The sequence below is a fragment of the Magnolia sinica genome, chromosome 16, assembly GCF_029962835.1.
Source record: "Magnolia sinica isolate HGM2019 chromosome 16, MsV1, whole genome shotgun sequence".
NCBI lineage: Eukaryota > Viridiplantae > Streptophyta > Magnoliopsida > Magnoliales > Magnoliaceae > Magnolia > Magnolia sinica.
The window spans coordinates 24414197-24486285 of NC_080588.1; the positions used below are offsets into that span (position 1 = coordinate 24414197).

The window sequence follows — 72089 nt, forward strand, 5'->3', positions numbered from 1 at the left end:
TCACTTTGGACCCTGAGTGTGGCTGATGGCCCACCTTGCTTCTCATGATCATTCCATGATGGGGTCATTCTCCATGGACCTCATCATGATGTTTATTTTCCTTGCATGGATAGGGTCATCTAAACCATTGCATTTTGGTGGAGAAAGGATCTCCACCGTTGATTTTGATTGGTGGGTCCACATGTAATGGGACCCACTTGATGTATGTTGTAAATCATGGAAGGGAGGGCCCATAGTACCGGGGTCCCTCCATCACACGTGTCCCTCTCTCTCTCTCTCTCTCTCTCTCTCTCTCTCTCTCTCTCCCTCTCCTTCATTTTTCTTTATGTGTGATGATGTGGCCATGTGGCCCACTCGGATGGACCCCACCTTGATGTATGTCTTATCCACACCATCCAGCCATTTAGGTGGCCCACCTGGGCAACACGTCCATAGGTGGGGGCCATCTTTATATGTGATGTATGTAAACCATCTAGGGTCTAGGGACATTGGACGTGGCCATGAAGTGAAGTGTGAACGGATGGCGTGGTGCACTCACGCCCAAATAGAAATATCAGTTTGATTTAAAAATTTGGGTGGGCCGCTCATGCAGGCCCTACCTTAATGTATGGATTTAATCCACACCGTCAATTCTATTTCCCAACTCATTTTAGGTGTTGAGCCAAAAAATGAAGTCAGTCCAATTTTTTGGTGGGCCATAGCTTAGAAAAAAGTGATTTCTACCATTCAAGGCTGTTAGGACCCACGTCGATGTTTCGATACACCAAAACATGCTGCATATTGAGCTCGTTTGGTCCGTCATGAGCCATAGAACCCAACCAATGGGTTGGATTCTCCTGATGCGGGCCCCACCTAGGAAAAACCACAAGAAAACTCCTTTTTCAAAAAAATATATATGAAACAGCAGCAGACACTGCTGCTGCTGACAGAGGATGCACGCAGTGTCCTGCACTACTGCGTGGGTGGACAGGCAGGTCCTAGCCATGGGCCCCACCATGATGTGTGGGAACATCAACACCGTGCATTTTGATGGGGCCCCTTAGGGCAGTGGGCCCTCCAAAAATCAGCCGTATACGAACTCAGGTGGCCCCCACAGTAGGAAACAATGAGGATTGAGCGTCTGTCATTGAAACCCTTTTGTCATAGAAGTTTTGGATCATTATGAAATTTATTTTTCCTTTTCATTCAAGTCCCTGTGACCTTATTAACAGATTGGACGGTGGATAAACGTTATGGTGGGCCCCACTTGGGTCCCACTGATGTATGTATTGTATTCCACACCTTCCATCAGTGTGGATCCCACCATGAGGTATGTGCTTTATCTATGCCATCCATCTATGTGTGGTCCACCTAAATTGTATGTATTCTATAGCCTCACCGTCCATCTATTTCCCGGACGTGGGCCCACCATGTTGTATGTGTTTTAGCAAGGCCGTCAAGTCCGCTAGAGGTGCGGCCCACCATAATATATATATATATATATATCCTTGCCATCCATCAGTTTTTAGGTCCAGGTGGTGCGGCCCACTTATTGTATTTGAGAAGCCCAATAAGTTGTATTTAGAGCCCATGGGTTGAGGCCCATTGAAATGTATTTGAAGTCCATGGGTAGAGCCTATTGTGACATGTGAGAGGCCGACTTGATGTATATGAGGCCCATTGGTGTGGCCCGTGGACGCGGTCCACTTGATGTATATGAGGCCCACTGGTGCGGCTCATATGATATGGCTCACTTGATACATATGAGGCACAAATGATGTGGCCCACTCGTTATATATGAGGCCCAGCATCGAGGCCCATGGGTGAGGCCCATTGTGATGTATTTAAGGCCCATGGGCGAGGCCCATTGTGATGTATTCAAAGCCCATGGGTGTGGCCCGTTGTGATGTATTTATGGCCTAGATGGCGAAGCCCGATATGTTGTATATGTGGCCCATTGATGCGGCCTACTTATTGTATTTGAGGCCCATTGGTGCGACCCATGTGATGCAGCCCACCGTGACGTGTATTAGGCTCATGTGATACAGTCCACAGTGACATGTATTAGGCCCATGTGATGCGGTCCACCGTGACGTGTATTTGGACCATGTGATGCAGCCCATAGTAATGTGTATGTAACCCTTGTATGAGGCCCATTGCGATGTATATTAGGCCTTTGTGTGAGGCCATGGGCCCACCATATGTTTGGCCCTATGAGGGCCACCCCTTGGGAGCAATGTTAGTTAAATGACCACATTGATGGGCAATGTTGGTTAAATGTTCACATTGTGACCTTCCCTTATACTGATTGTTGAGGCTGATTCCGATTGTCGAGGCCAATTTCGATTGTCAAGGCCAATTCTGATTGCCAAGGCCGAATATCGAGGCCGATAGTCGAGGATGATTGTCGAGGCTGATTATTGAGGCTAGTTATCGATACTGATTATGAGTATGTGACAACATAGCATCATGATACATGCCCATACACATCATCTGCATGTTTGTTATGAGATGTGGTTGACCATTGCATATGTCATTGGGCAGGTTGTTATGAGACTCCCTGACAGGTGGAGATTGTCTCACATGAGCGCACGGTATGTGCAGGATTGATGCATGACTGGATTGTATGACTCATGCATCTTGCATTGTGTACCCTAGCGACATCAGGACTGTAGCCTCCACAGGCATATCGTGGATGGCTAGATGGGACACCAAAAATCTATTCTAGCATACGGGCACCACAAATATCCCTGGGTGAAATTTTCTAAACCTCCGTGGCCAGGAGATGCCATAATGTCGAGACCGAGTGGATATATATGAGCGTATAAGGGCTGAATACCAGGAGGTCGTGTTTCCTATTGTGTTGTGGTCGGTTGGGAGGGGGTGTGGCCTTACCCGCCCAAGGGTAAGGGGCATAGCTAAGCTGAGTTTGACCAGCTCGTGAATGGGTCCACTATCAACGTGCCGCGTAAATATTGGCTGACTACTGTCCAGGCGGATGGTGAGGTCTCTTCCACTTGCATGGTCGCGCGTCAATGGGCGGCGATTTGCATGTAGAGTGTACTAGACCCCGGTGATGATCCCAGAGAGAAACCGTACTGATATGTGGACTTATCGAGTAGGAGTTGCATATTCATTCATTCATTCACTCACTATCCACTCGGGTTGGTGGTGCGCAACTAATTGTTGTGTACCTTTGTAATGGTAAGAATTTCAGTTGGGCGCACGACTAACCTGAGATCAGGAGTCTACTTCATTGAGTATGGCTTTCCAAATTTAGGTATGAGACTAATTTGGATAGAAGTCCCTTGTGATGGACCCCATAGCCTGCGATACTACGTACTATCATCCTGACTTCACTCTATCTTAATCATTTCATTTGCACCGCATATTGCATTGTATCATCAGCATCCGATATTTGGCTTACTGTACCCACATTGTATAACTGATCTACATTGCTTCATCAGTATATGATATTGTATTTATTATATTTCTTTGCATCACATAGCCTGGATAAGGATGATGGAATTTATGGGCCTATCAGCATGTTTTCGCATTGCTCTGATATATATGATTCATGATCTTGCAATATTTTTGATATTATATGATTACGGCATTGTATCTGTGTGCTTAACACTTATCTTGCACACACATTTTCACCACACTCTAAGCTTTCTATAAGCATATGCATGATATATGCGTGCAGGTGGCGTCAGGTTGCAGTAGCGTTGAGCTTGGAGCATGCAGTGGACCTCTGGAGCTTTGATTTTATCATATGTATTTTCCTTTTAGCACTATACTCAAATGATTATATTAGTGGATATGTGATGATGATGTTGCCTTTGTGATTTGGGTATACTTGTGGTTATGCTTATTACGAGTTGAATGTACATTGGAAAATCCTCCTTGTAGGATCCCAGGATCAGAATCTGGCGTATGGATGCTAGGAGCCGAGAATGGGGTACTACGGAGGCTGTCGGCACCAGATTCGGAGATCGGGATTCTTGTGAATCCGATTTCTGGATTTGGGGCATGACACCTAGTAGAAACATCTTCCTTTCTTTTGATGCTTCGTATTCCCCTTGTATCGTGGATGTTGCTGAGGTGGCTGCTCGTGGAACATCAACTTCAGGGGATGCAGAGGCTCAACCCTCCAATATTCAGGCAATGATGGGGAACATACTTCTTCTTCCTGGTTTCTGAAGAAACTTTACCATCAGTCCCTCAAACATATGATGCCCCCGCTCAGACTAGCAAGTCCCCTACCGCACGTCCTTCTCCTATTCAGCTGATGGCCCGAAGTTTGGAGTTTCTATCTGATCCAATTAATGTCCTTACTCCAAGCACTCTTGACTCAAGCATTGTAGGAGCTCAGGAGCTTTCTTTCAATGCTATTATGACTATGGAAGTCCCCAGCTCTACAGCTCCTACAACTCATTCTTTCCAGTTACCCCTGCTGCTGCTCCTACTCTAGGGGTGTGTGTGTGTGTGTGTGTGTGTGTATATCATACCAACATTGGATATACATACGTTTCCTTTTGAACTTATATTCCCTTCTTATCATTTAGTTTCAGTTGTGCCAATCCCCAGTGGATCTAAAGGATCTCACTCAGTGACTGCGGCTTTCGACAAGTACTCTCTGGAAAAGGTGCCGCCTCTTATGTTGGGGCTCTTCAAAAATGCGATTTCTGTCATCATCGGTGCTTTTAAAGATCCGACTCAATGGCCTTTTTTGGATAGTGCTCTAGCAATTCTTGCTCATTCAGCTCGCCTGACACATGTGGATGTTCAGCCTCTCTACACTTCCTTATCACAATTTTATGACTCCATGAAGAACTTAGAAGCAGCGCGGAGTATGGTCATTGCTCCCGAAATTCTAAATCGTCAGAAGGAAATGGTGCTTCTTAAGGAGAAAATCTCTTAGGCGGATGATGTTCTTGCTAACTATAATGCTGTTAGTCAATCTCTTCATGAGAAATTGAAGGTTTTCAATAGAAATAAGGCAAACATTAGTGATCAGATTGCTTTTCTTGAGAAGGAGATTCTATTACTCAAGAGTCAGTGGGAAATGAAAGATGCAACTATTTGTCCGATCAAAGCGAAGCTTGAAATAAATAATCAATTAATTGGTACCGTACAAACTGAACGAATGAGGAATGGAGAAGCTACCGCTTCTTTAGAATCTGAACTAATCGGTGTTCCTGACTAGGCCAGGATTATCCTTGCAGCCGAGCGCACAACTGCTGCAGTACAGTCCCAATTGAAAGAAGAGTTACAACATTACTTAGAGATATTGAACATTACTGAAGATCTGTAGACGTTTCATGTAAATGTTCCTTTTGTATCATGATATATAAACAGCTTGTAAAATTTCTTAGAGATACTTGAAGCTATTTTGATCTTTCATCAATTTCTACATCATGAGTCATTTTGGGCATGTTCACCTAGCATATTCACCTAGCATGTTCACCTATGCAATAGTCTCAACATGACATCTCATTTAAGCACTATTAACAAAATCACCACATATTATGATTGTCGGTATGGGATTCCCCTATGTGATTTATGTTTTGATAGGCAGTGCTAGATTTCAGTTTAGTTAGATAGCCACACACAGTTTAAGCTCTTGAGTAGTTGGAGCAATCACGGCTGTGAGTGGGATTTACGTACAGGGAGGGCCACAGTAACTCTCTAGAGTTCGCGGGGCTTTACCAGGCCACCTTAGGTACCAAATCCAAGGTCGTCGGTCCATCAATGAGTAGGTTTATGCCCTTCCTCATGAGTTAATACCGAAATCAAACCGGGGATTTGGGTTTTCTTCGTCTGTGAGTTCGGATAAGAAGTAAGCTACCATCGCTATCATCAACTTTATATGTGGCTGGCTACGTAATCTGTTCCACTATTGGTAACTCAATAATTGATATTTCACCGTCGCTGACAATGTCCTAAGAACATTCGTATTATGTTTAACATTGTGTATCAGCTTGGCGATGATAGCAATTTTGACAAAATAAGCATCTATGAGCAATTGATGACGACAGTGACAGTTGCTAATCTTGGTGATAATCATCGACATTCGGCGAATATGGCAATAATCATGGACGCTTGGCGATAATCATTGGCGAATTTGGCGATAATCATCGACGCTTGGCAATAATCATCGACGTTCGGTGAATTTGGCAATAATCAATGCTTGGTAGCAATCATCAATGCTTCGACGGCAAAGTTTGTACTTTTTTTTATTCATTCTCATGAGAGGGAGTACATGACTTTGTCCTTCGCAGCTCTTTTGCTCATGAAGATAGAATATAAGGCTGTGCCTGTAAAGGCTATTTCATCATTTCATCTTTTCATCTGTGATTGCCCCCTTTTGATATAGAAGAATTATCTTGATAATCTTCTAAATCAAAATTTCTCCTACTATCAGGAATACTATTTCTTGATAAAGCGAGCATTGATCGGTATATAATGCCTTGTCCATCTTGATCCGATACTCTGTATGCTCCATTGGAGTAAACTTCAGTTATTATATACAGTCCGTCCCATTTAGGGTCAAACTTGCCCCTTGTTCTCCGAGTGACTACTATTGGCCTTTTTAACATCAAAACCAAATCCCCTTTCCTGAAAGATCGGTGTTTAACCTTTTTATCGAAGGCAGCAGGAACTCTCGCTTGATGTAATTGTAAGCGTTGCTAAGCTGCCAACCTTTTTTCATCAAGCAAATCCAACTCTTTCAGTCGTATCTTTGCGTTTTCATCATCTATAATTGAATGATGCACTGCTACCCTTAATGAAGCGACTTGTATCTTGATCAGCACAATAGGTTCCACACCATAAACTAACGAATACGGGGTAGCTTGTGTCACTGTACGATGCGTTGTTCTATAAGCCTAGAGAGCTTCCTGCAGTTTTTCATCCCAGTCACGTTTAATCCCACTCACTGTTTTCTTTAGTATTTTTCCAATCGTCTTATTGAATGCTTCAGCCAGCCCATTGGCTAGTGGATGATAAAGTGTTGAGAATGATTGATGAATCTTGAATTTCTAATATAACTTCTCCATTCCCCTATTTTTGAAAAGAGTGTCGTTATCTGTAATGATTCTCTTTGGAATACCATGGCGATATATTATCGCATGCCGAATGAAACTAACAACATCTTTCTCTTTAACGCTTCGCAATGCAACCGCTTCCATCCATTTGGAAAAGTAGTCCATTGCTACTAATATATACTGTTTTTCTCTAAAGGATAGTGGATTTATGGGGCCAATGACATCAAGTCCCCATGCGGCAAAAGGCCAAGAAGTAGCTGACTGATGAAGGTCTTCAAGAGGGACATGTATGATGTCTCCATGGATTTGACATTCATGGCACCGCTTCGCATAATCTATTGCATCTTTAAATATTGTCGGCCAGTAATATCCCATTCGATGTACTCGATGGAACAAATTTCTCCCGGCTTGATGCGCCCCGCATTCCCCAGAATGTGCCTCTTGCAGCACTTGGACGTGCCTCTTCTTTATTTAGACATCGCAATAACATTTCATTATAAGATCTTTTGTATAATTCCTAATTACACAAAATGAATCTTTTTACTTTCTGCTTAATTTGTGATTTCATTTCAGGATCATTTGGCAAGATATCGTACTTGAGATAATCGATGAAAGGCCGACGCCAATCATCTATTGTCACTTCTAAGCATGATACGTGTAGGGCTTCCATTGTTTCACCAACTATTTCTGCTGAAGGTAGGAATCTCCTTTCTTCAATTGTTACTTGTAGGGGGCTTCGATCTGGGCAAGATAATGCTGCTTCTAGACTGGCCAGAGCATTGGCCTTCGCATTCTATATCGTGGTATATGCTTAACTTCAACGTTCAAAAATTTATCCAATAAATGTTGTGCTTTTCGACAGTATGACAGAAGTTCTGATTTCCTTGTCTCAAATTCCGTTGCCACCTGATTTATGACCACTTAGAATCCCCATAAATCTGTAAGTGCTTTATTCCTAGTTCGCTGGCTATCTCCATCCTGATGATGATGGCATTATATTCAGCTTCGTTATTCGTACACGCCATACCTAACGTGAAAGAATAAGGCAACAAATTGCCCTATGGGGTAATGAATATTACTTCAACACCTGCCCCCATTGTCCGAGCTGCCCCATCAAAGAACATTTGCCACACTTTAGGCAATTCTATCATCATGACTTGTTCATCAAAAAATTCATCAAAAATAGCTTTACAACCTGTCACAGGATGAGCCACTAGAAAATCTGCCACTGCTTGTCCTTTTACTGCTTTCGCCAGTTCATACGTGATCGCATACTCTAACAACAGTAACATCCACTTTGCCAACCTCCCTGACAACATCGGCCTTGTCATCAAAAACTTAATGGGATCTGCTTGAGATATCAGAGTTATGTTATGGGACAAACAATAATGTCTTAATTTTTCAACTACAAACACCAATGCCATGCATATCTTTTCGATAGGCGTATATTAACATATTGCACCAATCAATGTTTGACTTAAATAATAAAGTGCCACTTCTTTTCCATTTTCATTCACTTGTGCCAGCAGGGCTCCTAGTGAATTCTCAACTGCTGAGATATACAAAATGAGGGGCCTTCCTTTCACGGGAGCTGTTAATACTGGAGGCTGTTTCAACAATTCTTTTATCGAATTGAAGGCATTTTGGCAGAATTTATCCCATGTGAATTCTGTTCCTTTCTTCATCAGATGAGAAAATGGCTGGCATCTTCCTGCTAGTTTTGAGACAAAGCGTCGGATATATGCTAACTTGCCCTGCAAGCTTTTTAGCTCTTTCAACGTTCTCGGAGGAGGCATATCCTGTATAACTCTAACTTTCTCTGGATCTATTTCGATACCCCTGTGTCTCACCACAAAACCAAGGATTTTTCCCGACGACACTCCAAATGCACATTTAGCTAGGTTCATCTTCAACTATTTCTTTCTGATTCGGCAAAAGACCGATGCCAAATGTTTACGATGCTCTTCATGATGATTTGACCTGACCACCAAGTCGTCCACGTAATAGTCAACATGCTTATGCATCATGTCTTGAAATATGTTCTGCATCGCCCTCTGATACATTACTCCTCCATTCTTGAGCCCGAACGGCATGACCTTATAACAATATATCCCCAGCGGAGTTCTGAAAGTCGTCGCTTCCTCGTCTTCAGGCACCATTCGTATTTGATTGTAGCTGGCGTAGCCATCCATAAAGGACATGACAACATACTACATAGTACCAGTCATCTTTTGGACATGCTTCATTTAAATCTCTGAAGTTAACACAAACCCTGATCTACCTATTCTTCTTCTTTACTGGAACTATATTTGATATCCACCTAGGATATTTAACTTCTCTAATGAATCCAACCTTTATCAGCATGCCTATTTCTTCTTCTATCTTGGGAACCAAGTCTAGATGAAACTGCCTCTGTGTTTGCTTAATAGGTCTTTTGTCTTTAGACATATTCAGCCAATGTATCGCTACTGTCGGCTCTAGACCTAGTATTTTTGCATACGTCCAAGCAAAGACATCTTTATTTTCCTTTAAGAGACTAACATATTGATCAGTCTTTTTTTTCTGATAGACTGACACTTATGAAAGTATTCTGCGATTCTTCCTCTGTTCCTAAATTTATCTCTTTCAAGCTGTCAATTGTCGGTTGCTCCCCATCCTCCATTTGCTTTGGAGCTGTCTCGGGCTTGCTGATTATATCAAGGTCCGTTTCTACTATTTGATCGGCTGTCACCATATTCACTGAAGATTCTGCCCCCAGTCCTCAGAATTTTTCTCTCTTCTTTTGATTGGCCCCAATTGGAATTTGAATTCCTTTTCCATAATTCAAACTAATAGGTTCTTCATGGTCAAAGCCCATTTTCTTCGTGATTTTTTGACTTGTCAAGCTAAATCTCTCTAGCTCTTCGAGCATTAAGCTTTCATTTTCTTCATGATTTTTCACCCCACTGCTGACTGCTTCATCTTGTTTTATTTCTGAAGGAGCATAGAATTCGATCGACTCTGGATACTTGTGCTGAGTTTAGCATAAAACCTCTTTGGAATGAGGGGAAACGGCCTATTCCTCTCAACATACGGAGTGGTACTGTATAATTTGACTACAGAATCTCCAATTGTTCAGGCGATAGCAACGTTAATGGCAGTTGCCCTGGCAGTCGTAGATGCTTCGGTGTTACAGGCGACTTCGTTCCTTTTTCTTTCACTATTTCCATGCAAGCATTTTCTTGGTTTTTGTTCTCATTATTCTCTTTCTCTTCCTTACTGGCAAATGTATCATAATAACTCGCATTTGCGAAGAAAGCTTTAGCTTCTGTATACGGTCTTTCATTGGCTAACACTTTATGCTGTACCCCGTCTTTGCAGTACTTGAAACACTGGTGCAGGGTAGAAGGTATGATGCCATACTGATGTATCCACGATCTTCCCAGGAGGAGATTATATGTAGTCACTGCACTTATAACATGGCAGACGACATTCGTAGTTAGTTCTCCTATCTCCAGCGTTATTGTGATCTTCCCAAACGCACGCTGTCCATCTTGATTAAAGCCCTGTATCATCATTCCACTAGGGCGTAAGTTCGAGCGTCGATAACCTAATTTGCTTAGCATTGTTAATAGCAACAGGTTTACAGCAGACCCATTATCGAGTATTATCCGTTTTACTTGCTTACCGCGAATATGACCCATTATCATCAACAACCTATTATGTTCCCCATCACAGACCAGGTCTTCATCGGAGAAGGAGATAACCGGCAGACAACCTTCTTGTTTCTCACTTTCTAATTCAGTCAGCAACACTTCTCTTATACTTTCATCAGATAATGCTTTAATTAAGTTTTGTTGGGTATCTTCTGACAACTTTAGAGTGTCATAAACACTTAATTGGGCTGGAACACCTTTCAAGTGACTTATAATGTCATAAGTCACTTTCCTTGTATCCTTTCCCTTTTCCTTTTCATCATTGTTATTGTTGCTGGTGTGACTCTTGACTGCTTCCGCCTTTGCTTTTCAACTTTTTGAACTCGGTGGGCTAGCCATCTTCCTCCGTGATCGCAAGGTAGTTACGATAACTTTTTTCATTGCTTTCTGATTATTCACCCTTGTCCTCTCCTAATAATCTTCTCGTAAGGTGAGTACGTTTACTGTCACCCTTTTGTCCCTTTCTTTCTCTTTCCTGACTATTATTTGGCCCTTGTTTATCATCCTTTGTATAATGCACTTCAGTGTATAACAATTTTCTATCGGGTGTCCTACTAGGCGGTGATAATGACATAAGTCTCTTTCCTTTGTTTTAAATGCCTCCTCAGGACGTTTTGATAGCGGCAATTCAATTATTCCAGCTTTTAGCAACTGATTCATCATGGGGAGTACGTCCTCTTTTTCAAACGCGAAACCCTCATGAGAATTCAACGATCGGGGTCTTTTGTCATAAAACCTTCCTCTGGGGCGACTCGGCTCTTCTCTCCTTTCTGTCCTTTTGCCTTTAACTTTTCTTACTTCCTAGTTCCTTTTTTTCATGATCAACCACATTTTTTATCAACTTTTGAGATCCTTTTCTAACCATTTCATATTTGAACGCTGGCATCTTCCGAGTCATTAATTCTAGAGCATGCGCTTTTGTAGCCAAGTCGTGGAAGGTTCTGATGTCTACACTGGTGAGACCAAATGCTATTCCGATTTCTATAGAGTTCAGGCACATTTTCACCTGTTCTTTTTCTTCTGGTAATTGCCTACAAGAAGCTCCCAAGATCTTCCATCTGTCTATAAAATTTTCCACTGGCTCTCCTTCTCTCTATCGCACTGAAGCTAGTTCCGTGATATTGACATCACGTTCTGATGAGAAGAAATTTGACATGAACGCGTCTTGCATCTACTCCCATGTTCTTATTGACCCAGATGCTAAGCTAGCATACCACCTGAACTCTTTATTTGTTAGAGAAGACCCAAATAATCGGAGATAGTATTGGGGTATTGTGGAGAAATTCCCCATACTAGTGATGAAGTGCATTAGGTGTTCTTCTAGCGATCCATCCCCATTGAATTTCTGAAAGTCTAGATGTTTAAAATTATTTGGGAAAGAGATATCCTCCACTTCTCTGGGGTATGGTGTACGATATCTGAATCTTCATGTGCCCTCACATTCTCTCTCTGACCTATCCGCTTCTTCAATGACCCGTCGTACTTCTTCCTGTGTCACTATTCTTGTTGTGGGAATAGATCTATGCGACCCGGTTCTTGGCAGCTGCAACCCTTTGGGGTGTTGCTCTCTTTCATTCACATTATCAGTCATTGGGGTGCTGCCATTTCGGGCAACATTGTGTGCGAGAGTTGTTAAGGCTTCTCTAAGATTTCTACATTCTTCCATTAGTGTTCTTTGTGCTTCTGCCATTTCATTTACACGATCCTCTGTAGTTGGCGTATGTTCCTAATTTGTTCCGGCCATGTGCACCGCAGCTTCTCCACTCTTCGATGAAGCTGTAGTCGGAGTGGGATAAGAATATGTTGACGAAATGGGGCTCACAAAAAGAGGAGAGGATGAGGTTTCATTTGACTTCTCTGTGCCCCCGTTGCCATTGATTAATTGGGGTGAAACAGACGCCAGTCAACTTATTAGCAGTGCTTTGCCCTTTTATTCTTTCGTCCACCTGGCTCTTGGGGTCATCAAAGCCTGGAAATCATACAACGTCAGCTGCAGAATTGTTCGCCTGGGGTATATCGCAGGAGGGGCAAGTTCAGAATTTTTTCTCATGACATTTCGTGTTATTGGTCCCCTAACTCTTCTCAGCGACAAGCTTATTCTTGTCGTAGTTACATTCTGAGTCTTTGTCCTTCTGCGAGTGACGACGATCCATTCATCTCTTTCTCCTGGTGTCACTGGTGAAGCAGTCATGACTGTAACAGCTGTTCATGACTCTGTTTGCTTTTTTGCTACCGCTTTACCTTCACTAAGTCCTGTCCGTTTATCAGCATATTCCACAACAAATCCTGTCGTAGTGAAGTAGAAAATTGTATTTCCTTGAACGACTGTCATTAACTGGTTGGTTGCCATATTCTTCTTCTCTTGTCATTCATATTCACGAAGTAAAGAAAAATTAATATTTATATTAAATCATATTCTATTTTGGAGATGAAAGGTAGGATGTTCCCATTGAGAGTCACCATTTTGTCACCTTGAAGATGTTAAACATTGTGATTATCTTCCTTGTAATTCTTAGGTTAATATTCAAATGAACATAGTCGCCATTTTGTTTCGAAGAAGAAACAAATGCATTTCGTTTAGGAAATTTCATTCATTTGATTGATTACCAGAAGAAGACAAGGAAGACAATCACTTTATGTATATATTCTAAGTTCTTCACATCCCTTTCTCCTTTGATTCCAAATAGAATACTTATGAATTATAGTAGACAATCAGTATTTAGCACCCAGATTATGCATAAATGTATAAAACGTTAAAACATAATGTTGAATGCTCTGCTAGAAGTCATTGTGCACTGTCAAAAGCCATTGTGCGCTGACTAAAGCCTTTGTGCACTGGAGAAAATCAATGTGCGTTAGAGGGAACCATTATGTGCTGGCCTTTATTATGTGCTGGCTTTTGTTGTGTGCCAACTCTTGTTGTGTGCTAGCTCTTGTTGTGCACTAGCAGTGTTGTGCGCCGCATAACATCTATTCCACACAACGGTTACGGACTATACCTTTCTTCTTCTGCAATTTCTTCTCTCTGTGATTGGCAGCTAATGACGCCCTTAGAGGGGTCATGGGGTATTTATAGCCCTCTCACACGTGCGAACATGCCACATCGTCGTTGTGCGGTCGTCTTTATGCGAGCCTCCTTTGTGCGGATTCCATTGTGCGGGATACTTTAACTTTGTGCGGAATCCATTGTGCGGGATACTTTGTGCGGAATCTATTATGCAGGATACTTTGTGTGGAATCCATTGTGCGGAAGCAATGTGCGAATATCTACATTACAAGGTGTATTTCCACACAGCGTTTTGCACACAACAATATGCGCACAAGACTTAATTCCGCACAACAATTTGTGCACAACGGTTTGCGCACAATGCTTCCTTTTCTACTACCTTCCTCTCTTTTTACGCCTCAACACCATTATGATGTGTATTAGGCTAATGTCATGCAGCTCGTTGTGATGTGTATTTAGCCCAGGTATGTGGCCCGTTGTGATGTATTTATTGCCCATTTCATAAGGCCCATTGTGATGTATTTATGACCCGTATGGTGAGGCCCAATGTGGTGTATATGTGGCCCTTGAGTGAGGCCCAATGTGATGAATGTGCAGACAGATGTAACATGTGATTTCACTATAATGTATGTAATGATGTTTATGTGGACCACTGCTTGGGAATGATATTAGTTAAATGTCCACATTGATGGGCAATGATGGTTAGATGTCCACATTGTGATCTTCCCTTAGGCTCGTTGTTAGGCTGATCATCAATTCTGATTATCGAGGCCGATTATATATGCCGGTTGTCGATACCGATTATGAGTATGTAACAGCATAGCATCAGATACATGCCCATACGCATCACTTGTATGTTTGTTATGAGATGTGGTTGACCATTACATATGTCATTGAGCAGGTTGTTATGAGACTCCCTAATAGGTGGAGATTGTCTCACATGAGCGCACGGTATGTGCAGGATTAATGAATGACTGGATTGTATGACTCATGCATCTTACATTGTGCGTTGTGATTACTGTACACCCTAGCGACATTAGGGTCGTAGCCTTCACATGCATGTCGTGGATGGCCAAATGGGACACCAGAAATCTGTTACTAGCATCGGGCTACCATAGATGTCCTTGGGTGAAAATTCTTAAACCTCTATGGCCAGGAGACACCCCAACGTCTAGACTGAGTGGATACATGAGCGCCCGAGTGCTGAATACTAGTAGGCCACGTCTCCCACTATGTCTTGGTCAGTTGAGAAGGGGTTGTGGCCTTACCCTCCCGAGGGTAGTGGGCATAACTAGGCTGAGTTTAACTAGCTCATAAATGAGTCCGTTATCGATGTACCGGGTAGATATTAGTTGACTACTGGCCAGGCGGATAGTAAGGTCTCTTCCACTTCCATGGTTACGCATCCAGTAGGCGACGATTGCATGTAGAGTGTACTAGACCCCAGTGATGATCTCAGAGATGTAGGGTACTGATATGTGGACTTATTGAGCAGGAGTTGCATATTCATTCATTCAATCATTCATTCATTTATTATCCACTCGGGCTGGTGGTGCACAACTATTTGTTACATGTACCTTCACAATGGCCAGGATTTCAGTTAGGCACATGACTAACCTGAGATCAGGAGTCTACCACAATGAGTCTGGCTTTCCAAATTTAGGTATGTGACTGGTTTGGATAGAAGTCCCTTGTGATGGACCCCATAGTCTGCGATACTACGTACTATCATCCCGACCTCACACTCCAGCTTGGTCATTTCATTCGCATCGCATATTACATTACATCTGCAGGCATATGGTATTTTGGGTTGCTATGTTTCTGCACTTATATGGCCCAGACAGACTTAGCAGGATTTGCATATTGCATTATATCCTCGGCATCTGATTTTTATCTCTCTATGACTCCTTATTTGCATAGCTGATCTGTATTGCATACTCTGATATTGTATGACTCATGGACTTGTCTGTAATTCTGCTTACTCTGATATCGTATGATTCAAGATCTTATCAGTAATTTTGATATTATATGATTATGGCATTGTATTGAATATTTGACACTTACCTTGTGCACACACTTACACCACCCTCAAAGCTTTCTATAAGCTTATGCATGATAGATGCATACAGGTGGCGTTAGGTCACAGGAGCATTGAGCTTGGAGCGTGCAACGGTCCTCCGGAGCTTTGATTTTTGATATATGCATATTTCCCTTTCAGCACTATATTCAAATGTTTATATTAGTGGATATGTAATGATGATGTTGCCTTTGTGATTTGGGTAAACTTGTGGTTATGCTCATGAGTTAAATGTACATTGGAAAATCCTCGTAGGAGCTAAGAATGGGATACTACGGAGTCTGGCATATGAGCGCTAGGAGCTAAGAATGGGGTACTACGGAGGCTGTCGGCACCGGATTTGGCGATCGAGAATTTTGTGAGCCCGATTTCTGAGTTTGAAGCATGACAGAAGATGGTATCAGAGTATAACTTGAGAATACCTGAAGATAACATCACATATCTGTTGATAGCTACCCTTCACTCTATGATTGTTGAGAACTTAGAATGATTAGATCCCCGAGTTCGAATAACTTAGAGATTTTCTGATATAGCTCCCTACCGTTGAGATACTGAGGCTGCATAGTATTCCAGTTTCAATCATTTCTAATCAAGGATTCGAGGTTCAGTAGAGTCACCATAGTGTTGATGATGCGTCTTGGGAAGGCGAGGTTGAGATTAAAGAGTGCTATCTTCATCCTTTTATAGATTGATTGTGCCTTGACATATGTACTTGATGATGTTTCCTCTTCCCTTGACTATTCTGTAAATTTTGAGGATAAAATTTTTATTAGGAGGGGAGAGCTGTGAGGCTCGTATCCTAGCCTGTACCGTTTCATAGGCTTCCGCGGTCCTCCCGGTCAAATTTCGACGACCCGCGATTTGTAATGGCATTTGCGCGCGACCCTGAGTCACATCCTATCAATTTGAGTCGGCTCGACCAGAGACTTGTACCCTTGTGACCGCACCGTCGCCACAGTTCTGACGCCGCATCTCCCGTACTGAGGGGATACCAGTGCCAGGAGATGTGGGCCCGCGTTCAGTTCGAGAAAACGCTGCGCATTTTCAAATTCTAAGAGAACACATCAATCACCTTACATGTCTAGTACATGTCCCATCCCCAAAAGCAACTCCAAAGTCAACTCTCTCTCTTACAACTCTTACCTATTAAGTACACCCATCACTCCATCACCTCTCACCCATCTCTCTCTCTCTTACAATCTATCTCTCATCTGTCTCTCTTATTCTCCCAAGCAAGCTAACGTCCAAACATTCCATGGGAGAAGAGGAAAGGCTAGGTGTGGCCCACTCCCTACCACCCAATCCAACTATCCAATCTCCATCATCCTCCGTTAAAGTCAAAGCCGAGGAGCTAGGGATTTCATCAGACCAAGAAGAAACGAAAATGGTGAGTGTTCATAGTATTTGATCTCATTTTTTATTTAGGGCCCAAATGGTGGGACCCACTTGATGTATGCATTGTATCTTGTATGGAGGAGCTCATAATGGCGGAGCTCCTCCCACCCCATTCGATCTTCCTCTCTTTTTCTCTATCTCTCTCTCTCTCTTGTGATGGGTGTGGCTCACTTGATCCACGCCATGCAGCCGCGTGGACCCACCTGATGAATGTGATTCATCCAGCCGTCCAGCTGGGACGGTGGAGCCCACCGTTATAAATGTATTTTATCCAAACCGTCCATCGACGGTGGACCCCATCCATGTGGGATGCACCTTGATGTTTATATGTTATCCAGTCGTCCAGCTGAGACGGTGGACCCCACTGTGATGTGTGCACCCCCCTCCCCCCGTCCAATAGGTGGACCCAGGGTTTGGATTGCTAGGCTCATCCAGACAGGCTAGCTTCTGGCACAGTCCAACACCCTTGGACGAAGGGAAAATCAAATATCAGCTTGGTCTGTGGGGTGGCCCACCCTTCTATGGACCCCACCATGTATGCGTGTCATCCAGACTGTCCATTCATTTCGCCTAGGTCCAGCGGGCCCACCTTGATGACGGTCATCCAGACCGTCCAGCCTCAAGATGTCTAGCAACAGCTGTTGCTGGACCATGTGAAGTGGAAAAGCAAATATCAACTTGATACAAGCTGGTGGGCCACACGTGTGAACCCACCAGATGTATGCATTCCACCTAACCATCCACCATCCAGTTATGGACGGTTGAGCCCACCTTGTTATGTGATGATCCACACCATCCAATACAAGACATGGGATGGAAGTGGATTGGTTGGGCACTTCACACAGCTATGTGTTGCTGTTACTGATGTCAGCAAGCCTGCGTGTCCCACCATCAAGTATATGTTTTATTCAAACCATTCACCCCTTGGCAACAAGTGGGATCCACCTTAATGCGTTAAGTCTCCCACCGTCCAGAGAAGTCTGGACGGTGCTAGAGGCACCGTGATGTATGGTTTCACCCACACCGTCCTTGGTTGGGACAGTGAATCCCCACCGTGACGTACATGTATTATTCATGCCATCCATCTGTTTAAGAGGGTGGACCCGCCCCACACGTGTGACACGTGTGGGCAGGTGGGACCCACCTTGATTTGTGTATTATATATCCACACCGTCCCTGGTGAGGGACGTGGATACCCACCATGATGTATTTATTTCATCCACACCATCCAGATTGTGCTGGACAGTGCTGGACAATGTTTGGACAGTGCTGATTTATATAGACAATGTTTGGACAGTGTTGATCTACATAGACAATGTTTGGATGGTGCCGTAAGGTCCACCGTGATGTATTTGTTATCCACGCCGTCCATCTTATGCAATGCAGCCCACCTTGATATATGTATTCTATATTTACATTGTCCATTGCTGGACAGTGCCATGTGAGGCCTACCATTAATGTATGTATTGTATATCTCTGTCGTCCGCCCTTTGGACGTGTGGCCTACCTTGAGGTACGTGTTATATCCAAACCATCTAGCCATCTAGGTCACCCAGACCGTCCAGATCATGGGGCCTACCTTGATGCGTATGTGGCCCATTTGATGATGCCCGATGTAATGTAATTAGGGCCCAGGCATGAGGCCCATTGACATGTATTTGTGACCCATCCTTGAGGCCCGTTATGATGTATTTGTGGCCTATTGTGATGGCCCATTGTGATGCATTCGAGGCTCAGGTGTTGCATCCCATTGTGATGTATTCGAAGCCCATGGGATGTGGTCCATTGTGATATATTTTCGGCCCATATGATGAGGCCCGACTTGATGTATACAAGGCCCGTGAGATGCAACCCACTTGATGTATATTAAGCCCATGTCATGCGGCCCATTGCGATGTGTATTAAGCTAATGTCATGCGGCCCACTGTGATGTGTATTAGGCCCATGTCATGCGGCCCATTGTGATGTATATTAAGCCCATGTCATGCGGCCTATTGTGATGTGTATTAGGCCAATGTCACGCAACCCATTGTGATGTGTATTAGGCCCATGTCATACAGCTCGTTGTGATGTGTATTAGGTCTAGGTATGTGGCTTTTTGTGATATATTTGAGGCCCAGGCATGTGGCCCGTTTTGATATATTTGTGGCCCATTTGATAAGGCCCATTGTGATGTATTTGTGGTCCATATGGCGAGGCCCGATGTGGTGTATATGTGGCCCTTGAGTGAGGCCCAATGCGATGAATGTGTGGATCGATGTAACGTGTGATTTCACTATAATGTATGTAATGATGTTTATGTAGACCACTGCTTGGGAGCGATGTTGGTTAAATGTCCACATTGATAGGTAATGATGGTTAGATGTCCACATTATGACCTTCCCTTAGGCCCTTTGTTAGGCCGATTACCGATTCTGATTGTCGAGGCCGATTGTATAGGCCAATTATCGATGCCAATTATCGATGCCAGTTGTCGATACCGATTATGAGTATATAACAACATATCATCATGATTCATGCCTGTATGCATCACCTCCATGTTTGTTATGAGATGTGGTTGACCACCGCATATGTCATTGGGCAGGTTATTATGAGACTCCCTGATAGGCGGAGATTGTCTCACATGAGCGCACGGTATACGCAGGATTAATGCATGACTGGATTGTATAACTCATGCATCTTGCATTGTGTGTTGTGATTACTGTATGCCCTAGTGACATCAGGGTCGTAGCCTCCACAGGCATGTCGTGAATGGCCAAATGGGATACCGAAAATCTATTACTAGCATCGGGGTGTCATAGATGTCCCTGGGTGAAAATCCCTAAGCCACCGTGGCCAGGAGATGCCCCAACACCTAGACTGAGTGGATACATGAGCGCTCGAGTGCCGAATACCAGTAAGCCACGTCTCCCACTATGTCGTAGTCTGTTGGGAAGGGGTTGTGGCCTTACCCGCCCGAGGGTAGTGGGCATAGCTAGGCTAAGTTTGACCAGCTCATAAATGGGTCTGCTATCGACGTGCCGGGTAGATATTGGCTGACTACTGGCCAGGCGAATAGTGAGGTCTCTTCCACTTGCATGATTGTGCGTCAAGTGGGTGGTGATTGCATGTAGAGTGTACTAGACCCCGGTGATGATCTTAGAGATATACGGTACTGATATGTGGACTTATTGAGCAGGAGTTACATATTCATTCATTCATTCATTCATTATCCACTCAGACTGGTGGTACGCAACTATTTGTTACGTGTACCTTCACAATGGCTAGGATTTCAGTTAGGCGCGTGACTAACCTGATATCAGGAGTCTACCACATTGAGTTTGGCTATCCAAATTTAGGTATGGGACTGGTTTGGATAGAAGTCCCTTGTGATGGACCCCATAGTCTGTGATACTACGTACTATCATCCCGACCTCACACTCCAGCTTGGTCATTTCATTCGCATCGCATATTGCATTACATCCGCAGGCATATGGCATTTTGGGTTGCTATATTTCTGTACTTATATGGCCTAGACAGACTTAGCAAGATTTGCATATTACATTGTATCCTCGACATCTGATATTTGGCTCTCTAGGACTCATTTGCATATTGCATTGTATCCTCAACATCTGATATTTGGCTCTCCAAGACTCCTCATTTGCATAACTAATTTGTATTGTGTACTCTAATATTATATGACTCATGGTCGTATGATTTATGATCTTGCCAATAATTTTGATATTGTATCATTATGGCATTGTATTGAATACTTGGCACTTACCTTGTGCACACACTTACACCACCCTCTAAGCTTTCTTTAAGCTTATGCACGACAAATCCGTGCAGGTGGTGTTAGGTCGCAGCAGCATTGAGCTTAGAGTGTGCAGCTGTCTTCTGGAGCTTTGATTTTTGATATATGTATATTTTCCTTTCAGCACTAAATTCAAATATTTATATTAGTGTATATGTAATGATGATGTTGCCTTTGTGATTTGGGTAAACTTGTGGTTATGCTCCTTACGAGTTAAATGTATATTGAAAAATCCTCCTTATAAGATCTAAGGATGGGAATCTGGCATATGAACGCTGGGAGCCGAGAATGGGGTACTGCAGAGGCTGTTGGCATCGGATTCGGTGATCGAGAATTTTGTGAGCCCGGTTTCTGAGTTTGAGGCGTGACAGAAGATAGTATCAGAGCATAACTTGAGAATACCTGAAGATAACATCACGTATCTGCTGATAGCTACCCTTCACTCTATGATTGTTGAGAACTTAGAATGATTAGATCCCTGAGTTTGAATAGCTTAGAGATATTCTGATATAGCTCCTTACCGTTGAGATTCCGAGGCTGTATAGTTTTCTAGTTTCGATCGTTTCTAATCCAGGATCTGAGGTTAAGTAGAGTTACCATAGTGTTGATGATGTGTCTTGGGAGGGCGAGGTGAGATTAGAGAGCACTATTTCATCCTTTTATTGATTGATTGTGCCTTGACATATATACTTGATGATGTTTCCTCTTTCTTTGACTGTTCTGTAAATTTTAAGGATAAAATTTTTATTAGGAGGGGAGAGCTGTGAGGCCCGTATCCTAGCCCGTACCGTTCTATAGGCTTCCATGGTCCTCCCGGTCGAATTCTGGAGACTCGCGATTTGTAATCGGCATTTGCGCACGACCCTGAGTCGCATCCTATCAATATGAGTCGACTCGACCTGAGACTTGTACCCTTGCGACCGTGCCATCACTGCGATTCCGACAACGCATCCCACGCGCCGAGGCGAGACCCGGGCCAAGAGATGTGAGCCCACGTTCAGTTCAAGAAAGGGCCACGCATTTTCAAATTCCAAGAGAACATCACATCAATCACCTTATATGTCAAGTACATGTCCCATCCCCAAAAGCAACTCCAAAGTCAACTCTCTCTCTTACAACCCTTACCTATCAAGTACACCCATCACTCCATCACCTCTCACCCATCTCTCTCTCTCTTACAATCTCTCTCTCTCTCTCTCATCTCTATCTCATTCTCCCAAGTAAGCCATCGTCTAAACATTCCATGAGAGAAGAGGAAAAGCTACGTGTGGCCCACTCCCTACCACCCAATCGAACCGTCCAATCTTCATCATCCTCCGTTAAAGTCAAAGCCAAGGAGCTAGGGATTTCATCAGACTAAGAAGAAACTAAAATAGTAGGTGTTCATAGTATTTGATCTCATTTTTTTATTTAGGGCCCACATGGTGGGACCCACTTGATGTATGCATTGCATCTTGTATGGAGGAGCTCATAGTGGCAGAGCTCCTCCCACCCCATCCGATCTCCCTCTCTTTTTCTCTATCTCTCTCTCTCTTGTAATGGGTGTGGCCCACTTAATCCATGCCATGCAGCCGCATGGACCCACCTGATGAATGTGATTCATCCAACCGTCCAGCTGGGACGGTGGAGCCCACCGTTATGAATGTAGTTTATCCAAACCGTCCATCTGGCGGTGGACCCCATCCATGTTGGATGCACCTTGATGATTATATGTTATCCAGCCATCTGGCTAGGATGGTAGACCCCATAGTTATGTGTGCACGCCCCCTCCACCCGTCCAGCAGGTGGACCCAAGCTTTGGATGGCCAGGCCCATCTAGACGACCAGAAGGCCTGGATGGGCCAGCTGCTGGCACCGTCCAACACCCCTGGACGAAGGGAAAATCAAATATCAGCTTGGTCTGTGGGGTGGCCCACCCTTCTGTGGACCCCACCATGTTTGTGTGCCATCCAAACCGTCCATTCATTTCCCCCAGGTCCAGCGGGCCCACCTTGACAACGGTCATCTAGACCATCCAGCCTCAGGATGTCCAGTAGCAGCTGTTGTTAGACCATGTGAAGTGGAAAAGCAAATATCAGCTTGATACAAGCTGGTGGGCCATACATGTGGACCCACCAAATGTATGCATTCCATCCATTCATCCACCGTCCAGCTATAGACGGTTGAACCCACCATGTTATGTGATGATCCACATCGTCCAATACAAGATGTGGGATGGAAGTGGATTGGTTGGGAACTTCACGCAGTTATGTGCTGCTGTTACTGACATCAGCCAATCCTGCGGGTCCCACCATCAGGTATATCATGTTTTATTCAAACCGTTTGCCACCTGGCAACAGGTGAGACCCACCTTGATGCGTTAAGTCTCCCACCGTCCAGAGAAGTCTGTATGGTGTTGCAGGCGCTGTGATGTATGGTTTCATTCACATCATCCCTGGTTGGGATGGTGGATCCCCACTGTGACGTATGTGTATTATTCATGTCGTCCATCTGTTTAAGAGGGTGGACCCACCCCGCACGTGTGACACGTGTGGGCAAGTGGGACCCACCTTGATTTATGTATTATATATCCACACCGTCCCTAGTGAGGGACGTGGGTACCATCCATGATGTATTTATTTCATCCACATCATCCAGATTGTGCTGAACGGTGCTGGACAATGTTTGGATAGTGTTGATCTATATAGGCAATGTTTGGATAGTGTTGATCTACATAGACAATGTTTGGATGGTGCCATAACTCCACTATGATGTATTTGTTATCCACACCGTCCATCTTATCCAATGCGGCCCACCTTGATATATGTATTCTATATTTACACCGTCCATTGCTGGACGGTGCCATGTGGGGCCTACCATTGATGCATGTATTGTATATCTCCGTCGTCCGCCCCTTGGACGTGTGGCCTACCTTGAGGTACGTGTTATGACCAAACAATCTAGCCTTCTGGGTCACCCAGACCGTCCAGATCATGGGGCCTACCTTAATGCGTATGTGGCCCATTTGATGACGCCTGATGTAATGTAATTAGGGCCCAGGCATGAGGCCCATTAAGATGTATTTGCGACCCATCCGTGAGGCCCGTTGTGATGTATTTGCAGCCTATTGTGATGGCCCATTGTGAAGCATTCAAGGCCCAGGTGGTGCGACCCATTGTGATATATTCGAGGCCCATGGGACGTGGCCCATTGTGATATATTTCTGGCCCATATGATGAGGCATGACTTGATATATACAAGGCTCGTTGAGATGTATATTAGGCCCGTGAGATGCGACCCACTTGATGTATATTAAGCCCATGTCATGCAGTCCATTACGATGTGTATTAAGCCAATGTCATGTGGCCCATTATGATGTGTATTAGGCCCATGTCATGCAGCCCATTGTGATGTGTATTAGGCCCATGTCATGCGGCTCATTGTGATGTGTATTAGGCCCATGTCATGTGGCCCATTGTGATGTGTATTAAGCCCATGTCATGCGGCCCATTACGATGTGTATTAAGCTAATGTCATGTGGCCCATTGTGATGTGTATTAGGCCCATGTCATGCGGGCCATTGTGATGTGTATTAGGCCCATGTCATGCAGCTCGTTGTGATGTGTATTAGGCCCAGGTATGTGGCCCGTTGTGATGTATTTGAGGCCCAGGCATGTGGCACGTTGTGATGTATTTGTAGCCTATTTGATAAGGCCCATTGTGATGTATTTGTGGCCCATTTGGCGAGGCCCGATGTGGTGTATATGTGGCCCTTGAGTGAGGCCCAATGTAATGAATGTGAAGACCGATGTAACGTGTGATTTCACTATAATGTATGTAATGATATTTATGTGGACCACTACTTGGGAGCGATGTTAGTTAAATGTCCACATTGATGGGCAATGGTGGTTAGATATCCACATTGTGACCTTCCCTTAGGCCCTTTATTAGGTCGATTATCGATTATGATTGTCGAGGCTGATTGTATAGGTCGATTATCGATGCCGATTATCGGTGCTGGTTGTCGATACCGATTATGAGTATGTGATAGCATAACATCATGATACATGCCCATACGCATCACCTGCATGTTTTTTATGAGATGTGGTTAACTATTGCATATGTCATTGGGTAGGTTATTATGAGATTTCCTGATAGGCGGAGATTATCTCACATGAGCACACGGTATGCACAGGATTGATGTATGACTGGATTGTATGGCAAATGCATCTTGCATTTTGTGTTATGATTACTATACGCCCAGGGCTGTAGCCTCCATAGGCATGTCGTGGATGGCCAAATGGGACACCAGAAATATGCTACTAGCATCGGGGCACTATAGATGTCCCTAGGTAAAAATTACTAAACCTCCTTGGCTAGGAGATGCCACAACGTCTAAACCAAGTGGATACATGAGTGCCCGAGTGCCGAATACCAGTAGGCCGTGTCTCCTACTATGTCGTAGTCAGTTGGGAAGGGGTTATGGCCTTACCTACTTGAGGATAGTGAGCATAGCTAGGCTGGGTTTGACCAGCTTGTAAATGGGTCCGCTATCGACGTGCTGGGTAGATATTGGCTGACTACTGGCCAGGCGGATAGTGAGGTCTCTTCCACTTACGTGGTTGCACGTCCAGTGGGCAGCGATTGCATGTAGAGTGTACTTGACCTTGGTGATGATCCCAGAGATATACAGTACTAATATGTGGACTTATTGAGTAGGAGTTGTATATTCATTCATTCATTATCCGCTCGGGCTGGTGGTCCGTAACTATTTATTACGTATACCTTCGCAATGGCCAGGATTTCTGTTAGGCACGCGACTAACCTGAGATCAGGCGTCTACCACATTGAGTCTGGCTATCCAAATTTAGGTATGAGACTGGTTTGGATAGAAATCCCTTGTGATAGAGCCCATAGTCTGCAATACCACGTACTATCATCCCGACCTCACACTCCAACTTAGTCATTTCATTCGCATCGCATATTGCATTACATCCGCAGGTATATGGCATTTTAGGTTGCTACGTTTCTGCATTTATATGGCCTAGACGGACTTAGTAGGATTTGTATATTGCATTGTACCCTCGGCATCTGATATTTGGCTCTCTATGACTCCTCATTTGCATAGCTGATCTGTATTGCGTACTCTGATATTATATGACTCATTGACTTATCAGTAATTCTGCTTACTCTGATATTGTATGATTCATGATAGTAATTTTGATATTGTATGATTATGGCATTGTATTGAATACTTGACACTTACCTTGTGCATACACTTACACCACCCTTTAAGCTTTCTATAGGCTTATGCACGATAGATGCGTGCAGGTGGCGTTAGGTCGCAGCAGCATTAAGCTTGGAGCATGCAGCGGTCTTTCAAAGCTTTAATTTTCGATATATATATATTTCCCTTTCAGCACTGTATTCAAATATTAGTGGATATGTGATGATGATGTTGCCTTTATGATTTGGGTAAACTTGTGGTTATACTCCTTACGAGTTAAATGTACATTGAAAAATCCTCCTTGCAGGATCCTAGGATCAAAATCTGGCGTATGAGCGCTGGGAGCTGAGAATGGGGTACTACGGAGGTTGTCGGCACCAGATCTGGCGATCGAGATTTTGGTGAGATCGGTTTCTGAGTTTGGGGCATGATAACTGGGAATCACTAAGGCCTAGTATCCAGAACAAGTCCAAAACTTGTTGAATAAAGGCCTCGCATACCCGCCTTGTCAGTGGGGTGCCTATAACCATGTCAATACCCAACTGGCATGCCAGTAGTGGACCCATTTCAGGGGCTAGTTAAACCGAACCATATTCATTCCAACTCTTCAGCTAGGTTTGGTTGAACCTCTTCTCACACGGGAGTCAGGCCTACTATGGTCTTCGGCACCAGGTGACCCATGACATCCGCTTGGTCTTGACGATCAGGCTCGAGGGTACTACTCGAGGTTTAAGAAATTTCACCCAGAGGTCTGGGACCCAGTATAAGAAACCCAAATTTTTGGTGCCCACATATGCCATCCACGATGCCAATGTGGTAGTCTCATTAGTATAACCACGATGTTGTTGTGGTGTTCAATCCATCTCATGAGTTTGTTATGCAAAATGTAATGATAATCCACAAGCACGCTATGCAGTATAATTGCACTTAAGCAATGCTATGCATGTAAGCCACATGCATACGAGGCAACCCTAATACCAATCAAGCTCCTCTGCCAACCACATCCGATCTGCAACCACGCTCATTGTGGAAAGGATGTACATCTAATATCAGCATTGGCATAAACATAAATCACAATGTAGCATCAAGTGAGCTTTAGGGACTTCAACTCATGGACCGTGCCTGATATATTCGCTTAGGGACTTCAACCCAAGGATTGTGCCTGATATATTCGCTTAGGGACTTTGTAAGACCCGTATCCTAGTCCGTACTGTTCCTTAGACTTCCACGGTCCTCCCGGTCGAATTCCTTCAAACCGCGACCTATAATCGGCATTTGTGCACGACCTTGAGTCGCACCCCAACATTCCGAGTCGACTCAACTCAAAATTTATACCCTTGCGACAGCGCCGTCACCACGGTTCCAACGCCCTATCTCATGCGTCAATGCGATACCTAGGCTAGGAGTTGTTGGCCCGCGTTTATTTCAAAGAAAACGCCGAGCGCTGTGAATTCTGAGAGAATCTCTACAACCTTTCACATCAATAATCAATCAATCAATCAATGTACTAGTCAAGTACACATCCATCACTCACCCATCCCTCTCTCAACCAAAGTCAACCCTCATGTCATCTCTCCTAACACCACTATACCTCTCATCTCATCACTCCATCCATCACCACTCACTACCAAAAAAATAAGTAAAGGCTACGAATGATTGGAGTCTTTAGCTACAGATATAAACCGTAGCTATATTACTATGGATTAAATTTGTAGCTTGATACTCCAATCATCCGTAGCCTTTACTCGTATTGATGGTCTCTTAGAAGTTCTATGGGGGGCCCACCACAATTTTTGTGTTCAATCTAAGCCGTCCATCCATTTTGACAGATCATTTTAATGTGTTAGCTCAAAAATTAGAAAAAGTTGAAGCTCAAGTGGACCACACCATAGGAAACAATGGAGATTAAGTGCCTTTTGTTGATTTGTGGTGTGGTCCATGTGAGTCTTCTATTTGCCTCATTTTTTGGGATAAATCCCTAAATAATTCTTTGAATTGAATGGAAGGCATAGATAAATGACATACATCATGGTGGGCCACACGGAGCCCCTAACATGACCGTTCATCTCAATTTGGCGACCGCGCGCACAAAAAATAAAAGAGCCCGCCCACTGCGTTTTTCATTCTCGCGCGCCCACTTCTCTCTCTATCTTCTCTTGCTCCTTTCTCTCACTCCTCTCTCTATCTTCTCCCCACTTCTCTCTCTCACTCCCTGCCCATCCTCGATTGTGTGAGGGACTCGTTCGGACGGCTCCACTTCTCTCTCCCTCTCTCCCTGCCCATCCTCGACCGCGAGGTATCTCTCTCTCTCTCTCTCTCTCTCTCAATCTCTCTCAATCTCAATGTTGATTTATGAATTTGAGGATTTAGTAATTTGTGGATTTCCAATTCGAATATAGACCCTCATTTAGGGATTTGGGGATATTGGGGCTTACAGATTTGAATGTGGACCCTGAATTTGGGTTTTTCTGATTTTACAAATTAGGGATTTAGGGATTTTAGGATTTCGTTTCATGGGCCGTGGATATTGTGAAGAAAACATTGATGGACCTTTAAGATTATGAAGAGAATGTTGAATCAATGGTTTTGTCGAATTCCGAGAACATCGAACGGTTGACAGCAAGTTTTTTTTCAACATCTGCATACTCACACATCGAAGCACTCTCTCACTATCCAGTTCTATGCTTGCCTGTTCAGAACTCGCAATGGTTTTCACCAGCTTTTCATCTGATTCCATGGCCTTCTCATTTGGAGCAGCATCGATCCCAGTAGCTAGATCGATATTTTTGCATTTCATGTCTCCACCCACATCTGATGTAGAATGAGTGGCCATTTGAATTTGATCAACCTCATTGGTCATCACCTTTTCTATGTTCCCTGTAACTATTTGAGCGTGATTAACCTCATTCGTCGCTTTCTCTTCCATCTCCACCGCAGCTAAGTTACCACCGTCTCCTACAACAGCTGTCAGGGGATGACCAACTTGCTTGATAGGAAGAGCATCTGGGTTTTGGCCTTCTAAAATAGAGGAATGATCCTCAACCAGTAACTTAGATTCGACATAACTATTACTATTTGCTGCAGTATGTTCTTCACCTGCAGCTTCAACATGGTTTCCTGAATCACAAGCTTTATCTTCCTCTACAACTTGAACATCATTTCTAGAATCACCTGCTGGATGATCAACTGGCATCTTCTCTTCCCTAGTCATTGAATTCAGAATGGCAGTCCCATCAAGACCCATGTCAGCTTGAAAAGGAATAGAGGGATTTTCGACCAAAGCGCCTATCAAGTTGTCACCACTCCCAACAAGGAACTGATCTCCACTAGCATTAATCTCTTTGTGATTCTCACTGTCTAACAGAGTCACCTTTTCCTCATTCACAGTGGCAGCACCATTATCGGACAGGCTCATATTCATGCTAGTAACTGACTGAGGCTCTGCTTTGTGGCATTTGTTTGCTCCCTGTTTGTAATAGGTTTATGGCTACGGCTTTTATCCTGAATTTTCTTTTTTTTTCTTATTTTCTAAATGCAAGTAATGTGGACTCTAGGGCCGGTTGTCTTCATTTCATGGACTAGAAAGGGGCTGATGGAGCTATGAGAAGGATCCAACTCAAGTGACAAGGGTCGTGTGGTGGAGGTTTGAGCGGCTACATATGTGATAGGCTACACCCCTTGGATGTATGTTCCACCAACCCAAAGTCATCCTGTAAATCCTTGTTGAAAAATGCATGCTAATTAATAACATATAATATCTAAAAAAAAGTTTTAAATTTTGGTGCTGGACCATTATCTTCTCTACTTTGCTTTTGTGCTCACTTTGATACCGATTATTGAAATTGCCTGAACAAAAAAAAAAAAAAAAAAACAATTCCACAGATTAAATTCATAGCATTGATCTATATATTTCAATTGAAAGCTGAGCTTTGTTTCTTCCCTATATGCTGAAATTTAACTTAATAGTTATTTGCAATTATGTTTTTTCCGTGGGAGTATGAGTAGGGATGTGTTGCCTGTAGCCTTCCGTGAGTGCAGACACCCTAATATTATGATTTTCTGAATCATTTTATCTCAAATGGATGGAATTAATTTTTTTTGTTGTTGTGATGGGTGCTTTTTCTACGTTGTCCTTTTTTTCCCCATTGTGGTATTCATATGATTTTCAAGTGATAAAAATTAAAACCTAACTTAAAAACTAAAGCCCTGACAAGGGTGTACTTATTATTGTATCACTACACCAACTGGGTCTGGTTTGCCTTTTCTCTCCTTTGTGTATTAGTTGCATCTTTGTAGTTAAACTATGAAGTCTTCCACATGTTCTTGGCCTTTTCTGCACTCTGGTGATAACGATTGTTTGTAATATTTCTAGCTTGGTGCCAAATGCTATGCTAGTAGCATCAGTTGTTATTTGCAAAACAGGGCTAGTGTAAAGAAGGTCCCCCTTTACAAGGTATATAACACATCTCTATTTGTTATTTATTTTATGATTTTGACTTTTAGAATTCTCTTTTAGTGATTTTAAATTCCAAGATGGCAATGATGCTTTTAGAATTGCATCTGATTCATTTCAAGTTCGACTTTTGAGTTCCTCTTTATTAAATTAATTATTAAATATTATAAATAATGTGGATGTACCCATTTAGGGTGATATAATTGTAAAATAGTGTGGTTTAAGCCTTTAGCTATTATCACCCAGTTGTTTAAATCTTGCTCTTTTTGAAACTACACAAGGTATTTAATTCCTTGACAATTATCAACTTAAATTTTAGTGTCTTTTGGCCCTCCAAATTAATGTAGAGATAGTACTTCGGAATAAAAAGAAGTTTTCTTGAGTTGGACAAAGTGCTAGAGGTAAACATTTAGTACTTTGCCTACCACACAAGATTCCACCAAAACAAAGGTAAATAATGTTGTGGTTAATTAATACTCTAGAAGGGTGTGGCACTTGACATACAACCACTTAAAAATTTTACATGTTGCATGTATGAACTCAAATTAAATTGTCTAAATCACAAACCTACTGTCATTAAGTTACAATCCAAAAATTAAATTGGTTGTGCAAAACTAATTTCTAATTTTATCCATAGCCTTTACCCAGTTTTCTGGTAGTGGAATCTTCAAAAAAGGAAAAAAAAAAAAAAGGTGGTGGTGGCAATAGGCTAGGTACTCGAACCTGGCTCGAAACAGGCTAGGTATGGGGATGGTCAAATGGGTGCGGGTGTAGGTATGGGTATTAATTTAAGCCCATTTGATGGTTTGTTGTGCAAAGAGAACAATCCATTCTATAGGGAAGCACATGGACTTTGCGCGTCCATCTCTGTGCATTATTTAGAATTTTAGAAAGACGATGAAACTATAATTGGACTAATGTATCCCTAACCTACAATTGGGTATTATCCATTGAATCTTTGGAAATAATCACCATCAGTACTATCTTCATCATAATCATAGCCTTTTCCCAATCACCATTAGTATTGTCTTCATCATAATCATAGCCATTTCCCAGTGGGTCGGAGTTGTTGTGAATGTTGCATGTGGGAGGATTGGAGCTGCATATTTCAAATTCAAGCATCTGGTACATCTCTTGTCAAGAATGCATATGTGTAGTTTATCAAACAATACATTATGTGATATCGTCTGCATGATATCTATGTTGTAATTACAGTTATCTATAATAATAATAATTTGTTCATTATAGTGCATTCACAATAGTTATCATTGTGGTTATAGTTATTCATTATGTGACAGGTTTTCAGGTGAGATGAACGAGTTTCAAAACAAAATAGTCTGCGGTTTTGAGAAGTGATTCCTAGGATGTATGTGTGTTTCAGGGGCTATCTGCACCTTGGAAGCATACAACGGAAGGTAAGGAAAACCCTCGAGTTCCCTTCTTTGAATCATGAAAAGGTATTTGTGCTGAATCCCATACATTAGCAATATTAGGCATACTCATGAGCAGGACATGCATAATTCCATAAAATTTGATGGAGCAGACCCGGATGTACATCGGAGCTATCCGGATGTTGAGGGAGGGTCCTGGAAGGTGGGAACCGCTGTTATGACCATGATGAAACTATCTATTTCTTATGGACAGCATTGGAGTGGCCTAGCCATTTGGACAGGACGTGTTTATGTATTTGCTCGAAATTGATGGAGCAGACCCGAATGTGCGTCGAAGCTATCCGGGTGTTGAGTGGGGGTCCCTAGAAGGTGGCAACCGCTATAATGACCATGATGAAGCTGGCAATTTCCTATGGACAACATTGGAATGGCATGGCCATTTGGACAGGCCGTGTTTATATCTGTATTTGCAGGGACCACACCCTTAACCATAACCTATAATCCTAAACCTATAACATAAACCTATTCTCAATTCCCTAAAGCTATAACCTATAACCTATAACCTATAACCTAAACCTAAACCTAACCTAAACCTAAAACCTTAACCTAAACCTAAACCTAAACCTAACCTAAACCTATAACCTTAACCTAAACCACACCCTAAACCTAACCTAAACCAATAACCTTAACCTAAAACCTGAACCTAAACCTAAAACCCAAATGTATTCTCAAATCCTTAAACCTAAACCTACACCTAATCCTAATCTCAACTCCTTAACCTAAACCTAAACCTAAACTTGAAAACCCAAACCTAAACCTAATCCCGAACCCGAACACGATTTCCTAAACCTAAACCTTAACCTATTCTCAATTCCCTAAAGCTATAACCTGTAACCTATAACCTAAACCTAAACCTAAAACCTAAACCTATAACCTTAACCTAAACCTAAAACCTAAATCTAAATGTATTCTCAAATCCCTAAACCTAAACCTACACCTAATCCTAATCTCAACTCCCTAACCTAAACCTAAACCTAAACCTAACTTGAAAACCCAAACCTAAACCCGATCCCGAACCCGAACCCGATTTCCTAAACCTAAACCTTAACCAATTCTCAATTCCCAAAAACTATAACCCATAACATATAACCTATAACCTAAACCTAAACCTAACCTAAACCTAAAACCTTAACCTAAAACCTTAACCTAAACCAAAAACTATAACCTAAACCTTAACATATAACCTATAACCTTAACCTAAACCTAAACCTATAACCTAAACCTATAACCTAAACCTAAAACCTAAATGTATTCTCAAATTCCTAAACCTAAACCTACACCTAATCCTAATCTCAACTCCCTAACCTAAACCTAAACCTAAACCTAAACTTGAAAACCCAAACTTAAACCCAATCCCGAGCCCGATTTCCTAAACCTAAACCTTAACCTATTCTCAATTCCCAAAAGCTATAACCTATAACATAAACCTAAACCTATAACCTAAACCAAAACCCTAACCTAAACCTAAACCTATAAACTTAACCTAAACCAAAACCTATAACCTAAACCTTAACCTATAACTTAAACTTATAACCTATAACCTAACATTAACCTAAACCTAAACCTAAACCTAAAACCTAAATGTATTCTCAAATCCCTAAACCTAAACCTACACCTAATTCTAATCTCAACTCCCTAACCTAAACCTAAACCTAAACTTGAAAACCCAAACCTAAACCCGATCCCGAACCCGAACCTAATTTCCTAAACCTAAACCTTAACCTATTCTCAATTCCCTAAAGCTATAGCCTATGACCTAAACCTATAACTTAAACCTAAACCTAACCTAAACCTATAACCTTAACCTAAACTAAAACCTATAACCTAAACCTTAACATAAAACCTATAACCTATAACCTATAACCTAAACTTATAACCTATAACCAAACCTTAACCTAAAACTAAAACCTAAACCTAAACCTATAACCTAAACATATAACCTAAATGTATTCTCAAATCCTTAAACCTAAACCTACACCTAATCCTAATCTCAACTACCTAACCTAAACCTAAACCTAAACTTGAAAACCCAAACTTAAACCCAATCCCGAACCCGAACCCAATTTCCTAAACCTAAACCTTAACCTATTCTCAATTCCCAAAAGCTATAACCTATAACATATAACCTATAACCTAAACCTAAACCTAAACCTAAACCTATAACCTAAATCTTAACCTAAACCTAAACCTATAACCTTAACCTAAACAAAAACCTATAACCTAAACCTTAACCTATAACCTAAAACCTATAACCTTAACCTAAACCTAAAACCTAAATCTAAATGTATTCTCAAATCCCTAAACCTAAACCTATACCTAATCCTAATCTCAACTCCCTAACCTAAACTTGAAAACTCAAACCTAAACCCGATCCCGAATCCGAACCCGATTTCCTAAACCTAAACCTTAACCAATTCTCAATTCCCAAAAACTATAACCTATAACGTATAACCTATAACCTAAACCTAAACCTAAACCAAAACCTATAACCTAAACCTTAACATATAACCAATAATCTTAACCTAAACCTAAACCTAAAACCTAAATGTATTCTCAAATCCCTAAACCTAAACTTACACATAATCCTAATCTCAACTCCCTAACCTAAACCTAAACATAAACTTGAAAACCCAAACTTAAACCCAATCCCGAACCCGAACCCAATTTTCTAAACCTAAACCTTAACCTATTCTCAATTCCCAAAAGCTATAACCTATAATAAATAACCTGTAACCTAAACCTAAACCTATAACCTAAACCTAAACCTTAACCTAAACCTAAACCTATAACCTTAACCTAAACCAAAACCTATAACCTAAACCTTAACCTACAACCTATAACTTAAACTTATAACCTATAACTTCACATTAACCTAAACCTAAACCTAAACATATAACTTAAACCTAAGACCTAAACCTAAACCTAAAACCTAAATGTATTCTCAAATCCCTAAACCTAAACCTACACCTAATCCTAATCTCAACTCCCTAACTTAAACCTAAACCTAAACTTGAAAACCCAAACCTAAACCTGATCCCGAACCCAAATCCGATTTCCTAAACATAAACCTTAACCTATTCTCAATTCCCTAAAGCTATAACCTATAGCCTAAACCTATAACCTAAACCTAAACCTAACCTAAACCTATAACCTTAACCTAAACCAAAACCTATAACCTAAACCTTAACATATAACCTATAACCTATAACCTATAACATAAACTTATAACCTATAACCAAACCTTAACCTAAACCTAAAACCTAAACCTAAACCTATAACCTAAACTTATAACCTAAACCTAAAACCTAAATGTATTCTCAAATCCCTAAACCTAAACCTACTCCTAATCCTAATCTCAACTCTCTAACCTAAACCTAAACCTAAACTTGAAAACCCAAACTTAAGCCCAATCTCGAACCTGAACCCGATTTCCTAAACCTAAACCTTAACCTATTCTCAATTCTCAAAAGTTATAACCTATAACCTAAACCTAAACCTTAACCTAAACCTTAACCTAAAATCTTAACCTAAACCAAAACCTATAACCCATAACCTAAACCTTAACTTATAACCTAAACTTATAACCTATAACCTAACATTAACTTAAACCTAAACCTAAACCTATAACCTAAACCTAAACCTAAAACCTAAATGTATTCTCAAATCCCTATACCTAAACTTACACCTAATCCTAATGTCAACTCCCTAACCTAAACCTAAACCTAAACTTGAAAACCCAAACCTAAACCCGATCCCGAACCTGAACCCGATTTCCTAAACCTAAACCTTAACCTATTCTCAATTCCCTAAAGCTATAAGCTATAACCTAAACCTATAACCTAAAACTAAACATATAACCTAAACCTATAACCTTAACCTAAACCTAAAACCTAAACCTAAACCTAAAACCTAAATGTATTCTCAAATCCCTAAACCTAAAACCTAAACCTAAACCTAAAACCTAAATGTATTCTCAAATCCCTAAACCTAAACCTATAACCTACAACATTAACATAAACTTATAACCTAAACCTATAACCTACAACATTAACCTAAACCTATACTTATAGCCTAAACTATTCTCAAATCCCAAAATTATAACCTAAACCTAAACCTATAACCTAAACCTAAACTTTAAACTATAACCTATAACCTATAACCTAAACCTATAACCTATAACCTAAACTCAATTCCCTCAACCTTAACATATAACCTAACCTAAACCTAAACCTATAACCTACACTTATAACCTAAACCTAAACCTGTAACCTTAACCTAAACGTAAAACCTAAACCTAAACCTAAAACGTAAATGTATTCTCAAATCCCTAAACCTAAACCTATAACCTACAATATTAACATAAACTTATAACCTAAACCATATGGTGAGACCATTCCTTGGGAAGTGGGTACTTGTGACTTCCGATGGTCCTTCTTGCGGAAATCGTCCAGACATTTATTTTGGCCCTACAAACCATATGGTGAGACCATTCCTTTTGTGTCAATTTCATTTCTCTTTGATTTTTTATTAATTCATTAAGAAAAAAAATGGTTATACATGATGCACTTCTTTCACTTTGTTTTTCTTTCCCCCAATGGTCATTCTGATTTATGAATGCCATGACTATTTGTAGGATGCTGGAATATACGAAGCTGTTGCAAGAAGTGACTTTGTCATTACTAGAGTTGCATTTCGAGACAACTCTTTAAAGTGCTACATAAATGACCGTGGAAGTAATTTTACAGAGGTCACTAAGAAATCGAAAGGAAAAGGAGTGGACTTAGACAACAATCGGTTTTTGATTCTTCAGGTGGGTGATGGATGAAAAAGGCCTATTTACTTGTGAAAAAAATATCATACCGTCAAAATATTTGTTCTCTTTCAATTCTTTATCATTGAAATTTCAGGGTGAAGTCGAACAAATTTCTCTAATGAAGCCAAAGATTTGTATTTTCAGCATTATTGTAATTGTAATTGTAATTGATTAAATGAAGGATTGTAATTGATTGTAATTGTAATTGATTGAATGAAGGATTGTAATTGATTGTAATTAAATGAATGAATGATTGTAATTGATTGTAATGGAATGAATGAATGATTATGCAGGTGGTAATTGAATGAACAAATGATTATATATATTTTTTTAATATACGAAATAGCTATGGATATTGACCATAGCCGGTAATCCTATAGCTGTAGCCATTATTAAATTTGGCATATTGCTACGGACTTTTAGCTACAAATAATATCCGTAGCTGTTTACACTTATCGCTATAGATATAATTGCTACGGATTATATTCGTAGCTGTTGTAACCTATAGCTTCGGATTAAATCTGTAGCTATAGGTTCCAGACCTATTGTTACGGAACCTATGACTACGGTCGTGCTACGGAATAGCTACGGACTAGAACCATAGCCATAGGTCTAAGGCTACGGATTTTATCCGTAGCCTTTGCCCCTTTTTCTGGTAGTGACTCCTCTCTCTCTCTCTCTCTCTCTCTCTCTCTCTCTCTCATTTTCTCACTTCATCCCAAGCAACCTAAGGAGAGGTGACCGTCCAAGGGAGAGGAGAAGCTAGGTGTGGCCCACTTCCTACCTCTCAATGCTCACCATCCAACCCTTCTATTCTCATCATCCTCCATCAAAGAGGAAGCTTAGGAGCTCGGGAGATCAAGGAGCCTAGAAGAAGTGGAATCGGTGGTTGATCTAGGATTCCTACCATTGATCTTGATGATTTTGAGGGCCCACATCTGGTGGGACTCATTTGATGTATGCATTGTAAGAAATGGAGGGCCCATAGTAGCGGGGTCCCTCCCCTCCATCACGATCTCCCTCTCTCTCGTTCTCTCTCCTCTCTCTTGTGATGGGTGTGACCCACTTGATCTATACCGTACAAAGCCGTAAGGGCCCACCTGGATGTATGTAGCTAGTGGGCCACGTGTATGTGGACCCCACCTTGATGGACAAATTGTATCCACCGTCTAGTTGTGGATCGTCCAGCAGCTGAGGCTGCTGGACTGCATGATTCACAGCTGAGGTGGGCCACACGTGTGGACCCATCTTTGATGTGCATATTTCATCTATGCCATCTGTCTATCCAAACGGTGGGTCCCACGTAGCTCAGAGCTGCTGTTGACGTCAGCATGTTTTGGGGCCCACCATATACGTCTCCTATCCTCACTGTCCATTACTTGGACGGTGGGAACCCATCACACACGTGGGGCCTGCTTTAAATGGAAACGGATTGGCTGGCTACTGCACACCAGCTATGTTGCTGTTGTAGACGGGTGTATATCCACACCGTCCATTGACGGTGGGACCCACCGCATGATGTATGTGATATATCCAAACTGTCCAGTCATTTGCAGAGAATAGGATAGATGTGAATTTCAGGTGGGGCCCACCCTGCACGTGTGGTGGGACCCCACTGAAATGTTTTCCATCCAGCCGTCCATCCAGGCCTCCATGGCCTGGAAGGAGACAGATGCAAATATCAGGTGGGGCCTACCGTGCTGTACCCAGCACGTGACACCACCATGGTGTATGTGTTTCATCTAAGCCATCCACACCATCCACGTAGGGACAACGGGACCCCACCGTGATGTATATATTTTATATCCTCACCGTCCAGTTATCTGGATGGTGGATACCCACCATGATACATGTGTTCTATCCTCACCATCAATCTGGACGATGGGATCCTTCTTAATGCACGTGTATCATCCATGCTGCCCATTCACGTGGACCCCACCCCATTTGATGTATGTGGTGGTGTATCCCAACCGTCCAGCAACTGGCATGGTGTGACCCACCTCTAATGTATTTGTTTAATCCAGCCGTTCATCTGTATTCCATCAGCAAGTCCTGTGGGTCCAATCCTAAAGTGTGTGTTATATCCCAACCATCCATCCTCTCTGCGAGCTCGTCTTTAGGTTGGAGACGATAAATGAGACAGATCTATCTATCAGGTGGACCACACTGCAAAAATCAGTGGAGGATTGAACGTCTACCATTGAAACCCTTTTTGGGTCATAAAGGTTTTCGATCAATATGAAATTTGTATTTCCTCTTAATTCGGGTCCTTGTGACCTTATGAACAGATGGGATGGAAGATAAATGTTATGGTGGGCCCTGTGAATTTTAAACGATGAAAATCATTATCTCCACTGCTATTTGTGGTATGGTCCAGATGATCCTTGATATGATTCTTTTTCTTTTGTTTTTTGGGTAATGCTCTATAGTGATTTCCAAAGATAAATGAATGGTGTAGATATAGTAATAATACTATTTTTAACCACATCATCCATTGTGTGGACTGTGGGCCTCACATTGACGTATTTGTGGTCTTTGTGTGAGACCCGATGTGTTGTATATGAAGCTTATGTGATGCGGCCCATGATGTTGTATATGAGGTCCATTGTGCTGTATGAGAGGCCTATGAGATGAGGCCCATTGTGATGTATATTAGGCCCGTGTGAGTGGCCCATTGTGATGTAATTACAGCCCGTGTCTGAGGCCCATTGTGATGTATATATGGCCCATGTGATGTATTTGTGGCCTATCGTGATGTATATTAGGCCCTTTGTGTGAGGCCCATTATGTTGTGCATGAGGCCCTTGTATGAGGCCATGGGTCCACTATATGTTTGGCCCTATAAGGGCTACTACTTGGGAGCAATGTTGGTTGAATGTCCACATTGATGGGCAATGATGATTAAATGTCCACATTGTAACTTTCCCTTAGGCCTCATTAGGCCGATTATCGATGCCGATTATGAGTATGTGATAATATAACATCATGATACATGCCCATACGCATCATCTGCATGTTTGATATGAGATGTGGTTGATCATTGCATATACCATTAGACAGCTTGTTATGGGACTCTCTGATAGACGGAGTTGCCCCACATGAGCACACGATATGCGTAGGATTGATACATGATTGGACTGTATGACTCATGCATCTCGCATTTGGGATATGACTACTGTACACCCTAACGACATCAGGGTCGTGGCCTCCACAAACATATCGTGGATGGCCAGATGGGACACCAGAAATCTTTTTCTACATGGGGTGCCATAGATGTCCCTGGGTGAAACACTACGCCAAAATGGCCAATTTGCGACATAGTCCGTCGCAAAAATCTCTTGGTTTAACAACGGATTTAATCAGTTGCTAATGGAAAAAGTCCGTCACTAAGCTCATCTTTCTCGAATATCCGGTCCAAACGTCGCGGAATTTAGCGACGGACCAAAATCTATCGCTAAAATCTGATTTACGACGTATTTACGACGGTTTTTGTCCGTCGTAACTAGGCAACGGACGAAATCCATCGCAAATTTTAATTTGGCGACGGAAAATGAATAGTTGCAAATTCCCGCCCAAAATACCAAAATGGACCGCTTTTTAGTTGATTTTGCGATGGATCAGGTCCGTCGTAAAAGGACTTTTGCCTTGACATTATTTTTTTTTCCATTTTTTTAAGAATATGGTGGAAAATTCAGTCTTTTTGTAGTCTAATAATTGTTTTTTAATAGAATTTCAGAGGTTTAATTGTACATATTTGTATCTAATATTATTTTTTAACAATTGATTGAATGCAAAAAGAAAATTTATTTTGTTTTTATATCAAATGAGTAGATTTTATTTTTTTTTATTTTGTAATTCAAAACTAATATTTAAATGATTTGTAATATCACATGAAAAAGAATATTGAGAAGTTTAAAAAATTTAACAATGTTTGAGAAAAAAAATAGATTTTGAAAAAATAAAAATCGTGATTTAATAAAAATCTATTTTGTGGGAACAAAAAAGAATATTTAATAAAGTTGATAAATTTGAAAAAAAAAAAGCATTTGATTTTGAGAAAAAATAATATCCTGAAAAAGAAAATTAAAAATATTTTTAAAAATGTGAAAATTTTCACAATGTTGAAAAATTAAAATATTTTTAAAAAGAAAATGAGAATTTGAAATTTGAAAAAAAAAATTAAAAATTGTGGAGTTCAATAATAATTGACAAGTTTGAATAAAATGTTTTAAAAAAATGGAGAAGTGAAAAAGAATTGAAAATTTTTAAAATAAAACAATATTAAAAAATCGATACTTTATCAAAAAACAAACATTTTGAAACGAAAAATAAATAAGTTGAAAAATTTTGTGATTTTGAAAAATAATTGAAAATGTTTAAAATTTGAAATTAAAAGAAAAAGTTATTTATAAAAACACTAAGATTTTGAAAATTTTATATAATTTTAAAAAAATTGAAAAGTTGAAAACAACATGATGCTTTTGAAGAAAAAAAATTGGCATTTTGGAATTTTTGGGAAAAAAAATTAAAAATTGTGAAAATTTAAGATATTTTGAAAATAAAAATTTAGAATTTGTATTTTAATTTATTTTTTGAAATATTTTATAATAAAAATGATATTTTGTTAAAAGTTTTCAAAGAAAAATTAAGAGTATAAAAATATACATTTTGAAAAAAAAAAATGTAATTTTTAAATGGAAATTGATATTTATCTGTGAAAAAAATATTTTTTAATGAATTATTAAGCACATCCACTAATTGAACATTTAATCATTTTTGGACAATCGAACTAGTCCAGATTGAAGAGTAAATAACTTCATATGTTAAATCAAATTCACTCAAATTGTTGATCAATCTTGTATTCCCAATACCTTTCTCACATGTAGCTAGCCTGATTGGGGCGAGTAACTAGTCAAATTGAGGGTATTGATCAATAAAATAGAGTGAATGGACTATACATATAAAATGGGCTAAATATTATTGTCAAAATTGTGACCCAACTTATTGAACTCGCGAGAACCTATGAATTAATGTTAATAAGTTTTGTGGGCCCCATCATGATGTGTGTCGAACATCAACACCGTGCATTTAATGTGTCCCCTTTAGGTTATGAGATATCTCAAAAATCATCCGTAAGCGAAACTCAGGTGGACCATACCATCTAAAACCATGTCAATACATGATAAAAAATATAAAAGCACTTGGTGGGGCCCACATGAGTTTCAGATGCGGCTAAAACTTGGTCTGATCCCTCATCCAAGTGGGACACACATAATGAGTGGGTTGGATATGTGAATCACATTAAGGCAAGCCCAATATATGATTATGAATGTTTTAAGGAAACCCCTCTACATTTAGGTGAGTTAGTCATTACCTTTACCAAAGTAAACTTTGTGGGGTCCACCGTTATTTATTTATTTTATCCATTCCGTTTATCCACGTTAACAGATAATTTGAGGTTTAAAGAACAAAAAGGAAGCATATCCAAAGCTCAAGTGGACCACACCACAGGAAATAGTGTGATTGAACCTCTACCATTGAAAAATTCTTAGAGGCCATAGAAGTTTTGGATCAAGCTCATGTTTGTGTTTTCTCTTCATTCATATATATTTGATATTATGAATAGGTTGGATGGCAAATAAACATTACTGTGGGCCCAAGGAAGGTATCAATGGTGGAAATCATTATTCCACATTGTTTCGTGTGGCATAGTCCACTTGAGTTTTGGATTTACCGAAAATTTGGGATCAACCCACACCGTTGATCCATTTTTCGAGATAATTTCAGAGAATTATTCCAAAAATGAATTATTTTCAAAGATTAAATGGACCGCACCACAAATACTAGCATGGATGGGAACGGATTGGCTACTCCCCTGCCACCCGCCCGTTGGCTAGTATTCGGTGTTATGTGGGCTCCACCATGATGTATGTATTTCATCCATTATGTTCATCCATTTTTACCGATCATTTTAGGGCTTGATCAAAAAAATAATAGGGATATAAACCTAAGGTGGACCATATCATAGGAAAACAATATTGATTGGATATCCACCATTAAAATCCTCTTAAGGGCCACAGTACTGTTTATTTGACATCCAATCTATTGATTAGATCATACAAGCCCTGATGAAGGGAAAAAACAAAGATCAGCTTGATCCAAAACTTTTATGGCCCCCAAAAGGGCTTTAATGGTAGACGTTCAATCCCCCACTACTTTTTTCAGTGTGGTCCACTTGATGGTTAAATCTGTCTTATTTTTTGTCTCAAGCCTTACGACGAGCTCGCCAGTTGGATGGACGGTTTTGATATAATACATACCTCATGATGGGACCCACAGAATTTGCTGACGTCAGCCAACTATTCCTCTCCCTTCATTTGGCTAGAAACGGATTGGCTACTCCCCTTGCCACCAGCCTCATGGTTGGTGGTCGGTGCTATGTGTGCCCCACTATGATGTACGTGTTTCATCTATTTCGTTCATCCATTTTTTCAAATTATTTTACAGTTTTATACTAAAAATTAGCGGGACATAAATCTCAGGTGGACCACACCACATGAAAACAATGGCGAATGGATATCCACCATTAAAATCCATCTTAAGGCCCACCATACTGTTTATTTGACATCCAATATTGATTAGGTCATACATGACCAGATGAAGGGAAAAACCAAAGATCAGCTTGATCCAAAACTTTTATGGCCCCCAAAAGGTTTTTAATGGTCCACGCTCATTCAACACTGTTTCCTGTAATGTGGTTCATTTGAGATTGGGGTATACCTCATTTTTGGTCTTATACCATAAAATTTTCAGGAAAAATAGATGGACGACGTGGATGAAACACGTACGTCATGTTAGGGCCCATAGAGCATCGACCACCAGCTATTGGCTGGTCGCCACTTTTTAACGGGACAGATTTCTGCTAAAGCCCTTGGCGTCCTGCGCAAGGATGCTGGGTGGGGCCCAACACCATGTGCTTGGAAAATCTACTCCGTTAATCCGTTTTTAGAGATCATTTTAGGACAAGAGACTAAAAATGAGTTGGATCCAAAAATCAAGTGGGTCACACGAGAGGAAACAGTGGGGAAACAAATACCTATGGTTGAAACCTTCTGGACTCCACCTTGATGCTTATATGCCATCGAAACAGTTTATAAGGTCATTAACATTGGGAATAAGTGAAAATACAAAAGAAATTAAAAAAAAAAAAGAAGCCTGAAACAAAGCTTTTTATGGATACGTATTATTTACACTGTTTTGTTGGTGTGTCCCAATTGAGTGTTGGATATTCTTATTTGTTATTATTATGTTTTATAATTTTATTTTAAAACAGATAAACGGAAGGGATTCGATAAGTAACCTCTGAATGGACCCCACAAGGCCCAAGAGGCACATTGATTTATATCTGCCGCAGACCACCGATTCATTTTCAACCCTTTTTTACGCCAAAGGCTCCCAAACCCTATTTCGCCCATTTCCGTCTCTCCCTCTCTGCTCCCCTTTTCTTCGATCTCATCTCGTGTCTCTCTCTCTCTCTCTCTCTCTCTCACTCTCTCTCTCTCTCTCTCTCTCTCAAATGGAGATCGGCGTCGGCCAGATCTGAACCGTTTTCACTCTCTCCCTCGCAGGTTTTAATGGTGGTCGAATGTCTGTAAGTGTGGAAGAACCCAATCAATCCCCGCCATTTCTAATCCTCTTGGATCGAGATCTCTTCCAATCTCAATGGCTTCCACGTCTACCCTGTCTCCTCCATATGCTCTCGAGATCCGAGACCAGTACGACGAGAAAGAGGATTTCGCCGACAGCAAATGCGCTATCGTTACGGTAGCTCTTTGCCCTTGCCTCGTGATTCTCATCATTGTCGTCATTGTTGTGTCAATCGTCCTTATGGTAAAGCTCCGCATCTTCTGCCACATCCCTATCCACAGTCTCTCCAGTCTCATTTCTAAGAAGAAATGGCATGCCTAAATGATTCTAGTTCTTTTTTCTATGGTTTGTATTGGCAATACATGTTTGTTGTTTGGGGTTTTTCTTGATGCTTTCAGGTTCTGGGGTTTTGAGTGGCGTGTAAAGAAGATTGGGTTTGAGATCTGATGGATTTGAGTTGAAATGTATATGATTGTGCCATCATATTGTGAAAAGCCTGATTCACTTACTGTATTTCTTGATTTTGCCATCCTGACATTGTGTGAAAGTTTCTGGATTTTCTCTGTAATTCTTGAAGTTCAGCACAGTAGATAACCTGATCTGATTGAACTCATTCTTGCATAAACATTCTCCCCATTGCTTTGCTTTTGCTGTTTGTCATGACAGGTGAAATATTTTGTGTTTAATTTGCTCAACTGTTCTGCATTTTGGGTGCATTGAGGACCGGTGTAGATGTGAATGATTGAACTATTGCATTGGTGACAGGTGCTGAAGGATGGACTTGCAACTTTACACGTTCCCTATGCATATGGATTTGCAATTATATTGCTCACTGTTATTGTGAAGGTGGCTACATTGCCTTTGACAAAGAAGCAGGTGAATGACTCCATTGCTACTCTAGTATATAGAAAAGCGAATGTTGACTTCTAATTCTTAAACATGTTAAATATAATGTCTTTAGTGTAGATTGACTGTGAAATACTGGGAGGAGTGTATCTTCTTATTTACAAGACATCTCATGCATGAACAGTTTTCAAGAATTGGTTTTAGCTTTTCTTATCTTTTTTGTTTTTCAATTCATTTGTACTGACTGGATTTTAGTGGGTGGGTTTCTTATTAGCACTGGACTCTTGAGCAGAAATGGGAAAGGCACCGATGGTAGGTTGGGTATGCAAATCCACATGTTCTTGTCATAAGTTATTTATCTGATGCAAGGTTTTGGTTTTCTGTACTACTTTATGTGCCATTTCATGTTACTATATTCTTAACTTCCTGTTTAAGTTTTCTTACTCATCAGTTGATGGTAGCATTCTCTTCCACTACATTGGCAATGTTGATGCCATTGTTCAGAAAGTAATATTTCTCATCCATTGTCATGTACATTTGAGCAAACCAATTTTCATCTAATTTCAAGGAATTCAGTTTTTTTCCAAAGAATTTTACAGTTATTCTCTTCCACTACAGTGGCAATGTGGATGGATGGCATGATCTCCACTGGAGTAAATCAGGCATTACATATAGTTGCTAGAATATTATTTAAATGGATTTTAAATAATCATCATGGTGAACCCTGCAAATTTAAGGGTGCCCGTCTCTCTTCCAACAGTTTCCTTCATTGTGGCCCACTTGAATAATAGGTCAGCTTAATTTTTTGGCCCTATGGCTCTAGGCCTAACGTGAGATTACACATTTGGTGATGTAATCTAATGGAACCTTCAGTTGTCATGTTATTGTGATAGGTGTCCATGATGGGCTTTTCAAATTGGGTTGGTGTTTTCCAATGCTAGGCCAACCAGAACTTGGGTCTGAACCCAAGTTACATCCCTAGACCAAGCATGCACTTGGGCCCAACACTTCTTCTTTACTTTGTAATGGGTGCCACTGCTAGCTAACTATCATAGTAATAAAAAATCTGCATATTTGCAAATTGCTTTGAAACTGAAATTCACTCTTTTGGGTCTGTGTATCTTCTTTCAATATGATTCAGTCCACTTGATCTATTTGATGATATAGATACACCAATGCAGAGAATATCTTCTTTTCTTTTTTGGTAAATTGAAATTCATTACATGCCCACTTTATCAGTTATAATATCTGGACTGCAACATTTCAGGATGCAGGGGGAACTTGGTGCAAATGCTATATTAGTTGTGTCAATTGCTGCTTGTAAAGCTGGTGCTGCTGAAAAGGAGGCAAGTTTTTTTTTTTTTTTTTATATGTTTATTGCCAAGCTGACCTGTTTTTAAAGCCATGCCCCAGGCGATTTTTTCCTGTGTTTCAATTTTCATTTGCTTCAATGTTTCTAGTACTTTTTATACTATTGCTCTTCAAAAATTTTACTACTTTTTTTTAAAAATAAAATAAAATCCCACGGCGTGCATGTGGGGTGTGTGCATGTAAAAAAAAAATTTACAACTTTTTTTTTATATTTTTTATGAAATACAACTAGGAGCAATTTCTGGCCCCTAAGCAGAATCCTCTCCCCAAAGTTAGAGCCAAACTTAATGGAAAAGGAAGAAGAGGATGAAGTGAGAGCCACCCTAAGATACCATGTGCATTCCCTGTTTTGGGTCAGTTTTTTTTTTTTTTAAATTTTTTTTTATTTTAAATTTTTATATATGGCTGACCTTAGACTGTACAGGTTTTTTTTTTTCTTTTTCTTTTTCTTTTATATATGAGCACATCTCACTTTACATATGCATGTGGCTCGTTCGATGAGTGGATTGGCTTCAGTCATGCATGTGGCTCGTTAGATGAGTGGATTGGCTTCAGTCAGGGCACTTACACAGTGCAGCCAGCCTAGACCCAGATCTCACACCAATGTTGCGACACTCACACATGTAGTTTGTTGCATAGGGATGAAAATGCAGTGAACGTTCAACCTTCAAATGATTCTGGTTTTAATTTCTACATGCCAATTTCACTTACCTTTTATCTATGCAGGGAACTGCAAAAGCCTACCAACCGTGATATGCCAAAATGACAATTTGAATGCTATTTGAAATGCTTATAGATTCCTACCAACTGTCCGTGCTCCGCATTGAAGTCATGCTCTTAGTATTATCATTATCAAATTCTTTTTTTTACAAGCATCATGTCAGACTTCTTTTTTACTCTATTCCAATTTGTTTGATTTTTTGTTTGATTTTTGTTGTCACTTTCCTTAAGAAACAGTTTGATGAGGTTGCTGGTCTAGTGATAATTAATTTAAAAAACTTCTCACTTACTGTTCATCTCCAATTTCATCACCATCAGACTGTTCATCTTTGGAATGGGCTCCGATTGGACCATTGATATTCAACTTTAGACTAATAGGACTGTTAATCTTTCATATCGGTTCTAATAGAACCGTTCATCTTAAAACAACTTCCAGTAGTGGTATCACCAAACACTGCTGTAGTTGAATATACACACAAACTTATGTATGTGACCGACATGTATCTTCAATCTTGATTATAGTTCTTGAGTATTTTATGCACAACAATTATTCTTGCATTTCCTTGTTGTTGGAGTTGATATCTTGATGTCCCGTTCTTAGAAACATGTAGTTTTTTGAATCTTCCATTAACTCTTCCTGTAACTATTGAGAATGTATTTTTAGTTGTATCTTATTGGGGTGTTTCATAGTTGTAGAATGGAGATTGGACTGGTTCATAGTTGAGTCCCAAAGCATGACATAGACTATGATTATTTCATTCGTCTAGTGTGCATTGCCCCAAATGGGCCATTTTTAGAGTTGTTCCATCCCACTGATTTCAGAATCATATAGCTGACCTATTATTATGTTTTAAATTTTGAATAAGATGTTTAATGCTGATATCATATTTTATTAATTTCACTTGAGAAAATTATGAGAATTACCAAATGATTTTACGTGAGATACGAAAATGATTGTGTGATTTATGTAGGAAGGGAGCTGACGTGAATCGACCAACTTCATGTGGGTGAGATCCACACTCTACATAAGGTGCAACACTATGCTTGGACCATTACCCAAAATCAGAAAACCCAAAGGCCTTCCATATAAACAGAAGATCAGTCCTTTCTCTCTTGTTTAACTTCTGCAAGAAACAACAGTGGGCGGCATCAGTTCTGGTGGTCAGCCAACTGCTGCTCCCAATGGTGGAGTTCCAGTACTTTCCAACTATCAGAAATCTGCCATGCCTGGTATTCCAGATTCCGAACTCAACCTGCCACTTCCAACTATGAATGATTTATGGTCTGTTGTTTATAGGAAGGGAGCTTTGATTTTTACAGAGGCACCAATGTTGAGATAAAATTGATCATCTGGAATCTATAGGTTCAAATGATCTCCTACAATCAGTTGTAGTTTAGCTTAACGTACAATCCAGCTCTCTTGCCATTGTGATGTTTGATGAAAGCGCTGAATATTTATGATTTCATCAGCTATTTTTTTGTTTATTGCCATTTGTAGGCCGCTGAGAAAGGACGCCTGCCTGTGTTGATCTTGAGCATGAAGGAAAGCATGCAGCAAAACAGGCCGACTATCATATTTTTGCATGGGTCTTACAAAACCAATGAATGGTTGCAGCCATTACTCTAAGGTAAAAGTCAAATGCTACTGAATTCTCCCATCTCTTTGTCATTATACAGAATTCAACTTTGAACATCTATTTCAACTTTTTAAAACAGTGGGTCACACTATAGATGAGTCATAGCTCATAACCAAAAAGATAAAAGATAAAGACAAAAAAAGAAAGAAAAGATAACTAAAGGATGACTATGACCACCAGTAAGTTATGTTGAGGATGCAGGGGATCCTTATAGAGATCAAATGGAAGATTGTATCAGTTTAATAATGGAAGAATTGAAATCTGGAGGAATTGCCAACAGTCACTCTTGCATACCAGGTAATTCATTTAAAATTTTAGCTTTTGGTTTCTAGGTTTGATTTCCAACTGCCTTTTGCTTCTCAGTTCTTCAGTTTGTTTGCCACTTATGAGACATCTAAATCACCATCATCTAAGCCTTATCCCGACTAATTGGTGTTGGCTTCTGAGACATCTAAATAAATAGTGAAAATTACATATGTGCTACACCAACCAAGGCTTTAGAACTCGCCAAAACCAAGTGGACTTGGTTTCGCTAAGGAACAGATTGACAGGTCCCTTTGAAATATGTATGTTTCAGGATGAGTTGTTGTGTGACAGGTGGCAGTTTTAACTAACAGAGCCGCAAACTCACATATTCCTAACTACCCAAGTCTCGGTGAGTTTGGTATCCCTGATTCAGTGGTTTGTACAAGATTTCATATAGGTATTTAGCAAATTTGAGTTGACTCGGCATGTTTTCTAGAATTGTCTTCCATTTTGGATTCAACTGTTCTCAGTTGGATCTCTTTTTCATGTTTGAAATTGGCTTTCATTTTCATCAGTCTCTCACAGAGTCTCCATCGTCCTCTTATGTGCTTAATGTTGCGATGTTGCATCATCTAGTTAGCATTATATGCCTTTACTTTTCCTTTTTGTTTATAAACCATCTTTTGAGATGGTTGGCTAAGTGTTTATTTTATTTTATTTTATTTTTTTATTTTTTTGCATTGAATGGTTGGTGTAGACAATCACTTTTTTATTTATTAATTTTAGTCATGGTCTCCTCTACATGCAGCTTCCTACAATTGCTATTGAAAAGGTCTTTGTTGCAAACAACACATCGTGGTCCAAGATGAAGTCCTAGCTCATAGGTTGAGCCTTATTCCCATCAAAGTTGACCCAAGGCTGTTCGAATATGTTTCAGGTTGATAGAGTTCCTTGACTCTTTTTTTTTTTGCTTTCGTTAATTTGAATTGGGCTTTTTTTTTTTACATTAATTTTTTTGTATGTATGTATTAGGTACTTCTTCAAGGTCTTTCTTCAAGAGATTTAATGTGGAAGGAAGAAACTGTAATGAAGGTAAAAAATCAAAGATTATATGGTTTGCTAGATCTGTTTCAGGCATATGAATTACTGAAGAATAAGTGGAGAATTATGAAATCTGAACGTTTGAACTTTTTAACGGTCAAAATTTTATTAGCTTTTGCTCGTAGTTGCACAGTTTTTTTGGTTTAAAACTGTTCTGGAATAAGAAAAAAATACCGTTCATCAAGGTTTATGTGACCTTACCAACAGGTTCAATGGCAAATAAACATTATGAAAATATTATGGTGGGCAGTAGGGCATTAAACACCATTGTTTCCTATAGTATATTCCACCTGAGATTTGTATCTTCTTCAGTTTTGGGCTTATAACCAAAATGATCTAGCTACGAAAACAGATGGACGGCATGGATATAGAATACATACATCAATTCCCTAACCTGCTACCTCCAACAACTGCAACCATAATAGTTTCTATAGCCATCCTTTTTCCAAGGCATGGATGAGATGGCTAGATTGCCTGACAAAAGCGATTCTTTAAAATCATGAGCAATCCATAATAGTTTCTCGCAAATAGATGGATCAAATTGTTGCTTAGACATATTTATGTAAATGACCTCGACCCGCCATATTTAAAGCCATTGATCAAATGGTTAATATGTCATATCAGTGCAATGTTTTAGAGGTAGCCCATAAAATGTACCTTGGACTTGATGAAAGTGTCCCAATGCAACTAGGATCATTATAACTTATAGTGCTCTGAGAGCACTGGAGCATTAGAATTTGGACTTTTTTCTTTAAATTTCCTTATTTCGACACTTTGAAATCAAGTTGAGATATTTTAGGAGAGTTTTATGTGTGAGCCGATGGGGTTGTAATATCGGTTGATTTGAGCTAGCAGTTAGCACTCGGTACTTTTTGTATGGTTTTAAAGCCAGTTATTAGATCATGATGTTGTTTCTGAGTGAATAAATTGGTTTTTCTTGTTTCCTGCAATGGGCTTCAAAACCCTACAGTAGTGATTCTTCTAGAAACCCTTCGGTTTTATTCCTTAGGCCCTCCTGCGAACTAAGACGGCACATTTATTTTTATTTGCTTTTATTTCCTCATTTCTTGGCGACTATTGGATTAATCGGAAACATATTGGAGCATCTAATGTGAAATCGATCATGTCGTGCTTCATGCAGGTAAAAAATCCATGGCCTAATTTGATGCTCATAGCGGGGTGTTGCTGAACCATTTTGGTTTAACAGAGGCAAGGTAAGCAGTTCCAAACCTCTCTTAACAGAGGAGAATTAGAAGGGGAACAAAAAAAGAAACAAAGAAACAAGGAAAAGATCAAACTATTAGAAGTTGGGTATGACTTCTGGCGACAGCGTGCACCAAGAGTTGGTGCACACATATATCTCCCACCACCTAAAAATGATAGGTTATATGAAAAAAAAATGGCGATGGGATTTTAAAAATCTATTTTTGAAACACATTTAGGGCCTCTTTGTTAGCCACTCTCGAAAAGAATTTTTTTGATGCATATTTCTATGAAAAGCAAATTATGAAAACTTTCCAGAAATTTGATTTTATTTTGAAGGTTGTTTGGTTGGCACTGCTTGTTTTTCCATCTTCATAGACAATTTGTTTTCCAACTTTGGCCCCTGCTAGGTCAACTTCCTGATTTTATTTAAAAAGGAAAACTTGTTCAGAACTGATACTGAGCTCTCATCCAAACTGAGTTGACTCGGCAACTAAATCCAGAACTGGTATGAATAATGACTGCTAAGAGTGACAAACCAGTCATGGTGAAAAAATGGTGCAGAAAAAACTTCTCGTGGCCACCACACTACTAGCTGATATTTTATGGAAAGATTATCACAGCTTGCAAATTGTGGCTTCTAAAAGCTTCAGTGGTCTCCACATTAATGGGCATCATAATTTTTCTGTTTGCTCATGCACAAATACTAGTTTGCTTCATCAAAAAGCATGTTACTGACAAATGGACAAATGACATTTAACAATAGAATCCCAAGATGGAAGGCATACCGTCAGCATCAGATGCCACAAATTAATATCATTCACTCCCTCTGATACCACCAGTAAAACATGACTAATGGATACCAGTAAAACATGACTAGTAGATGACTTGGTTTTTTGGTAGTATGCACAGCTTTTTGGCATGCTATTTTGTACTTTTTCTTACTTTTTTAGGTTCCGTGACCAGTAATGGAATTTCAAAACTGTTTTTGAGGCCGACTAGTGATACATGAGTTGATCTGATTTTTAACATGGATGATTTATCACACAAAAATGTTTCATGCAGATTCGAATGGCTAGGAGCACCATACAAACCAATGGAGTTGCTAAAGTCTGATTGGGCAACAATTAGAAAGTCTCCACCATGGGCGATTGATTCTTGGTATGATGGGATCGATGCATGTACCATGTTCCGTCAACCATTTGTGTGTTGACCATAGTGGAGGTGAGACAGCGACAACCAAACTCTTTGCAATTCCATGTTTCACGTTCAACTTGAAACCTATTCCGAGTTATTGCCACTTGGCCATTTCCTCTTTATTGAATTGAGTTGTTACCAATTTTGTGAATAGTATTCGTATTAAACAATCGTGTGAATTATTTTTTGAATGACTATCAGGTGTAAGATTCAAAAAAAAAATAAATAAATGATATATTTTTTGATTCGCAGATATTTTAGCGACGGACTAAATTCGTCGCTAATATCTAAACAAGAATAAACAGCGGATTTGAGGTCCGTCGGCTACACTAACCCGTCGCTAATATTTTATTCACTGGTTTTTTCGAATTTTAGCGACGGATCTTATCCGTCGCTAATATTTTATTAACTGGTTTTTTCGAATTTTAGCGACGGATTTTTTATTTTTTTCTGAACAAGAATCAACGGTGGATTTGAGGTCCATCGCCTACTCATATAGCGACGGACCTTATCCGTCGCTAATATTTTATTCACTACGGTTTTTTCAAATTTTAGCGACGGATTTTTTATTTTTTGCGACAGATCTTATCCGTCGCAGGTTAAACGACGGATTTTATCAATCGAAAAAATAAAACAACATAGTAAACAGCGACGGATGAAATCCATCGTTTAGTTGGTTTTACGACAGATTTGGTCCGTCGTAAACTCGCGATTTTGGCGTAGTGAAAGTCCCTAAACCTCCGTGGTCAGGAGATGTTCTAATGTTTATATCAAGTAGATAAATGAGCGCCCGAGTGCCGAATACCAGTAGGCCGCATCTCCTACTGTGTCATGGTCGGTTGGAAGGGGGTGTGGCCTTACCAGCCCAAGGGTAGGGGGTATAGCTCGTCTGAGTTTGACCAACTTGTAAATGGGTCCGCTATCGATGTGCCGGGTAAATATTGGCTGATTACTGGCCAGGCAGACAGTGGGGTCTCTTCCACTTGCATGGTCGCGCATCCAATGGGCGGTGATCGCGTGTAGAGTGTACTAGACCCCAGTGATGATCCCAAAGACGTACAGTACTGATATGTAGACTTATTGAGCAGGAGTTACATCCTCAGTATTTTACTCATTTATTCATTCATTCACTATCTACTCAGGCTGGTGGTGCGCAACTAATTGATGTGTACCTTCACAATGGCCAGGATTTCGGTTGGGGCGTGCGACTAACCTGAGTTCAGGAGTTTACCACATTGAGTCTGCCTATCTAAATTTACGTATGGGATTGGTTTGGATAGAAGTCTCTTGTGATGGACCCCATAGCCTGTGATACCACGTACTATCATCCTAACTTCACACTCCAACTTAGTCATTTCATTCACACCATACATTGCATTGCAGCCTCAACACATAACATTTGGTTTACTATGCTTCTATATTTTATATGGCCTAGATGAGGTTAACGGTACTCGTGGACTTGTCAAGGTTTACATATTGCATTTGTATCCTCAATATATGATACCTGGCTTACTATGTCTCTGCATTGCATAGCTGATCTACATTGCTTCCTCAGTATATGATATTAGCTTATTATGTTTTTGCATCGCATGGCCCGGATAAGGCTGGTGACATTTATGGACTTACTAGTATATTTTTATATTGTTTTGATATTGCATACTTGACACTTCCTTTGTGCACACACTTACACCACTCTCTAAGCTTTCTATAAGCTTATGTACGATAGATGCATACAGGTGGCGTTAGGTTGCAGCAGCGTTGAGCTTGGAGCTTGCAGCGGTCTTCTAGAGCTTGATTTTCGATATATGTATATTTTCTTTTCAGCATTGTATTCAATTGTTTATATTAGTGGATATGTGATAATTATGCTGCCCTTATGATTTGGGTAAACTTGTGGTTGTGCTTCTTACGAGTTAAATGTACGTTGAAATATCCTCCTTCTAGGATCCCAGGATCAGAATCTGGCGTATGGACGCTGGGAGCTGAGAATGGGGTACTACGGAGGCTGTCGGCACCAAATTCGGTGATCGAGAATTTTGTGAGCCCAGTTTTCAAGTTTGGGGCGTGACAGACTTCAACCCATGAACCAAACCCGCGGTCTCTTGGACCAGATAATATCCGCACGTACTCCATCATGTGCACCCCAAACCAACATCCTCTACTACATGCATATGATCTCCGCATGATCAAACTATGCACACCATGCACTCCTCATCCATGATGCATGTACATGCATGCGTGCGTATAGATGCAATATGCACAAGTATCATCAGACCAATCACAATGATCATGATACCAACATGGGAAAATAATATTATAATGTGCACTCTCCCCCATGATCATTGGGCTATGCGAGTGTCCACATCTTTCACGTCACAAGTGTGCACCAACCACATAATAGCACAATTAGGCTCAATGCATCACTCGGCACCAATTGCATGGCCAAAATCTCATACAATAGCACTAGAACAAGTTATATATCAAACACATGCAAGCGATGCATACATACTTAACATGTCTCAAATCCACATATAAAGATCCAAGCATTTGAACATAAGCTAACATTATAACACAATCATTGCATCAAGCTACATATATCACATCACACAATCACCACACACATGTCATCACCACATTCATAATTCAATTTCAATCCAACATCTCAACAAGTCTAGTTATCGTCTCAAGTGGACTAAGGCCTAGTTCATTACCACACTTGAATGGGCTGGTTAGTGAGTGCTACATTTCATTCTTCTGGCTTGTTGGGTGGTCCGTTTGATTATCACAAACGGTTCATTCAAGGACTCAATCATAACTCATTCATAAGGCCCAAATGGGACTTGGCATACATACATCACAGGGAGTCTCATGCACTTACCAAGAAGTCCAAACATAGGCCCAATACGCACTTCTCATGGAGTCTTATATTCTTAGTAAGTGGAAGTAACCTATGAGTCCGATAAGTTTACCGCTACTGGGCCCACAAGGCGTCCATTCAAGGTGGGCTTTAAGACTAATAGGCCCACCACTCTAATGCCATTGTGAACATATTAGTGGAGTCCACAAATCAAGCCCAATACTATTAATAAGATGGGTTCAACAATCAATCTGACGCATGTCCTGAGTTTCATATACCCAAGAGATTATATCATCGGCATAGTCCATGAGTCTAGAGTGACCGCATAATTCTCATATGCCCGCATGGTCTTATGGCCACTCCATTATCAGAAGTCCATATGGTTGAGAGGCCACACAAATGTCCCTCTACTTGTCATAATAAATGACTTAAGTTTAGATGGTTACGTACTTTCATTACATCATAGTTCACATAATGGGGCAACCTCTTTACTAAACTTTCACATGGTCAGGCGGTAAGTACCACAATTTCACATAGTTTAGTATGCATATGATTACTATCATGATTTAGCATCCATGCACATTTCAAAATATCTAAACATAGTTGAACAATCACAATCGTACCCACCATTCATAGCTACACTATGTTACACTAAGTCTTATACTACAACCACTTCACACGTCGCATAGTTAATGACTCATATTCGGTGTCACATGGTTAAGAGCCAAGGGCTACATTTCATCATACCATTTACAATTTAGAGACTACATCGCATAGAATCGAGGATCTTGATAGCATTAGCTTGGGTTACATAACCCCACATCACACTCGGTCTAATGTACAACTTGGTCCTACATGATTCAAGTGGCGGTGTCTATGTCGACAAGCACAAACCCACGTTGTTGGATGGCCATCAATGCCACTTGATTTCATACGGTTAGGTGGCCTTGTGTATATTTCACAATTGTAAGATTAGATGGCTACATATACACCACCTTTGTACATAATTAGGTAGCCATACTTACGCCACATGTCCTCATAATTAAGGGGTTAGACCCAATTCACTACCTTACATTGGTCATGCCCACTATTCCATCGGATCCTCACAAAACTAGTGCCTACACACAAGTGATAATCAAACATGTTTCAAAGGCTGAATACACATCGCACCAACCTACGACTTGGGGTCACACTCCAATCATGATTTCAGGTGATCAAGGACTTTCCAAGCATTATGTAATTACTTAACTAAGGGCCAAAAGTCAATTACATGCAATTTAGTGGTGCATATGAGTTCACATGGTTAAAAGGCCACCCAAACATCACAAATCACATAGTTAGGGACCACATACACACCACAAGTTCACCTAGTTTAGCGGTCACCTAAGCATCACATGATCACATGGTAGCATACCCTAAAATAATGAGGGTAAACTGAAGAATGGCATGGATCTACATCATACTACAAGGTGGAGCCCATGGGGACTTTCCATGAGGTTGAGTTGTTGTGACCCATTGTGACGCGTGTCGACCCTCAATACCATCAGTCAGATGCACCAATCCATGGTGGGCCTGGGCTTAAAATCAAGTTAATCTGTGGCATATGTGGGCCACACCACACATAAAAGTTGAGAGGGTTACCTTCCATTAAACATTCATAATCATTTCCTAAGTCACCAAGGTGTGGTTCACGAATCCAGCTCATCCATTATGTGTGTCCCACTTGGTTGAGGGGTCAGACTAAGTTTCAGATGCATCAAAATTTCAGGTGGACCCCAGTAAGTAGTTTTCACATGATTTTAAATGATGTGGGCCACCCAAGTTCCGTGTATGCCTGATTTTTGGGGCGACCCATTATTTAAAGGGGACCCATCAAATGCACGGTGTAGATGTTTGACATACATCACGGTGGGACCTGTGGTGGGGCCCACCATCCTTGCCTAACACAAGCATCAGGACGCTGCTTGCTACAGCGTCCTATGGACGTAGGCAGCAACAGCGTCCAACATCCTTGCTATTTTTTTTATTTTTTTTATTCGTGTAGGTGGGGCCCACATCTGGACGATCCACTTCGTCTGCCAGGTTCCCTAACTTGTGACAGGTCCAATAAGCCCAATATTCAATATATTTAAGTGTACAGAAACATCACAGCCGGCCCTAACAGTTTTGGTAATAAATCTCTTTTAAAAAATGGTTTTTGATGGTGTGGCCTACCAGATTTTTGGATTGGCTTCATTTTTCGGCTCAAGGCCTAAAATGAGCTGGGGAATTGGATGGACGGCGTAGATCAGATACATACATCATAGGTGAGGCCTGTTGTGGTCCCACAGCCCTTCCCATTGTAACAGGTAGCTGGGATGCTGCTTGCTACTGCGTTCTCTAGACGCTATCAGCAGCGTCTCTCCCTCTTCTCTTTGTATTTATTTATTTATTTTATACACACTATATATGTGTGTGTGTGTGTGTGTGTGTGTGTGTGTGTGTGTGTGTGTGTGTAGGTGGAGTGTGGTGTGTGTGGGTTTGGCCAGCCTAATGGGCCTTACTTTGAGGGTTTGGATGGCATACAAACATTCTGGTGGGGCCCACTATTGATGGGTCCCACATGAAATCTATTACAATTTAATTTTGTGTATTTTCTCCTATACATCCACACCATTTATCATATTATTATCTGAAATTGCGGTGAGGACCGCTTTAGTTGAAGTAGGAATATGCCAATATGTCCTAAAGGGGGGTGAATAGGACTTTTTAAAGTTTTTATGATTTATTAAAAATCCTATTACACTAATCCTAACAAACGATACTTATCAGGATTACTTAAAAGTATCTTTACTGGCTTCCAAGCCCGATAGAGGATCTAATCACAAACTATTCAAGAAATGAACAATATGCAAACTAATTTATGATGGATATGACTGTGTATGTGTGTGAGGTGTGATCTCAGATATGAAAGTATTAAAGTAGATCACACAATCAAAAGAATAACAATATCAAACACAATCATTTTTATAGTGGTTCGACTACTTGTATACTCCACCCCTGGTAACTGCACTCAACCCTTGAGTGTACCGGATTTCACTAAGGAGGTTTCAAGCAGTTCACCTTCAACCTAAGGTTTTAAATCAGGTTCACCTTCAACCTTTATAACCTACACTGAGGTTGACTGTTTATGCTCCCTGAGCAAGGGTCAACACATAACACCCGGGTTTTAGGCACACTAGCCAAGGATCCACACAAGGAACTTCTGTTTATGCTCTCATGAGCAAGGGTCAACACATAACATCCACTTTTAGGCACACTGGCCAAGGATCTTCCACAAGACCCTAACTGTCTATGCTCTCCACAGAGCAAGGGTCAACGCAACGCACCCACCACGTACACTCCCGCCGGAGGCCTCCTACGAGGGCTTGCAAGGGTGAGAAACACCTTAAACCCAATCCTAAAAAGGAATGATCATAAGTGTCCTTTGGACTCTAATAACTTACAAATAAGTGGATGAGTCTCATTCAACATGTTGACGAAGTTCTCCTCCTTGTTGATGAAGAATCTTTAACTTCCTTAATCCACAACTCAGATGATGTACCAGTACGAGGCTTCGGGCTGGGTCAAGGTTAAGACGGAATCCTACTCTATAAAATATTTTTCTATAAGGAAGATAGAGTGATTCTAATTATGTATTCAAGGCATCCCAGCTTAATAATTTGCCATTAAGGTAGTAGTTGGAAGATCCTTGAATGTGGAAGTTCATTCCCCAATCCACTCTATTGAATATCAATGATGAGGGTGGATTGGAGAGAAAGGGCTTTGGGTATATGATCTAAGGTAAAACACTCAAAAGCACTCTTCTTTCTCTACTAGCAACAATAGACAAGTTCTCTTTATATAGGCAAAAGGTTCCAACGGATATAAAACAGTCACATTTATGACAGAGTTCGATATCATCGAGCGGGATTGATATCATCGAGCGTATACTCTCAATAGCATCGACGGTCCACTCGATGACACAAACTCAAATGTCATACGCTTTTGAAACCAATTGTCAGCTGGTCGAGGGAATCGAAACACGTATCGATGTCATCAGATTTCAAACTCCAATTCCATCGATGCGAGGTTCGATTCCTCGACATTTGAAAATGAGAGAGACTTGCTTTGAAATATTTTAGGTTTATAAGAATGATCGAGGGACCTTTGAGATCATCAGAATTTGAATGTCGATGATATCGATAGCTGTGTCAAGGCATCAATAAATCCAAGGGATTTTCGTTTACGCTTGCTGGACAGTTTCTATCCCTGTTCGATGCCATCGAAACCATACTGATATCATTGATATTTGAATATAGATTCTATCGAGTGACCCTCAATCTTAAATAAACAACCCTGAAATAATTGTTAGAAGACTAGGCGCCCATGACCGATAATATCGAGAGCCTTCTGATGTCATCGAGATTTGAACTTCGATGATATCGAGAACGACTTCGATATATCAATGAACATGTGATTTTCTTAAGTAAAAATAGGGGTGCCGGATATCTGTCTGTCAATATTATCGAGTTAACTTCGATGGACTCGAGATTCAAATATGGATGATATCGATAGGTATATCGGTACATCGATAAATCCGTCCAGAGATATAGGTGTTTGCTGGATATATTTTGTCCTCATTTCAATGATATCATTTAAGCATCGAGGACATCAACAACACAGGTTGATTCTATCGAGAAGTGTATCGATAAAATCGACAAAACAAGAAAACTTAGAGAATTTTCTGATTTTGAAAAAGTTTTCTGAACTTAAAAACCTTATGATATTCTAGTTTGTTTTAGGATTTTATATACCTGGTGTTTTGAGACATGGGATGCGAGGCTTAGATTTACCTGTGGCGAGCTTACATACATTCAGTTGAGACAGACGCTTTGATTTGATCTTCCTATGAGGCTTTGCAGTCTAGCTGACTCAACACTCACGCTAATTGACAAACCAGGGCACTTTCATTTCATTATTATAATTGTCTTCACCATCAATCATATTATCTTCATCATCTACACTACCTCTAACATTAGAGCATCATCTTCACCATTCATAATCACAATGAAAACAAAATAAGAATGAAGTGGGGAGGGTGTACTCACTTTGATGGACTAGATGGATGGTTGAGATGGATGGAAAGGATGAGATTGATGAGATGGATGGAAGGGATGAGATTGATGGCCCACCAAGATCACCTCTCTCTCTCTCTCTCTTTATGGTAGGGAAAATGGTGAAAATGTTAAGGGATGGAGGGGTATTTGTAGAGAAATGGATAAAGATGTGATTAGGTTAAGTTAATGTGATTAATGTTAGCTTAGGCTAGGATTATGAGAATTTGTGCATGATTAGGAATTAACGGTGGTTTAAAGGGGCATGGGATGTTATGGTGTGATGACATTATGCATAGGATATGGTATAGAGAAGAGTTGACTTTGGGGTGCACATGAGGAGAGGGGGTATGGGTGTGTGACATCACACACATGGGTAGAGATTCTCTCACCCATGTGTGGTGTCAAGCCCCAAACTCGAAAACCGGGTTCATAGAATTCTCGATTGCTGAATCCAGTGCTGACAGCCTCCGTAGTACCCCATTCTCAGCTCCCAGTGCCCATATGCCAGATTCTGATCCTGGGATCCTACAAGGAGGATTTTTCAACGTACATTTATCTCGTAAGAAGCATAACCACAAGTTTACCCAAATCACAAAGGCAACATCATCATCACATATCCACTAATATAAATAGTTGAATACAGTGTTGAAAGGGAAATACATATATCGAAAATCAAAGCTTCAGAAGATAGATGCACTCTCCAAGCTCAACGCTGTTGCGACCTAACGCCACCTGTACGCATCTATTGTGCATAAGCTTATAGAAAGCTTAGAGGGTGGTGAAAGTGTGTATGCAAGGTAAGTGCCAAGTATGCAATATCAGAGCAATGTGGAAACATACTAGTAAGTCCATAAATACCATCAACCTTATACAGGCAATGCAATGCAAAAACATAATAAGCCAATATCATATACTGAGGAAGCAATGTAGATCAGTTATTCAATGCAGAGACACAGTAAGCCAAATATCACATATTGAAGAAGCAATGCAATATGAAAATCCTGATGAGTTCACGAATACCGTCAACCTCATCTAGGCTATACAATACAGAAGCATAGTAAACCAAATACTATGTGCTGAGGATACAATGCAATATGTGGTGCGAATGAAATGACCAAGTTAGAGTGTGAAGTCGGGATGATAATACGTGGTATCGTAGGCTATGGGGTCCATCACAAGGGACTTTTATCCAAATTAGATAGCCAGACTCAATGTGGTAAACCCCTAATCTTAGGTTAGTCACTCGCCCCAATTGAAATCCTGGCCATTGCGAAGGTACACAACAATTAGTTGCACCACCAGCCCAAGTGGATAGTGAATGAATGAATGAATCAAATGTTGAGTATGCAACTGTTGCTCAGTAAGTCCACATATCAGTATTGTACATCTTTGGGATCATCACTTGGGTCTAGTACACTCCAAGCTGGCTACCACCCCTGCCGACAGCGCAGCCCAGCGAGTGAAAAAGACCTCACTACCCACCTGCCAATATCAGCCCGACTCATCGATAGCGGACCCATTTATGAGCTGGTCAAACTCAACCTAGCTTACAGCCCCCTCACTCGGGCGGATAAGGCCACACCCCCTCCCAACCGACCACGATACAGTGAAAAGTGCGGCCTCTTGGTATTCGGCACTTGACGCTCATGTCTTCCACTCAGTCTAGACGTTGGATCATCCCCTGGCCACATGAATTTAGGGACTTTCACCCATGGACATCTAAAGTGCCCATATGCTCACACTAAACATTTTCGGTGTCCCATCTCGCCATCCATGATATGCCTAGGGAGGCCACAGCCCTAATGTCGCTAGGGCGCCAAATGATCATGTCATAAAATATGAGACGCTTGAGCCATACCATCCAGTTATGCATTAAACCTGCGCGTACCGCGCGTGAAAGTGCCCTGATTTGTCAATTAGCATGATTGTTGAGTTAGCAAGACAAGTGAGCCCCATGGGAAGATCATTTAAGTATCTGCCTCAACTGGATGTGACTTTAGATCTTTACAAAGCTAAACTTGGCCTCACATCCCATGTCCCAAAATACCAGGTATGTAAAACCCTTAAAAATAGTTAGAACAACATAGGGTTTAAGGTGTGAAAACCATTTTTCAAAATCAGGAAAATCTCTAAGTTTTCACCCTTTGTCGATTTATCGATAGTGCTTCGATGAAATCGGACTCTGTTATCGATGTCTTCGAAACTCACTCAATGTTATCGAAATGAGGACTTCATATGTCCAGCAACCAAAATGAATCTTGTACCGAATTCTCGATGAGTTGATGACAGTATCAATATCATCGACTTTCGAATCTTGAGTTCATCGAAACGGCTCGATAAAATCAACGTCTGGTCAGTTTGTGTCCAGTAAGCAGTTAAGGAAAATCATGTGATTTTCGTTGTCTCGAAGAGAGCGTTGATATCTTTAAATTTCAAATCTTGTTGATATCGATGGACCTTCGATGATTTCAGATTGGGACACGAATCTGTCCAGCAAGCTTTCAGGTAAATTCTTTTAAATATTTGAGGTATCAAGAAGCACTCAATGATATTGATATTCAAAGATCGATCATATCGAGTCTAGGTCAATGTCATCCAATTGGGACACAAAACTATTCAGCGAGTTTATAGGAAAATTACTTGAAAAGATCAATGAATCGAAACTGGTATTGATATCATCGATATTCAAAACCAGATGATATCGAGGAATGCTCGATCATATCGATGCCTGTTCAGTTCTAAAGGCAAGTCTACTCTCAGGTTTTTCAATGTCGAGGAATCAAACCATGGGTCGATGAAATCGGAGTTCGAAATCCGATGACATCGAAGCATGTTCGATATCCTCGATCTGTTGGTAAAAAGGTTCAAAAGCGTTTGACAGATTGAGTTTGTGTCATCAAGTGACCATTCGATGTTATTGAGAGTATACGCTCGATGATATCGAACTCTGTAAAAAAATATGACTGTTTTATTTTCATTGGAACTTTTTGCCTATTTAATGAGAGCTTGCCTTAGGTTGTATGTAGAGAAAAAATAGATAGAGCTTTTGAGTATTTAATTCAGATCACCTACCCTAAGCCATTTTCTCTCATGGGAGTTCATTCCTCAATCCACCCTCATCATTGATATTTAATAGAGTGGATTGGTGAATGAACTTCTGTATTCAAGGATCCTTCAGCTCCCACCTTAATGGAAAATCATTGAGTTGAGATTCCTTGAATGCATAGATCGTGGTATTACTCTGTCACTCCAATGATTAATCATTTAATAGAGTAATTATCAACATTACCTTAACCCAACCCATCGCCTTACATAGGAGCATCATAAGTGTTGCGGATCAAGGGAATTGAAGATTCTTCTTCAATAAAAGAGGATATCTTCATCAACGTGCTAAATGAGGCTCATCTACTTATCTATAAGTCATTAGAGTCCAGAGATCCTGCTGATCATTCCTTTGTGTAGGATTGGGTCACAGGTGATTCTCACCCCTTTCAAGTCCTCATAGGAGGCTTCCGACAGGAGAATATGTGTGGGTGTTGTGTGTTGACCCTTGCTCTTGGTGAGCATAAACTTATGTCCTTAGTGTAGGTCCTTGGCCCGTGTGGCCTAAAACCCTAGGTGTTGTGTGTTGACCTTTGCTTTTGTGTAGGGCATAAACTTGAGGTTCCTTGTGTGGATCCTTTACCTGTGTGGCCTAAAATTGGGGTGTTGTGTGTTGACCCTTGCTCCTGTGTGGGGCATAAACTTGTGTCTCGTGGAGACACATCTAGGTTCCTCGTTTAGGTCCTAGAGTCGACCTTGTGTAGGTTGTGAAGGTTAGAGGTGAACCTGATTTAAAACCTTTGTTAATAAGATTCGGTACACTCAAGGGTTGAGCGCGTCCGCCAGAAGTGGAGTAGACACATAGTCGAACCACTATAAAAATGACTGTGTTTGGGATTGCCATTTACTGTTAATACTTGTGTGATTTCTCTGGATGTTCTCATAATGCATGCTTACATGATTACCTAGAGCTAATTAGAATCACATCTCACACACAATCACATCTATCATTAACTATGTTCTTCATCTTATTTATGTTTTGAATAGTCCTATGATTGGATCCTCTATTTGGCTTGGAAGCCATTAGAATTACATTGAAGAAATCTTGATATTTGCATATTAATTCAGGATAGGGTTGATAGGTTTTAAATTATCATAAAAGTTTTAAAAAAAGTCCTATTTACCCCCCTCTAGGACACCTTGGCATATTCCCACTTCTACTAAAGTGGTCATTACCGCAATTTCAACGTGCTCATGTGGGGCAACTCCGTCTCTTGGGGAGTCCCATAAACAATCAGCCCAATGGCACATGCTATGTTTAATCACTCCTCATAACAAGCATGTGAATGATGAATATGGGCATGTATCATGAAGTATACTAAGCATGATTATAATCATATACATCATGGTGGGCTGTATAAGGTGGCCCATGGTCCGTAATAATGAACGAGTGGTGCGCACACAATCACATACACATGGTGGGTCTCACACATCACAATTGGGCCTCGCACATACAAGGGGCTTCACACAATCACAATGGGCCTCATATAATCACACAATGGGCCTCATACAATCGCGATGGGCCTCACATAGTCACAATGGGCCTCATACAATCACAATATTATGCTAACACATACTCAATGTGTATATCAATCATAGTTGTAATCGATAATTGGCCTATATATATGGCGGGGTTCATAGAAGGATAAAAAATCTAATCCATAACATGAGGATCGGTTCTCAACAGTGGATATACCAAACCTAATACCACTGATCTTTCCATCTATGGTGACGATGTTCTCTCCTCATATCAAGGATGGGCCTAGATGTCCTACTCCTATCAAGAATGGGCTTAAGAACAATGAGTGGGCTTCCTTGCCTATTCTATCACATAGCAATCTAGGCTTCCTCAGGAAAATCCGTACAAAGGCCCAAGTACCACCTCAGGCAGAAATCCTTAAGGATCGTATTCTGTAGAAATTAGGCGAAAATTAATTAAGTACTAAACTGAATTAATCGGTGGATTAGCTTGAACCACTATCTATACAAATGGCAAGATCCAAACCCATTAAAATCACTAACTCAACACTACTTAAAAACCTAAGAGAAATCCCAAAAGCCAGTTTCTCTTGGGAGCACATTGAAACTCCATATCAGATCCGGACCGCACATCAAAAGTCCGATAATCGCGAAACTATAGGGTTATGACCATCTTATTGGGCTTGACAACCATCGTTGGAATTGAGCCCAGATAGTATCCCGAAATGCACAACTTGGGTCCTGAGCAAAGTGTGTGAGAAACGCGAATATCTTTAGAAAATGAACCAGAACTTAAGTGAATTGAACCATTCACTTACGGGCAAAATTGAAGATTTCAGACCATTAATTTTTTACCAAACTTCACCCATGGATCAGGGAAATTTCCCTGCACATATCTGTATACTTGTGGCCCTGATCGAGGGACGACGACCGTTGATCTGATATAGGTCCATCGCAGCCGATCTGCTAATCCGATCATACCGAAATCATAACCTGGCTTAGATCTATGGTCAGGGAACTTACCCTATGTCGTAGGAGAGTATTGGACCTCCCTTATGTGACCTGTTTGTAAAAAACAGTCTCCCTTTAGATATAACTTAAGTATACCATGGCCCTGGGGCCATTCACATTAGTTCTGGGCCTATATAAAGCCCTTAAACCACCCCATTCCCATTCCATACGAATTCTCTAACCCTAGGAGAGAGAAGAGAGAAAAAGAAGAGAAAAGAGGAAGGAGAAGAGAGAGACTTCGGGAGATCGTTGCCGGGATTCACTCCCACTACTCCACAAGCTGAATCACCTCTCCCATTTCGCTACACCACCATTTTCAACTATGATTTGGGTAAGAAATCCTAACCCTAATCTTGATTTATGGGTTCAAATAGATAAATTTAAGAAATAGTTAACCTATTTCGATGTTTAGGTACCCATTGTTCTGTATTCGAGAGCGTAGGATTCGAACTAAGTTCGAAACGAGCAATCTGAAGAAAGGTGCGGACTATAAACGTTTAGGTTATGGTTTTCAAGGCTTTCAATGTCAGCAATGATTTATGTCTGACTTGATTGCTACTATATGATCTTAGTTACAACGTTTTCGATATACTATACATGTGTGAACTATGTTGAATAAAAGGCGCATTCCATGTGTTTGTTGAAATGTTTGATTGAATGTGAAATTGTGATTTATGTTTGCCATGATTTCTAAACTAAGGTTAATGTTTATCATATGCTTTATGACCTAATTTTATGTAAGGTTTTGCTATAGTTCTTGTTGTAACTAATTTAATTCATGTATTTAGTAATGTGTAGTTTAAGTGTTTGATAAAATGTCTGAATGAGAAATTGTTGATGAATTGTGTTTAATAAGGGTATTGAGATAGGATTCTAAATTACCTTATCTATACGTATAGTTTCCTTCATGTAATCTTAATTTTGATTATGCAATTTATGGATGACATGCGTACAGTTGGTAACATGTTCAATGCGTTTGATGAAATGCTCAAATGAGGAATTGATTGGAATTGTTTGTTAAATGCTGATATGATTAACACATGTATTTACATGCTACATTTGTGTAAGTTTGGGACTACAACGTGGTCTAGGCAATCGGTAATAGTTCTCATTTGAATGGCCAAATTAGTCTTGCCACATTTGATACGTTCGGTGAATTCGGGTCGTACGATGATTGTTGACAGTGGTTAGGCCACGTGGAATGCTTATGCGCTCCATGTCGATTAGTTCAACGTGCGCTCGTGCTAACCGAATTTGTCTTATAAACCGATTGGCCTATTATGTATTTACCATGTATGGACGCTACTACTTGAATCTAAGGTACCACTTACCAATGTAAAAGCTCGTTTCAACCATGGTACCACGATCCACTAAGACTCATGAGCCGGGCATGGTGGTATGGGATACCGTGGTCGAGCTGTCGGCCTACACTGGGATGACGAGCCTCCTCGTAGTGACCAGTGAGCAACCCAAACTCGTGAGCTGAACATGATGGTATGGGACACTATATTCGAGTTGTCGGCCTACGTTCAGGTGACGAGCCTCCCATAGTGACCTCAAGTATAAATACTTGAATTTGCTTATCCACTGCTTTCATTAGGGGTGATGCCCTACAACTTGCCTATTGTATGTGACTAACTAGGATTGACGACCCTATATGGATCCGCGTTTGGGTTAATGATGTAAAGGGAGGTACCTTAGCTTTCCAAATCTGCTGTATGAATAAGCCTAATTAAGTACTTGGCTAACACAACCATGCACCGCATTGCATGTGCTTTGGTGAGGAAGTGCACGTTTAGGGAGTTTTCCATGCGCGAATGGTTGATGAAGTCGCTTGAGGGAGATTTGTGTGAGGGCATGCATCATTACTGCACTCCATTCCTGCATTAATAAGAGTAGTTAGGAAATGCTTGTTGTATTGCTTTATCATTACTGCTTGACTGAATTGATAACATGTTAACCTTTGCCTTATAGTACCACTTAGTTGATCACTCACTCCCACTCTGGGATGGTATTTTAAAACACCAACCAGACCCTGTTGTAGATGCAGGTGATGATGGAGTCTATGCAGCTGAAATGGACTTCATAGATGAGGAGGAGGAATTCTCCTACGTTCAGCTATCAGGCGGGTCTTCGTAGACCTTGTCCTGATTCGACAGGATTACATGGTTACATGGATTAGTTAGACATTTACATTTTGACATTTTGTATATTTTGAGACAAAACATGTATATATTCAGCTCGGTAATATACTCATACTCTGGAGGTTGTGAAACACATATATACTTCATATATTTATCTCAGTCTTCAGCTTGCTTAATTACATTAACTTTGAAGTATGATATGCTGAATTAGTATAATCCCTCTCATGCTTAATGCACTAATATGGACAACATTTAAACATCATTATCTATGTTGCATAAGTGATGCGTTGGATCTTGGGAGTTGAGTTTTGCTCAACCCTCGAAATTCAGGGCGTTACAGGGCCCAATAAGCACAAGGTGGGCCACATTCCCTATGAAAGGCTCGATACGAACACAAGATGGGCTCCAAGGCTTGGGTGGTCCTATAGGGTATGGTGGAAAGCATCATTATCAAATGGAGGCCCAACGGATTGGGATAGCATAATCAAGGGAAAGATAGGTAATATAATCATCAATGGGGGCCCAACGGTTTGGGTTAGCTCATTAAGGGGAGATGAGAATGGGCCTAATAACGGGCCTTAGGGAGAGTTACCATGTGGACATCTAACCATCATTGCTCATACAACGTGGACATTAAACCATCATTGCTCCCAAAGCATGGCCCGTTTAATACCAGGAACATAGATGGGCATCATAAACATCATTACATACATCCTAGTAGAATCACACATCACAATGGTCCTCATATACATCAACTTGGGCCTCATACAGGGGCTTTATATACATCACATTGGGCCTCACTCATGGGCCTCATATAGATCACATTGGGCCTTATACTTAGGCCTCAAATACATCACAATGGGCCGCATCACATGTGTCTAATACACATCACAATGGGCCATACCACATGGGCCTAATATATATCACAATGGGCTGTATCCCATGGGCCTTAAATACACCACAGTGGGCCGCATCACATGGGCCTAATACATATCACAATGGGCCTCATACATCATAATGGGCCACATCACATGGGCCTAATACATATCACAATGGGCCTCATACAAGGACCTCGTATGCATCGCATTGGGCCACACTCATGGGCCTCATATAGGTCACATTGGGCCTCATACTTGGGGCTCGTATACATCGCATGGGGCCACATCCCATGGGCCTCGAATACATCACACTGGGCCTCATTATACGAGCCGGATATACATCACAATGGGTCTCAAATACGGGCCGCATATACATCACAATGAGCCTTAAGTACGGGCCGCATATACATCACGATGAGCCTCATCACATAGGCCTCTCATACATCACACTGGGCCACATTATATGGGCCTCACATATCACAATGGGCCACATCACATATGCCTAATACATATCATAATGGGCCTCATATACATCACATTGGGCCGTATCGCATGGGCCTCATTATCACATTGGGTTGCATTGCATGGGCCTCATATACATTAATGGGCCACATCATATGGGCCTCATATACAATCTCAATGGGCCTCAAATACATCACAACGGGCCACATCTCATGGGCCTAATACACATCACAATGGGCCACATACAATCTCAATGGGCCAAACACATTACAATGGGCCTCACCAAAAGGTAGTCAACATGAATTAACAACACATGCATCAAGGTGGGCCGTCTAAACAATCAACCCACTTGCTGCTCGCCCATGACGGGGTGTCCAAAATGGCTGGACAACCTGGATACGATGCGTACATATGGTGGGCCCCACACATCATCATATGGGCCCCACCAGGATTGGCCAGTGCAAATATAAAACATACGTCAGGTAGGCCTCCTACTAGACGGTCAGTCCAATAACATCTCTGGCCCATTTTGGGCACCAAACGGATGAGCGACTGGGATAAAATATGCCTTACGCATCACTCATGGGCCCCACAAGGAGATAGCTAACGAGGGCTTACAACACATACATCAAAGGGGCTTGCTGGACGTCCACCCACCCAACATATGCCCAGCAGATCGATGGTTTGGATGAAACATTTATCACGGTGGGTCCCATTGGCACATGGGCCACCAAGAGCTGGGATGACCCCATATAACAATGGTGGGTCCCACAGAACTTGCTGATGTCAATATATCAGTTATATAACTGATGTAAAACACACCAGCCCATCCTCATATGCATATAATATTATATATATATATATATTTTAATGCTAAGCGTCCAGTCCAGGCCCTGGACATTTGGGACGGACGGTGTAGATGACACACATTACGGTGGGTCCCACGTGTGTGGACCCACGACTACTAGGCAACATTAATAAAACACTTACATCACGGTGGATCCCATCGTCCTTGCTAGACGGTGTGGATGCCACACATGCGGCCTGGCTCCACTGTTCAGAAAATATTGGACAGTGTGGATATATGATACATACATCGTATGTGGACCCCACAAAACTTGCAGACGTCATTACAGCAGCTATTCAGCTGGTATGAGGTACTCCAGCCAATTAGCTTCCCATCAGGTGGGTCCCATGTGGACGTGGCCCACCTAATTTGGATCAATCTGATATTGTGTTTTCCCTTCAGTCCGAGCCAGTCCAAACAGACAGAAAGTGCGGGCTCGGACATGGCAATTGTTGAGGGTCAAATATTGCATATCAGACCCTATTATTACCTGGGTTTTCAAATATGATACTGTTTAACAGCCTGATTTAATCATGTTTGTGATGCAGGGCATATTCACGAGCCCGGACTGGGAAAGGGTGCTAAAAGCACGGATTTAACGTTTAGAATGCACCAAGGCAAGGGACGGACTCTAGGGGACCAAGATCAATGGAATTACACGCCAGGGATCCACGAAAATTGAGAAAATGAAACTCAAGCGGCCTGAAAGTCAGCCAGAATGCAAGATCACTGGGTTTCCATCATCTGTTTAGCTTGAAACTTTATACATGGCTCGAGGACCATAAATTAGCCGTACTCGTCGAAAATCAGCCAGTGGATCTTTTTGGAAGTGTCCCAATGGACAGATCAGCCTATAAAATAGTGATATGGGGCCCACCTGATCTTTGGATATGCTTCAGTCCTGGACTCAACGTCTTAATTTAAAGGAGGAAAAACGGAAGCAGCAGGTGGGTTTTCTGCTGTAACGGAGTGGTTTTGGAGAGAGAGCTGCTGGAGCGTGTGGAGGAGTGCTGGACGTCAGGGCTGAAAATGAGAGAGAGAGAGAGAGAGAGAGAGAGAGAGAAAAGATGAGAGAGAAAAGATAAGAAGTTTTTTTTCTCTTATTTTCTTTTATTTTTCGTTTTCTTTTTCTTTGCTTTGAGTTCAAGCCATTCATGTCTGGCTGAACCTCTTAGCTAGGGCTAAGAGGTGAAGCCTGTAGCGAGATGTGAGATTTTACTGTGTGCCTTTAATTCATAAACTGAATTTGATATAGTTGATTATTAAAGAAATATTTTTCTTAGTC

The 72089-nt window shown here is 40.9% G+C and overlaps 1 protein-coding gene and 2 long non-coding RNA genes across 18 annotated transcripts; all 3 read left to right on the plus strand.

Annotated features, from left to right (window-relative positions):
• The first annotated feature begins 36558 nt into the window (after positions 1-36558).
• On the plus strand, positions 36559-37181 carry LOC131229769 (uncharacterized). Its single transcript, XR_009163580.1, has 2 exons — positions 36559-36915; positions 37013-37181. It is a non-coding gene; the product is annotated as an uncharacterized LOC131229769 (long non-coding RNA).
• A 7224-nt stretch (positions 37182-44405) lies between these two features.
• LOC131229610 (uncharacterized) lies at positions 44406-47295 on the plus strand. Of its 6 annotated transcripts, none has more exons than XM_058225604.1 (5): positions 44406-44742; positions 45331-45441; positions 45686-45723; positions 46679-46761; positions 47015-47295. In XM_058225604.1, the coding sequence occupies exons 1-5, from the start codon at positions 44641-44643 to the stop codon at positions 47032-47034; spliced, it is 354 nt and encodes a 117-aa protein (XP_058081587.1). In that variant the 5' UTR covers positions 44406-44640; the 3' UTR covers positions 47035-47295. The 6 variants fall into 6 exon arrangements, 3 of the variants coding, with proteins under 3 accessions (XP_058081587.1, XP_058081588.1, XP_058081586.1); XM_058225605.1 differs by lacking the exon at positions 47015-47295 and adding an exon at positions 45863-45918 and having other exon boundaries at positions 45667-45723; positions 46030-46911; XM_058225603.1 differs by lacking the exon at positions 47015-47295 and having other exon boundaries at positions 46679-46911.
• Positions 47296-48346: 1051 nt separating this feature from the next.
• On the plus strand, positions 48347-52964 carry LOC131229459 (uncharacterized). 11 transcript variants are annotated; one of them, XR_009163344.1, is made up of 7 exons: positions 48347-48865; positions 49001-49436; positions 49717-49794; positions 50194-50322; positions 50418-50477; positions 51628-51700; positions 52755-52964. It is a non-coding gene; the product is annotated as an uncharacterized LOC131229459 (long non-coding RNA). The 11 variants fall into 11 exon arrangements; XR_009163338.1 differs by having other exon boundaries at positions 49001-49794; XR_009163341.1 differs by having other exon boundaries at positions 49717-50322.
• Positions 52965-72089: the final 19125 nt, after the last annotated feature.

Excerpts from the sequence above, each read along its gene's own strand:
- LOC131229610 (XM_058225603.1), top strand. The coding sequence starts at position 44,641 with ATGGCTTCCACGTCTACCCTGTCTCCTCCATATGCTCTCGAGATCCGA. Across the intron at positions 44,743-45,330 it reads GCAAATGCGCTATCGTTACG|GTGCTGAAGGATGGACTTGC; the intron begins GTAGCTCTTTGC and ends CATTGGTGACAG. Across the intron at positions 45,442-45,685 it reads TGCCTTTGACAAAGAAGCAG|CACTGGACTCTTGAGCAGAA; the intron begins GTGAATGACTCC and ends GTTTCTTATTAG.